Raw genomic sequence first — 72,089 nt, 5'->3', positions numbered from 1 at the left:
TACAGTGCCATGTACCCCACAGACTCCTCATTACATCACTTTACATTGCTCCCATAGATTGTCATTGCCATAAACTGCCATATCTGTAGCAGGGTATAACAGCCAGAGGGACTCTACTTAGTAATACTGTACCAAATCACCATTATACTATAATCAATATCTTTAACTAATGGATTGTACAGTGCCATGTATCCCAGACTCCTCATTACATCACTTTACATTGCTCCCATAGATTGTCATTGCCATAAACTGCCATATCTGTAGCAGGGTATAACAGCCAGAGGGACTCTACTTAGTAATACTGTAACAAATCACCATTATACTATAATCAATATCTTTAACTAAGGATTGTACAGTGCCATGTCCCCACAGACTCCTCATTACATCACTTTACATTGCTCCCATAGATTGTCATTGCCATAAACTGCCATATCTGTAGCAGGGTATAACAGCCAGAGGGAATCTACTTAGTAATACTGTACCAAATCACCATTATACTATAATGAATATCTTTAACTATGGATTGTACAGTGCCATGTACCCCACAGACTCCTCATTACATCACTTTACATTGCTCCCATAGATTGTCATTGCCATAAACTGCCATATCTGTAGCAGGGTATAACAGCCAGAGGGAATCTACTTAGTAATACTGTACCAAATCACCATAACTATGGATTGTACAATGCCATGTACCCCGGACTCCTCATTACATCACTTTACATTGCTCCCATAGATTGTCATTCAGGGTATATGGAAAGCTAAGTGCTATGCAAGCAGAAATGGCAGTCATAATGTTGTCACTGCCCCCAAACCTAGGTAAGAGCCCTCAGAGATGTGACTTCTTCGGCATGTGTCATAGTTAATTTCCACATCCCTGTCATTGGGGGGGGGGGGGGGGGCGGCCACACCAACAGTACATAAAAGCTTGCAACTAACAGGAACGTTCTCAGACTGGGGGCCACAGCCTCTACAAATAAACATCTACCTAAGCCATGTTTTTCAGTTTAATGGGCAGAGAAGTTCTTCCAGAGCTGGATCTGAGATGCAGCTGTTTGGCTTGGCCGGCCACTTGGTGAGACCACAGTCCTGTCCATGGAATGGAGGAGAGAGGCGGGCAGGGCGGGTTGTTAACTTTGAGGTGGCCAGAGAGGGTCCTGCCAACAGACGCCATATGCTCACACTCGTGCACTTTGCTCCACGTAGGAAAATACATCTCCGTCCTCAGCAAATGCTGAGGTTCTGTCCATCGCTACACAAGGCCCTTTGTCTGCAGAGGAAACTTCTCCTCTCCAAGTCTCAAGATCAGGTGGAAACGAACGGTCTGCAAAATCTGACGCCAACACACAAGGCTCTGTGATACTATGAAAAACTGCAGGTGCACGGAAAGAAAACATACACATATATATATATATACCAGGTCTAGGGTTGGGTTATGTGGCCCCAGGATGAAATCATAGGGGCTCCTTGCTCTAGTAGGACATTATGACAGCTGCTGTCCACTTCCAGTCTGATCAGAAGCTAAAAATGCTTTTTTTTTTGCCACCCATGCTTTATATTGCAGCTCTGCTCCACAACAGCACGGATTTACCGTCATCAAGTTCTTTGACTTAAATTACCATTCACAGCTGGTGACTGTCCAAAAAAAATTCACATCCTGACTCATCAGAGGAGTAGGCTACTGATAAATCCATCCTCCATGCTTTACACGGCAGCTCTTGTTTTCACAAGCTCACATTAAATGAAGTTATTTCTGCTATAAATGAGACAATCCTGGACGTTTCTGCAATAAATCTGCTGCGTGTAAATGTGGCACCCCAGGGGTCTGGTTTCCACAGTAACAGCTATGTTATGTCTGAGAGCAGGTGGGAGGTCTCTTGGTCAGGGATCCTATGCATGCCACACCTCCTGCCCAGTCCTGGGAGGGGAAGGACTTCCCCTATATAAACCTAGGGCTGAGGCAGGGTTAGTGAGTAGAGAAGAAGTAGAGACAGAGAAGAGCAGCAGATATAGGAGAAGAACATCAGGAGCTCTGTGGGAGCAGTGCTATAAGGAGTCAGGGGCTGGCAGCTGCAGAGCTCGCCCTGACTGAGAAGCTATCACCGGACCCGGAGTCCGAGGCTGTGGGGACTAATCTTTACCCAGCAGCAGAAACCGCCCGGCAGGGGATTTCAGGTCCTCTGGCCAAGAAACCCGAAGGCACGGTCACACGCGTGGGACCAGCACCGCCGTCGTGGAGCGGACGCCACTAGAAGGCCCCGAGTCACCGGCCATACGGGTGAGCACCACACGGTACACTCAGGGACGTGGGCTACTTATACCCGCCTCTAGCAAGGTAGCCAGAAGAGTACAGTCAGTTTGGGAGGCCTACAACTCCGCCTGGCCAGGGGAGATCCCATCTGCTCAAGGACTGACCAGGCCCCGATCGCTAGCCAGTACTCCGGGAGGGTCTATCTTTATCACCAGTAAAGACCCTGAACTACACCGCATCGTCTTTGAGTGATTCCTGCTACCCCCATCATCCACGTCGGCTGCCCTGAGGCCATACCCCTCCCGTTGGGGGTGATACTACCACGCTGCACAATCCTACCACCGGCCTCAGCGGTCTGCCCTGCAGCGGCAGCTCCTTCGCTGCATTCAACGGGTGGCGTAGTCGTCCAACATCTACCGCTAATACAACGCCACTTAGTCTGACTCCCTGGGCACGGACCGGGTCACCGCCACGAGACTACTACCCTCATCTGATCCGGATCCGGGTAAGCTCCTGCATGCGCAACGCTGTGCGACACAGGCCCAGGGGTGCGTCAACTTTTGGCGTAGTCGGCAGGATTTCGTGCCCGCAACCACCGGGTACTGCGTGCCTGAAAAAGACTGTTCAAACTTACCAGTGGTGAAGATTCCCGCCATCCGTGGAGGTTTCCCGCCATCCGGCGCCATCTTCTACCTTCTTCCCGCCATCCGCGAAGTTTTCCCGCCATCCGGCGCCTTCTTCCCGCCATCCGTGGAGTTTTCCCGCCGTTGGACGCCATCTTGAAGACGCCGCGCGGGAAGAAGAGGGGCGTGGACTCCGAAAGCGCGCGAGAACTGAAGCCCCGCCTCACGTCCGGACGTTGCGTAAGGTCCTGGAAGGAGCCCAGCAGACGCCGACGTCACAGGAGCGCGACGGAAGGTCCTCAACCCTGACGATCCACTGCGGAGCCGCGGCCTACGGAAGAGGATCATCGCAAGGTAGGCCACGGTCCACTAGGGGGGAGGAAGATGTCGGATACGGAGGAGAGCTTCACTGCCTCAACCCCCGCCAGCGCCACCGCTGCTGCAGTCATGCCTTTCACCATGCCCTATATCCCGGGAGCAGCCTGGCTACCCCAGTACTCAGGGGAGTCACATACCCTGCATGACTTTAGAGAAAAGCTGGATAGCCTCTTCCAGGTGTATCCCCTCACAGAAGAGCAAAAAGTGAGCATCCTGGTGGCCCAATTAACTGGGGCAGCCCAAAGGGAGGTAAAGTCCTGGCCACCTGGGGGGAGGACTGTTGCAGGGATACTAACCCGGCTGAGGGACACCTTTGATACCCGCACCTCAGCCGAGATCAAGCTTAGATTCTACGGGTGCAAGCAGCGAGCACACGAGAGTATAAGGGACTATGCCCTGAACTTACAAGAGGCCCTGAGAGCCATTAAGCAGACCGACCCTGACGGCGTGGGAGACGAGGACAGGCTGCTGACTGAACAATTTATAGAGGGTTTATATTGCAATGCCCACCGAACCCAGTTGCGGGCAATGGCCTTACAGGACCCTCATCTGGGATTTGCACAGTTCAAGGACAGAGCCATCCGGGTGCTCCGAGAACCGGCACCAGGTGGCGTTGTGACCCACAGACGCCCCACTACCACTTACCACCAGGAGGCGGCGCCCTTGTCGGCAGGGCCTGTGGGAGCTGATGCGCAGGCTTTGAACAATGACCCGGCTCCAGACCTGCACCATCAGGTCCAAGAGCTAGCTAAAAGCGTTGCCGCGCTAACCCGAACTGTGCAGTCTTTACAGGTTTCCACTCCAGGGAAGATCCAGCTGGCATCCGGACCGGAGGACATCCCGTGGCGTCGACCAAGGAGGACCCCACCGGCCAGAGGAAGACCCAGCGACCGATACAACGAGGACGGACAACCCATCTGCCGCCGCTGCAATCAACCCGGACATATGGCAAGGTACTGTCCTTTAAACTGGCACAACCTGGGGTAGAGGGCCAAACCCCAGGAAAAAGATCATCAGGCCCATCGAACTGGCGCGACAAATATGTGGGAGGACGTCCAGTCTTGCCTGTGGTACTGGATGGCATCCCTATGAGTGCCCTACTGGACACCGGGTCACAGGTTACCACTATCCCGTACGTGCTCTTCAAGCAGTACTGGAATGACTCGGATATCACCCGCTACCCTGACGACGATTTGAGTATCATCGCCAGCAATGGTCAGCCCGTGCCACAGATTGGATTTAAAGAGGTGACCATTAAAATCGGTAGAGTTGAACTGGCGGCACAGGGACTGATCATTGTAGACATTGACAAGCACGAGAGTCACCCAAAGATAACTCTAGGAACTAATGTAATTGAAAATTGTCTTGCAGAGGTGATTTTCCTTTTACAGCAGGTTGCCAAGAACGCCAGCTCCGGCCAGCAGCGAGTGCTCCAGAAAGAGATCCGGGCACTGATGCGACGGCAACAGATAGAACTCTCCGGTGGTGAGATTGGTAGCGTAAGAATGTGTGACCCTTTCCCTATTGCCATGCCCCCAAAAAGTGAAATGATGATTTGGTGCCGGGCAGCTATTGGTCTGAGAGGTAGAGATTACCAGGCAGTGGTAGAACCAGTTTACTCAGACAGTAGGCCCACCATTTTGACAGCACGGGGGGTGGTCAATGTACGCCATGGGAGGGTGCCCGTTCGCATAATAAATATCGGGAAGAGGGAAGTGTACCTGCCCCGGTATGCCACGCTAGCCAAATTGTATACCATCAATCAAAATTCCATACAGTCCGTAGAACCCTTGCCTCCATCTTCCCCGGAGGAAAGTAACGGCTCTAAGGAAACAATGGAGGACTGGTGTCAGCAACTACATTTGGGTACTGACTCCACTCCCTCACACCAGAGACAGGGAGTCTATCGGGTGGTTCAAGAGTACGAGAGAGTGTTTAGTAAACACCCGTTAGACTTCGGGCGAGTCAAGGGGGTAGAACACCACATCCCCACGGGAGACCATCTTCCCATAAAAGAGAGGTATCGACCCGTACCCCCTGCACACTACCAACACGCCAAGGGGATGCTTAGGGACATGAAGGAGGCTGGGGTGATCAGGGATAGCTGTAGCCCCTGGGCAGCTCCACTAGTCTTAGTCAAAAAGAAAGACAACACCATGAGGATGTGTGTAGATTACCGGAAAATCAACCGTATCACACACAAGGATGCGTACCCCTTACCAAGGATAGAGGAGTCTTTGGCTGCTTTAAGATCTGCTAACTTCTTCTCTACCTTGGATCTCACTAGCGGGTACTGGCAGGTTCCTGTAGCAGAGGCGGACCGGGAGAAGACCGCATTCACCACCCCGATGGGACTTAGCGAGTTTACCTGCATGCCGTTCGGACTCTGTAACGCACCAGGAACCTTTCAACGATTAATGGAGTGCTGTCTGGGCCACAGAAACTTCGAGACGGTCCTGTTGTACCTGGACGATGTCATCGTATATTCCAAGACTTATGAGGACCACCTGAAACACCTGGCGGAAGTGTTCGAAGCTCTGGCAAACTACGGCTTAAAGGTAAAACCCTCCAAGTGTCACCTCCTAAAACCAAAGGTGCAGTACCTGGGACACGTGGTGAGCGCTGACGGAGTGGCTCCCGACCCTGATAAGATCACCGCAATTAAGGAATGGCCAAGTCCCTCCAGTGTAAAGGAAGTGCGGCAGTTCCTCGGGTTGGTAGGCTATTACCGCAGATTCATCCCCGGTTTCACCAAAAAGGCAGCTCCTATGCAGGACCTCCTGATAGGCCAGTCCCGGAAGGCCAAGAACCAGAAGCCGCCCTTCAAATGGGAGAAGTTAGAAGAAGAGTCCTTCCGCCAGCTGAAGATGGCCCTCACGGGGGATGAAATCCTGGCGTACCCTGATTACAGCCAGCCCTTTATCCTCTACACCGACGCAAGTAACATCGGGCTAGGAGCCGTACTGTCCCAGATCCAGCAGGGGAAAGAACGAGTAATCGCTTACGCCAGTCGAAAACTGCGACCCACCGAAAGAAACCCTGAGAATTACAGCTCATTTAAGCTAGAGTTCCTGGCAGTGGTGTGGGCAGTCACCGAACGCTTTAAGCACTACCTCGCTTCTTCCCAGTTCACCGTGTACACGGATAACAACCCGTTGACACACCTGGACACGGCAAGACTCGGTGCCCTAGAGCAGAGATGGATGGCCCGTCTGTCCAACTACGAGTTCACAATCAAATACCGGGCAGGACGCTCCAATACCAACGCGGACGCCCTGTCCAGGATGCCAAACCTACCGGACGTAGGAGAAGATCCAGAGGGACTGGAAGAAGTCGAACTCCCCGCGTTCCACCGTCATGGGACTATCCAGTATTCCCATCGGGTAAGGAGTAAGCAAGCCGCTACGTTTAACCCCTTGCCTCACTACAACTGGGAGGAAACGCAAGACAGTGACCCTGCCGTCCGACTGGTAAAGGAGATGCTGACTCGGCCAGAGGCTCGCCTTGACCCAGACGCTCCGGAGGAAGCCAAACAACTGTGGGCTGAGAAGAGTCGACTGTTCCTTTACAAGGGGAAGTTGTGCCGCAGAATGGTTAACTCCCGGACGCATGAACTAATCTGGCAAGTAGTGGTGCCACGAAGAGACGCAGCCATGGTGATGGAGGCATACCACGATGGGGCTGGACACTTCGGATGGAAGAAGCTGGAGTTCCTGCTGCGCGGGCGGTTCCACTGGGTAGGCATGAGGGGAACCATCGAGAGGTGGTGCAGAGACTGTGGCCCGTGCAACCTAAGAAGGAAGGACCGTGCCAGCCAGAAGACCCCCCTTCAGTCCATCGTCACCAAGCAGCCGTTGGAACTGGTAGCCTTGGATCATGTAAAACTGACCCCAAGCAGAAGTGGCTACGTCTACGCGTTAACCATTGTGGATCATTACTCCCGGTTCTTGGTTGTCGTCCCCGTTAAGGACTTAACAGCTCAAACAGCAGCTAGAGCCTTCCAGCAGCACTTCTGCCGTCCACACGGGTACCCGGACCAAGTGCTGACGGACCAGGGACCTGCCTTTGAAGCGGAGGTCCTCCAGGAATTCTGCAATCTGTATGGCTGCCGGAAGATAAGGACGACACCCTATCATCCGCAAACTAATGGACTTTGTGAGAAAATGAACCAGGTGGTAATGGATCTTCTGAAAACGTTGCCCCTGGAAGAACGCAGTCTGTGGCCTGAGAAGCTGCCCGACCTGGTGGACCTATACAACTACATCCCTGTAGGTTCCACCAACTGTACCCCGGCTTACCTAATGAGGGCAAGGCCTGGTAAGCTACCTGTTGACCTGGAGATGGGAGTCCTGACACCTGAGGACACTTCACCGGAAGCAGACTGGGACACAGAGAGGCAGCAGCAGTACCGGAAAGTACAGGAGAGCGTGGAGCGAAGTCTCTGTCTCGCTAGGGAAAGACAAGAGAAAACTTACAACCAGTATGCTCCTGCTGTTCCCCTGGTACCCGGAGAGCAGGTCTTGAAGAGGAAGAGACGGCTCCACAAGTTGGACGACCAGTGGGAGAAGGACCCGTACACCGTACTGCCCTCAAGCCACGACAACCCAAAGGTTTGTACCATCAGTAAAGACGGAGGGGAAACCACAGCCAATGTATCCCGGGATCACCTGAAGAAGTGTCTCGAACAGCTACGGAACCCAGAAGGAGAGCAAGAAGACCCTCGACCCGTAGAGGAAAGGGAAGATATGGTTAGTACTGTGCTCGGAGACTTCCCTCGGTCCCGGACTCAAGTCAATGGTGCAGTTGTGGTACCCGTCCTCACGTTCCTCCAACCAGCATCCCAAGTGCCTACGGAGCAACAGGTAGAGCTGGAAGAGCAGCCGGTCCAGGAGGCAGCAGACTCCACACAAGCAGAACAGGAGGATCAACCCTCTGCTCATAGTGAGCCTGCCGTACCCCTAGTGAGCCAAAGAGCCCGTAAACAGCTGCCCAGTTTACCCTTGACAGCTCCTACACCCTGTAGTTCAGGGCCAGACAGTCAGCTCCGTAGGTCCACTAGGGCCACTAGAGGCCAGTTACCCGCACGTTGGAGGATTTGAAGCGTTTAAATTGTTTTATTTGTGGTCACCTGTCTGTTACTTGTAAATAATTATGTGTTTCTAGTTATTTTTAGGAGTCCTTTGTGGATTTACCAGGAATCCTTGTACAATTGGTTGGAGCGTAACCTAGGAATGGACTAGAGACTGTTAAGGACTCGGGGCAGGACAGACCCCTACCTGGTTACGTCTCCCTGTTTTGGTGAAATGGACACCTTGCTTTTCTTCAAAATTGCACTCGGTTGCGGACACGCCGTAACCATCTTTATGTGTTTTTCTTATTGTATTATTATTGTTTATACCTTGTTATGTTTTTCTAAAAATATGTTTAGTCCCGGAGTACTAAATTTCACTAGGGGGGAATGTGGCACCCCAGGGGTCTGGTTTCCACAGTAACAGCTATGTTATGTCTGAGAGCAGGTGGGAGGTCTCTTGGTCAGGGATCCTATGCATGCCACACCTCCTGCCCAGTCCTGGGAGGGGAAGGACTTCCCCTATATAAACCTAGGGCTGAGGCAGGGTTAGTGAGTAGAGAAGAAGTAGAGACAGAGAAGAGCAGCAGATATAGGAGAAGAACATCAGGAGCTCTGTGGGAGCAGTGCTATAAGGAGTCAGGGGCTGGCAGCTGCAGAGCTCGCCCTGACTGAGAAGCTATCACCGGACCCGGAGTCCGAGGCTGTGGGGACTAATCTTTACCCAGCAGCAGAAACCGCCCGGCAGGGGATTTCAGGTCCTCTGGCCAAGAAACCCGAAGGCACGGTCACACGCGTGGGACCAGCACCGCCATCGTGGAGCGGACGCCACTAGAAGGCCCCGAGTCACCGGCCATACGGGTGAGCACCACATGGTACACTCAGGGACGTGGGCTACTTATACCCGCCTCTAGCAAGGTAGCCAGAAGAGTACAGTCAGTTTGGGAGGCCTACAACTCCGCCTGGCCAGGGGAGATCCCATCTGCTCAAGGACTGACCAGGCCCCGATCGCTAGCCAGTACTCCGGGAGGGTCTATCTTTATCACCAGTAAAGACCCTGAACTACACCGCATCGTCTCTGAGTGATTCCTGCTACCCCCATCATCCACGTCGGCTGCCCTGAGGCCATACCCCTCCCGTTGGGGGTGATACTACCACGCTGCACAATCCTACCACCGGCCTCAGCGGTCTGCCCTGCAGCGGCAGCTCCTTCGCTGCATTCAACGGGTGGCGTAGTCGTCCAACATCTACCGCTAATACAACGCCACTTAGTCTGACTCCCTGGGCACGGACCGGGTCACCGCCACGAGACTACTACCCCCATCTGATCCGGATCCGGGTAAGCTCCTGCATGCGCAACGCTGTGCGACACAGGCCCAGGGGTGCGTCATAAATATAACCTTATAGGGGGGTTTCCAGTTAAGGGCTAGCATGCTGAATGCTAGGATGTGGCATCCTACAAAGGCTGCTGAAAAATAGCTTTAGCCAAGAAAACACTTTCATAGAGGTTGTACAAAAATGGCTGCTTACTCCCAAAATTAGACCTGTCTGCACAGTGGCGTTGTATTTGTTACCAATGTCTTGGGCATGGCAAGTATATTGCGCTCCCCTAACCCGTGAGTCGTTAGCGCCCCCAGAGTGCCTTCCACCAGTCCAGTACTGAACCTTTTATCCTCCAGCATGCTTTGTGCTCGGAGGGGTTAATCAGCCATGACAGGGTCAGGTTTTTGTGAACAACTAAAGAGTTGGATGCTACGGCTGTTCACCATATCTCCACCTTAGGGGTATGGTCCAGGAGGTAAAATGGAGGCCTCTGGATTCACTCAATGTTTTGTGTCTTTGGAGGTGAGCAGACCTCCAGAGTTGTGCTCATGTTAAACCCTGTTTCCGAGTGGGCGAACCCAGCAGTTATACGGACTGTAGTGGGTGCTGTTTTTGTTTCGTTATGCCAGCAAAAGAATGAGTATGTTTATTTTGTTTTTTGACTGGTTTATGAAGCATGTTTTAATAAACCAGATGAAGATTTAAATGAAAAGCATTCCTCTAACTACCTCATTAAGCAGCCGAGTGAGCCGATCTACCACAGTTGGTGATAGAAGTGCGGGCAAAATCCCCAGGAAGCATGTGTGATGGATGCGGACAAACTTCATGTCCTGGGTAATGGCGGCAATAAAGGATAGAAGAGCAGAAGGACAAAATGGAGGAGCTAATCTAGCACCTGGTCCAAGTCCAGCAGCAGCATCAAACCCAGCTACAACAACAGCACAATAGGAAACAAACTGTTGGTGCAGCAGCTGAAGCAACAGCAGCAGCTGCAGCAACAGCAGTTACATTGGCAGCAACAGGAGGTGCTTAAGCGGCAGATGGAAATCCTCGCAGATACAGTCCGTGGCAGGCCAACCACCCCAACCCCAAGTTTAGGTGGTGACTCACGGCATCCGGCAGGCGGTAAGACGTGCCATGCAAAAGATTACACTGGGTGACGATGTTGAGGCATTTTTGACGGTATTCGAAAGGTTCGGAGAGCGGAAAAGCTGCCACCAGTGCAATGGGCAGAGATGCTGGCCCCCTATCCAACTGGCTTATTATGATCTGGCCTTACAGAACGTAAAAGAGTACGCCAAACTAAAAACAGAAATATTGGTGTGCCTACGAGTAACTGTGTCTGCCAGGACACAACGGGTCCACCACTGGGCGTATTTTGGTGACAAACCTCCCCGCTCACAAATGTTCGACTTTTTACATCTTGTCCATAAGTGGTTGCAGCCGGAGTCTTCCACCCCAGCCCGGATAGTCAAGCTTGTGGTTATGGATAGATTTATTCATGACCTTCCTAGACCATTGCAGACCTGTGTTGCCCAGGGAGAACCTCAGAATGCGGATGACCTGTTTGGCCTAGGGGAAAGGTACCAAGTGGTCGAGCAGTCATTAGGGAAACCAGGCGTCATCGTATCCCTGTACTGGGGTACCCAAAAGGAGGCTGATTCTCAAATAAGGGGTACTAGAGCCACAAATCGGGTGCGTCCAAAGGACTCAATGGCCTGCTGAGGATTAACCGAAGACAGCTGTTAAAGTGGATAACCGGGACTTTAAAAAAAAGGCATATAGCTGCTAACAGAGGCAACTACCTGCCTGTTGTACCCGGCGCCGGTTGTTGACCGCTCCTGCCGGAGATTCAGAAGCTCCCTGTTAACAGAGCAGTGGTTTCTCTTCCTGTTGACAGGGCGGGACCACTGGTGTCATGCTGATTGACATCTGTCTCTCTGCTGCCTAATTGGGAGAAGCAGGCTGTCAATCAGCATGACACCAGTGGTCCCGCCCTGTCAACAGGAAGAGAAACCACTGCTCTGTTGACAGGGAGCTTCTGAATCTCCGGCAGGAGTGGTCAACAACCGGCGCCAGGTACAACAGGCAGGTAGTTGCCTCTGTTAGGAGCTACATGCCTTTTTTTTTAAAGTCCCGGATATCCTCTTTAAGGACTCAATTTGTTGGAGGTATCAGGGTCCTGGACACATAGCTGCCCGTTGTCCCATGTCCACCAAGCAGATGGACTGAGGCCTAGGGCGGCGCAGTTCATATTAAGCCTATCCTGCCTGCACTGTGGACTGTCAACCCGGGAGTGTGTCGCAGACATGTCCCGTGACAATAAATAGAAGGAGGCGGCCGATCAAGCCGCAAGAGAATAAAGAGGAGGAGATCCAAAATTGTCTGCAACCAATCTCCAAGAAACAGGTTAAGGCTTTTCTAGAAATTGTGGGATACTATCGGTGGTTTATCCCGATTTTTGCCTTGATAGCCGCAACCCTGATTGACTTCCTTAAGGGCACGTCATCGATGGCCAAGTGGACTTGTGAAGCGGAGACGGCTTTCCAGGGGGTTGATGCTCGCTCTGTGCAAACAGCTGGTCTTGGTCGCACCGGACTTCAGGAAGGAGTTCGTGGTCCAGACGGACACTTCAGAAGTCGGGTTGGGAGACATATTGTCACAGAAAATAAATGGGGAGGAACATCCAATCTTATACCTAAGCAGGAAACTCTCCTCCTGTGAAAGGAATTATGTAATTGTAGAAAAAGAATGCTCGGCCATCAAATGGGCGCTTGACACTTTGAAGTACTACCTGCTAGGCCGAAAGTTCAGGTTAGTGTCTGACCATGCGCCCCTGAGAGGGATGAGGGAAAGGAAGATGATGAATGCCCAGGAGACTAGGTGGTTTATGGCGCTCCAGGACTTCAGCTTCCATGTGGAGCATTGGCCATGGAAACTACATGGTAACACAGAAGCCCTGTCAAGGCTTCCCGGTCTAGTGAATGAAGGTGCCATCTCCCCCCCCGGCTTTGGGCAGAGATAAGGATGTGTAAGATGGTCACTGGTAAAATACTACTAGAGGGAAAATATGTTGTGCTGAGAGTGTTATGATCTGCAACATGTACTAAGGAAAGATAGGGGAAAGCTGTCCCTACAGTAAGACTAAGCTGAATCCCTGCGATGTAGTGGGCTGACTGTTCCTAGTGAACAGACCCGCCTTAGTCCTCGGCTAGTCTGAGCGAAGACCTATAGCATAAGGTGAGGGGTCCCTAAAAGAACTAAGGACTGGGACAAAAATAGGACACCTCCTAAACAGAAAAGTAGTTGCAGAACACAAAAAGACAAACTGACAAAAAGGTTTATGAAGCATCTTTTTTGTAAAGTAGATAAAGATTTCAATGAAAACCATTCCTCTAAGGTCCACCAGAGTCTTCCCCACCGTTATCTTGAAAGTACAAAGCCATTGGGTTGCTGGTTTTCCTCTTCACCTTGCTCCTTCTATTCTTCCGACCATGATGTCCTTCTCCAGTGATTGATCTCTACGCATGAAGTGTAGAAAGTAGGTAAGTCATAGCTTGGTGATCCTTGCTTCCAGTGACATGTCTGGCTTGATTTGTTCCAAGATTGATTTGTTTGTTCTTCTTGCCATCCTTGGTGTTGATCACATCCTTCTCCAGCTCCACATTTCGAAGGCGTCCATTCTTCTTCTGTCTTGTTTCTTCTTAGCTTTTACTTTTCAATATTATGTTTTCATCTTAGGGCACTGGAACGTTTATATATCTCAAAACATTACTTCCTATCTTCATGCAGATGTCTTCACCTTTACATTTTTCTTGAATACAATTCAATACATTTTTTGCTCAATCCAGTAAAAAAAATATCAACATCTACATTTTTTTTCACATGGCTCAGATGGTTGACAGATTTACTCCGATGAAGCCCCTTCAGACTGTTTGAGACATCTGGAAGATTGATTGTCCGGAGAATAAAAGGTGATGGATGCTGCTATGAATCCTGTGTCTGCCAACAGAAAAGCCTCCTGAGATCACTCATGTGTGGGGGCTTCTCATCCATGGAGGATCTCCCCCACTATTTTACCTAAGAACACGATCATGAATAAGGAATGGGATCTCATCATCCTCCAAGAACAACTTCTTCCATCATCCCGGACAATGTAGTGATCATTTTTCCCCATGATGGAGACAAGATCACAACGAACAGTGAGAACTAAGTGGCTCGAGGAGCAAAAGATTTGATATTTTAGGTCCATGGCCGATAACTCCCCAAATCTCCTGCAGTCACTCCTCGAAAAGAAAAACAAAACCCAGAAATTGTGATAATTCTGAGATCTGTTGTGACAAGAACGGCGGCCATCAGTCATCTGCCCAGAAGCCGATATCAGATGCCGGGGGAAGGGAAGAAGTGTGGAGAATAAGGGGCAGAAGTGTGGAGAATAAGGGGGCAGAAGCGTGGAGGAATAAGGGGCAGAAGCGTGGAGGAATAAGGGGCAGAAGTGTGGAGGAATAAGGGGCAGAAGTGTGGAGGAATAAGGGGCAGAAGTGTGGAGGAATAAGGGGCAGAAGTGTGGAGGAATAAGGGTGAGGAGCGTGGAGGAATAAGGGGGAGAAGTGTGGAGGAATAAGGGGGAGAAGTGTGGAGGAATAAGGGGGAGAAGTGTGGAGGAATAAGGGGGCAGAAGTGTGGAGAATAAGGGGCAGAAGTGTGGAGGAATAAGGGGCAGAAGTGTGGAGGAATAAGGGGCAGAAGTGTGGAGAATAAGGGGCAGAAGTGTGGAGGAATAAGGGGCAGAAGTGTGGAGGAATAAGAGGCAGAAGCGTGGAGGAATAAGGGGCAGAAGTGTGGAGGAATAAGGGGCAGAAGTGTGGAGAATAAGGGGCAGAAGTGTGGAGGAATAAGGGGCAGAAGTGTGGAGGAATAAGGGTGAGGAGCGTGGAGGAATAAGGGGGAGAAGTGTGGAGAATAAGGGGCAGAAGTGTGGAGGAATAAGGGGCAGAAGTGTGGAGGAATAAAGGGGCAGAAGTGTGGAGGAATAAGGGGCAGAAGTGTGGAGGAATAAGGGGCAGAAGTGTGGAGGAATAAGGGGCAGAAGTGTGGAGAATAAGGGGGCAGAAGTGTGGAGAATAAGGGGGCAGAAGTGTGGAGGAATAAGGGGCAGAAGCGTGGAGGAATAAGGGGGCAGAAGTGTGGAGGAATAAGGGGCAGAAGCGTGGAGGAATAAGGGGCAGAAGTGTGGAGAATAAGGGGCAGAAGTGTGGAGGAATAAGGGGCAGAAGTGTGGAGGAATAAGGGTGAGGAGCGTGGAGGAATAAGGGGGAGAAGTGTGGAGGAATAAGGGGGCAGAAGTGTGGAGGAATAAGGGGGCAGAAGTGTGGAGGAATAAGGGGCAGAAGTGTGGAGGAATAAGGGGGCAGAAGTGTGGAGGAATAAGGGGCAGAAGTGTGGAGGAATAAGGGGCAGAAGTGTGGAGGAATAAGGGGGCAGAAGTGTGGAGAATAAGGGGCAGAAGTGTGGAGGAATAAGGGGCAGAAGTGTGGAGGAATAAGGGGCAGAAGTGTGGAGGAATAAGGGGGCAGAAGTGTGGAGGAATAAGGGGGAGAAGTGTGGAGGAATAAGGGGGAGAAGTGTGGAGGAATAAGGGGGCAGAAGTGTGGAGGAATAAGGGGCAGAAGTGTGGAGGAATAAGGGGGCAGAAGTGTGGAGGAATAAGGAGCAGAAGTGTGGAGAATAAGGGGCAGAAGTGTGGAGGAATAAGGGGCAGAAGTGTGGAGGAATAAGGGGCAGGAGTGTGGAGGAATAAGGGGCAGAAGTGTGGAGAATAAGGGGAAGAAGTGTGGAGGAATAAGGGTCAGAAGTGTGGAGGAATAAGGGGCAGAAGTGTGGAGGGATAAGAGGCAGAAGTGTGGAGGAATAAGGGGCAGAAGTGTGGAGGGATAAGAGGCAGAAGTGTGGAGGAATAAGGGTGAGGAGCGTGGAGGAATAAGGGGCAGAAGTGTGGAGGAATAAGGGGGAGAAGTGTGGAGGAATAAGGGGGCAGAAGTGTGGAGGAATAAGGGGCAGAAGTGTGGAGGAATAAGGGGCAGAAGTGTGGAGAATAAGGGGCAGAAGTGTGGAGGAATAAGGGTCAGAAGTGTGGAGGGATAAGAGGCAGAAGTGTGGAGGAATAAGGGGCAGAAGTGTGGAGGAATAAGGGGCAGAAGTGTGGAGAATAAGGGTCAGAAGTGTGGAGAATAAGGGGCAGAAGTGTGGAGGAATAAGGGTCAGAAGTGTGGAGGGATAAGAGGCAGAAGTGTGGAGGAATAAGGGGGAGAAGCGTGGAGGAATAAGGGGCAGAAGCGTGGGAGAATAAGGGGCAGAAGCGTGGAGGAATAAGGGGGCAGAAGGGTGGAGGAATAAGGGGCAGAAGTGTGGAGGAATAAGGGGCAGAAGAGTGGAGGAATAAGGGGCAGAAGCGTGGAGGAATAAGGGGCAGAAGAGTGGAGGAATAAGGGGGAGAAGTGTGGAGGAATAAGGGGCAGAAGGGTGGAGGAATAAGGGGCAGAAGTGTGGAGGAATAAGGGGCAGAAGTGTGGAGGAATAAGGGGCAGAAGTGTGGAGGAATAAGGGGGAGAAGTGTGGAGGAATAAGGGGGCAGAAGCGTGGAGGAATAAGGGGCAGAAGTGTGGAGGAATAAGGGGGAGAAGTGTGGAGGAATAAGGGGGCAGAAGCGTGGAGGAATAAGGGGCAGAAGTGTGGAGGAATAAGGGGCAGAAGTGTGGAGGAATAAGGGTCAGAAGTGTGGAGGAATAAGGGTCAGAAGTGTGGAGGAATAAGGGGCAGAAGTGTGGAGGAATAAGGGGCAGAAGTGTGGAGGAATAAGGGGCAGAAGTGTGGAGAATAAGGGGCAGAAGTGTGGAGGAATAAGGGGGAGAAGTGTGGAGGAATAAGGGGGCAGAAGCGTGGAGGAATAAGGGGGCAGAAGCGTGGAGGAATAAGGGGCAGAAGTGTGGAGGAATAAGGGTGCAGAAGTGTGGAGGAATAAAGGGCAGAAGTGTGGAGGAATAAGGGGCAGAAGTGTGGAGGAATAAGGGGCAGAAGTGTGGAGAATAAGGGGCAGAAGTGTGGAGGAATAAGGGGCAGAAGTGTCGAGGAATAAGGGGCAGAAGTGTGGAGAATAAGGGTGCAGAAGTGTGGAGGAATAAGGGGCAGAAGTGTAGAGGAATAAGGGGCAGAAGTGTGGAGAATAAGGTGCAGAAGTGTGGAGAATAAGGTGCAGAAGTGTGGAGGAATAAGGGGCAGAAGTGTGGAGAATAAGGGGCAGGAGTGTAGAGGAATAAGGGGCAGAAGTGTGGAGAATAAGGGGCAGAAGTGTGGAGAATAAGGGGCAGAAGTGTGGAGGAATAAGGGGCAGAAGTGTGGAGAATAAGGGGCAGGAGTGTAGAGGAATAAGGGGCAGAAGTGTGGAGAATAAGGGGCAGAAGTGCGGAGGAATAAGGGGCAGAAGTGTGGAGGAATAAGGGGCAGAAGTGTGGAGAATAAGGGGCAGGAGTGTGGATAATAAGGGACAGGAGTGCGGAGGAATAAGGGGCAGAAGTGTGGAGGAATAAGGGGCAGAAGTGTGGAGGAATAAGGGGCAGAAGTGTGGAGAATAAGGGGCAGAAGTGTGGAGGAATAACGGGCAGAAGTGTGGAGAATAAGGGGCAGAAGTGTGGAGGAATAAGGGGCAGAAGTGTGGAGGAATAACGGGCAGAAGTGTGGAGAATAAGGGGCAGAAGTGTGGAGGAATAAGGGGCAGAAGTGTGGAGAATAAGGGTGCAGAAGTGTGGAGAATAAGGGGCAGAAGTGTGGAGGAATAAGGGGTCAGGAGTGTGGAGGAATAAGGGGCAGAAGTGTGGAGAATAAGGGGCAGAAGTGTGGAGGAATAAGGGGTCAGGAGTGTGGAGGAATAAGGGGCAGAAGTGTGGAGAATAAGGGGCAGAAGTGTGGAGGAATAAGGGGCAGAAGTGTGGAGAATAAGGGGCAGAAGTGTGGAGGAATAAGGGACAGGAGTGCGGAGGAATAAGGGGCAGAAGTGTGGAGAATAAGGGGCAGAAGTGTGGAGGAATAAGGGGCAGAAGTGTGGAGGAATAAGGGGCAGAAGTGTGGCGAATAAGGGGCAGGAGTGTAGAGGAATAAGGGGCAGAAGTGTGGAGAATAAGGGGCAGAAGTGTGGAGAATAAGGGGCAGGAGTGTGGAGAATAAGGGACAGGAGTGCGGAGGAATAAGGGGCAGAAGTGTGGAGAATAAGGGGCAGAAGTGTGGAGGAATAACGGGCAGAAGTGTGGAGAATAAGGGGCAGAAGTGTGGAGGAATAAGGGGCAGAAGTGTGGAGGAATAACGGGCAGAAGTGTGGAGAATAAGGGGCAGAAGTGTGGAGGAATAAGGGGCAGAAGTGTGGAGAATAAGGGTGCAGAAGTGTGGAGAATAAGGGGCAGAAGTGTGGAGGAATAAGGGGTCAGGAGTGTGGAGGAATAAGGGGCAGAAGTGTGGAGAATAAGGGGCAGAAGTGTGGAGGAATAAGGGGTCAGGAGTGTGGAGGAATAAGGGGCAGAAGTGTGGAGAATAAGGGGCAGAAGTGTGGAGGAATAAGGGGCAGAAGTGTGGAGGAATAAGGGGCAGAAGTGTGGAGGAATAAGGGGCAGAAGTGTGGAGAATAAGGGTGCAGAAGTGTGGAGGAATAAGGGGCAGAAGTGTGGAGAATAAGGGGCAGAAGTGTGGAGGAATAAGGGGCAGAAGTGTGGAGGAATAAGGGGCAGAAGTGTGGAGAATAAGGGTGCAGAAGTGTGGTGGAATAAGGGGCAGAAGCGTGGAGGAATAAGGGGCAGAAGTGTGGAGGAATAAGGGGCAGAAGTGTGGAGAATAAGGGGCAGAAGTGTGGAGGAATAAGGGGCAGAAGTGTGGAGGAATAAGGGGCAGAAGTGTGGAGAATAAGGGGGCAGAAGTGTGGAGAATAAGGGGCAGAAGTGTGGAGGAATAAGGGGCAGAAGCGTGGAGGAATAAGGGGCAGAAGTGTGGAGGAATAAGGGGCAGAAGTGTGGAGAATAAGGGGCAGAAGTGTGGAGAATAAGGGGCAGAAGTGTGGAGGAATAAGGGGCAGAAGTGTGGAGAATAAGGGTGCAGAAGTGTGGAGGAATAAGGGGGCAGAAGTGTGGAGAATAAGGGGCAGAAGTGTGGAGGAATAAGGGGCAGAAGTGTGGAGGAATAAGGGGCAGAAGTGTGGAGAATAAGGGTGCAGAAGTGTGGTGGAATAAGGGGCAGAAGCGTGGAGGAATAAGGGGCAGAAGTGTGGAGGAATAAGGGGCAGAAGTGTGGAGAATAAGGGGCAGAAGTGTGGAGGAATAAGGGGCAGAAGTGTGGAGGAATAAGGGGCAGAAGTGTGGAGAATAAGGGGGCAGAAGTGTGGAGAATAAGGGGCAGAAGTGTGGAGGAATAAGGGGCAGAAGCGTGGAGGAATAAGGGGCAGAAGTGTGGAGGAATAAGGGGCAGAAGTGTGGAGAATAAGGGGCAGAAGTGTGGAGGAATAAGGGGCAGAAGTGTGGAGAATAAGGGCAGAAGTGTGGAGGAATAAGGGGGCAGAAGTGTGGAGGAATAAGGGGCAGAAGTGTGGAGAATAAGGGGCAGAAGTGTGGAGAATAAGGGGCAGAAGTGTGGAGAATAAGGGGCAGAAGTGTGGAGGAATAAGGGGGCAGAAGTGTGGAGGAATAAGGGGCAGAAGTGTGGAGAATAAGGGGCAGAAGTGTGGAGGAATAAGGGGGCAGAAGTGTGGAGGAATAAGGGGCAGAAGTGTGGAGAATAAAGGTGCAGAAGTGTGGAGAATAAGGGGCAGAAGTGTGGAGGAATAAGGGGCAGAAGTGTGGAGAATAAGGGGCAGAAGTGTGGAGAATAAGGGTGCAGAAGTGTGGAGAATAAGGGGCAGAAGTGTGGAGGAATAAGGGGCAGAAGTGTGGAGAATAAGGGGCAGAAGTGTGGAGGAATAAGGGGGCAGAAGTGTGGAGGAATAAGGGGGCAGGAGTGTGGAGGAATAAGGGGCAGAAGTGTGGAGAATAAGGGTGCAGAAGTGTGGAGAATAAGGGGCAGAAGTGTGGAGAATAAGGGGCAGAAGTGTGGAGAATAAGGGGCAGAAGTGTGGAGGAATAAGGGGGCAGAAGTGTGGAGGAATAAGGGGCAGAAGTGTGGAGAATAAGGGGCAGAAGTGTGGAGAATAAGGGGCAGAAGTGTGGAGGAATAAGGGGCAGAAGTGTGGAGGAATAAGGGGCAGCACTGGGAACACTGAGGCGTTACAGAAACTAAATGCATTTGTCAATAAAAGTATAAAAACGTATAAAATGTTTAGAATTGTCCATCATTAACCAGAGAAACATCCAACTAAAAGAGCAAAAAACACTGAAGAGGCAAAACGTGTAAAGGAAAACTTGTGTCAGTTTCAAAACTTTAGGCCAGGACAGTACGATGTCTCAGCACAGATCAGAAGTTGTATACTTAAAAATAACTAAAGAGGAAGCAAAAAAGCCTAGAGAAATTGTGACAAAACTTCTCTAAGGAGATGACATCATCGATCTTACATGATTTAAGTCACCGAGGAAGAAAAAGCAAAGAGAATAGGGTCCATTCACTTGAATTAAGTTTAATTGGATCAAATAAATTAACATTTTCATGAAGCAAAGTATTAACGTTACCGCTTAGACCTCAGTCGAGAGCCTCTCACCTAGCCAAATCAGTTCTCATACTTTGCACTGACGAGGGGCAACAGCCCGAAACACCGTGTCTGCAAATTGAGATTCTGATTTGGCTTTTATCCTAAGTCATATTGAACGACTCGTTAAATGGTTGGTTGTGACCTGTAGGATTACTGCTTCCAATAGGTGGCGCTATAGAGTACAAGTCCTCTTTTTCTCTGAAGAGATAATTTGCATATTAAGTATTATACAATCACCAGAGATCAGCGGTGACATCACTGAGAATGCCGCCTATCCATCACTAGAGATCAGCGGTGACATCACTGAGAATGCCGCCTATCCATCACCAGAGATCAGCGGTGACATCACTGAGAATGCCGCCTATCCATCACCAGAGATCAGCGGTGACATCACTGAGAATGCCGCCTATCCATCACCAGAGATCAGCGGTGACATCACTGAGAATGCCGCCTATCCATCACCAGAGATCAGCGGTGACATCACTGAGAATGCCGCCTATCCATCACCAGAGATCAGCGGTGACATCACTGAGAATGCCGCCTATCCATCACCAGAGATCAGCGGTGACATCACTGAGAATGCCGCCTATCCATCACCAGAGATCAGCGGTGACATCACTGAGAATGTCTCCTATCCATCACCAGAGATCAGCGGTGACATCACTGAGAATGCCGCCTATCCATCACCAGAGATCAGAGGTGACATCACTGAGAATGCCGCCTATCCATCACCAGAGATCAGCAGTGACATCACTGAGAATGCCGCCTATCCATCACCAGAGATCAGCGGTGACATCACTGAGAATGCCGCCTATCCATCACTAGAGATCAGCAGTGACATCACTGAGAATGCCGCCTATCCATCACCAGAGATCAGCGGTGACATCACTGAGAATGCCGCCTATCCATCACCAGAGATCAGCGGTGACATCACTGAGAATGCCTCCTATCCATCACCAGAGATCAGCGGTGACATCACTGAGAATGCCGCCTATCCATCACTAGAGATCAGAGGTGACATCACTGAGAATGCCGCCTATCCATCACCAGAGATCAGCAGTGACATCACTGAGAATGCCGCCTATCCATCAACAGAGATCAGCGGAGACATCACTGAGAATGCCGCCTATCCATCACTAGAGATCAGCGGTGACATCACTGAGAATGCCTCCTATCCATCACCAGAGATCAGCGGTGACATCACTGAGAATGCCTCCTATCCATCACTAGAGATCAGCGGTGACATCACTGAGAATGCCGCCTATCCATCACCAGAGATCAGCAGTGACATCACTGAGAATGCCGCCTATCCATCACCAGAGATCAGCGGTGACATCACTGAGAATGCCGCCTATCCATCACCAGAGATCAGCGGTGACATCACTGAGAATGCCGCCTATCCATCACCAGAGATCAGCGGTGACATCACTGAGAATGCCGCCTATCCATCACCAGAGATCAGCGGTGACATCACTGAGAATGCCGCCTATCCATCACTAGAGATCAGCGATGACATCACTGAGAATGACGTCTATCCATCACCAGAGATCAGCGGTGACATCACTGAGAATGCCGCCTATCCATCACTAGAGATCAGAGGTGACATCACTGAGAATGCCTCCTATCCATCACCAGAGATCAGCGGTGACATCATTGAGAATGCCGCCTATCCATCACCAGAGATCAGCGGTGACATCACTGAGAATGCCACCTATCCATCACTAGAGATCAGAGGTGACATCACTGAGAATGCCGCCTATCCATCACCAGAGATCAGCGGTGACATCATTGAGAATGCCGCCTATCCATCACTAGAGATCAGAGGTGACATCACTGAGAATGCCACCTATCCATCACCAGAGATCAGCGGTGACATCACTGAGAATGCCGCCTATCCATCACCAGAGATCAGCGGTGACATCACTGAGAATGCCGCCTATCCATCACTAGAGATCAGAGGTGACATCACTGAGAATGCCTCCTATCCATCACCAGAGATCAGCGGTGACATCATTGAGAATGCCGCCTATCCATCACCAGAGATCAGCGGTGACATCACTGAGAATGCCACCTATCCATCACTAGAGATCAGAGGTGACATCACTGAGAATGCCGCCTATCCATCACCAGAGATCAGCGGTGACATCATTGAGAATGCCGCCTATCCATCACCAGAGATCAGCGGTGACATCACTGAGAATGCCACCTATCCATCACTAGAGATCAGAGGTGACATCACTGAGAATGCCTCCTATCCATCACCAGAGATCAGCGGTGACATCATTGAGAATGCCGCCTATCCATCACCAGAGATCAGCGGTGACATCACTGAGAATGCCACCTATCCATCACTAGAGATCAGAGGTGACATCACTGAGAATGAGGCCTATCCATCACCAGAGATCAGCGGTGACATCACTGAGAATGCCGCCTATCCATCACTAGAGATCAGCGATGACATCACTGAGAATGCCGCCTATCCATCACCAGAGATCAGCAGTGACATCACTGAGAATGCCGCCTATCCATCACCAGAGATCAGCGGTGACATCACTGAGAATGCCGCCTATCCATCACCAGAGATCAGCGGTGACATCACTGAGAATGCCGCCTATCCATCACCAGAGATCAGCGGTGACATCATTGAGAATGCCACCTATCCATCACCAGAGATCAGCGGTGACATCACTGAGAATGCCTCCTATCCATCACCAGAGATCAGCGGTGACATCATTGAGAATGCCGCCTATCCATCACCAGAGATCAGCGGTGACATCACTGAGAATGCCACCTATCCATCACTAGAGATCAGAGGTGACATCACTGAGAATGCCACGTATCCATCACCAGAGATCAGCGGTGACATCACTGAGAATGCCGCCTATCCATCACTAGAGATCAGAGGTGACATCACTGAGAATGCCTCCTATCCATCACCAGAGATCAGCGGTGACATCATTGAGAATGCCACGTATCCATCACCAGAGATCAGCGGTGACATCACTGAGAATGCCTCCTATCCATCACTAGAGATCAGAGGTGACATCACTGAGAATGCCTCCTATCCATCACCAGAGATCAGAGGTGACATCACTGAGAATGCCGCCTATCCATCACTAGAGATCAGCGGTGACATCACTGAGAATGCCGCCTATCCATCACCAGAGATCAGAGGTGACATCACTGAGAATGCCGCCTATCCATCACCAGAGATCAGCGGTGACATCACTGAGAATGCCGCCTATCCATCACCAGAGATCAGCGGTGACATCACTGAGAATGCCTCCTATCCATCACCAGAGATCAGAGGTGACATCACTGAGAATGCCGCCTATCCATCACCAGAGATCAGCGGTGACATCACTGAGAATGCCTCCTATCCATCACCAGAGATCAGCGGTGACATCACTGAGAATGCCTCCTATCCATCACCAGAGATCAGCGGTGACATCACTGAGAATGCCGCCTATCCATCACCAGAGATCAGCAGTGACATCACTGAGAATGCCGCCTATCCATCAACAGAGATCAGCAGTGACATCACTGAGAATGCCGCCTATCCATCACCAGAGATCAGCAGTGACATCACTGAGAATGCCGCCTATCCATCACTAGAGATCAGAGGTGACATCACTGAGAATGCCGCCTATCCATCACCAGAGATCAGCAGTGACATCACTGAGAATGCCGCCTATCCATCAACAGAGATCAGCGGAGACATCACTGAGAATGCCGCCTATCCATCACTAGAGATCAGCGGTGACATCACTGAGAATGCCTCCTATCCATCACCAGAGATCAGCGGTGACATCACTGAGAATGCCTCCTATCCATCACTAGAGATCAGCGGTGACATCACTGAGAATGCCGCCTATCCATCACCAGAGATCAGCAGTGACATCACTGAGAATGCCGCCTATCCATCACCAGAGATCAGCGGTGACATCACTGAGAATGCCGCCTATCCATCACCAGAGATCAGCGGTGACATCACTGAGAATGCCGCCTATCCATCACCAGAGATCAGCGGTGACATCACTGAGAATGCCGCCTATCCATCACCAGAGATCAGCGGTGACATCACTGAGAATGCCGCCTATCCATCACTAGAGATCAGCGATGACATCACTGAGAATGACGTCTATCCATCACCAGAGATCAGCGGTGACATCACTGAGAATGCCGCCTATCCATCACTAGAGATCAGAGGTGACATCACTGAGAATGCCTCCTATCCATCACCAGAGATCAGCGGTGACATCATTGAGAATGCCGCCTATCCATCACCAGAGATCAGCGGTGACATCACTGAGAATGCCACCTATCCATCACTAGAGATCAGAGGTGACATCACTGAGAATGCCGCCTATCCATCACCAGAGATCAGCGGTGACATCATTGAGAATGCCGCCTATCCATCACCAGAGATCAGCGGTGACATCACTGAGAATGCCTCCTATCCATCACTAGAGATCAGAGGTGACATCACTGAGAATGCCGCCTATCCATCACCAGAGATCAGCGGTGACATCACTGAGAATGCCACCTATCCATCACTAGAGATCAGAGGTGACATCACTGAGAATGCCGCCTATCCATCACCAGAGATCAGCGGTGACATCACTGAGAATGCCGCCTATCCATCACTAGAGATCAGCGATGACATCACTGAGAATGCCGCCTATCCATCACCAGAGATCAGCGGTGACATCACTGAGAATGCCACCTATCCATCACTAGAGATCAGAGGTGACATCACTGAGAATGCCTCCTATCCATCACCAGAGATCAGCGGTGACATCATTGAGAATGCCGCCTATCCATCACCAGAGATCAGCGGTGACATCACTGAGAATGCCACCTATCCATCACTAGAGATCAGAGGTGACATCACTGAGAATGCCGCCTATCCATCACCAGAGATCAGCGGTGACATCACTGAGAATGCCGCCTATCCATCACTAGAGATCAGCGATGACATCACTGAGAATGCCTCCTATCCATCACCAGAGATCAGCGGTGACATCACTGAGAATGCCTCCTATCCATCACCAGAGATCAGCGGTGACATCATTGAGAATGCCGCCTATCCATCACCAGAGATCAGCGGTGACATCACTGAGAATGCCACCTATCCATCACTAGAGATCAGAGGTGACATCACTGAGAATGCCACGTATCCATCACCAGAGATCAGCGGTGACATCACTGAGAATGCCTCCTATCCATCACCAGAGATCAGCGGTGACATCATTGAGAATGCCACGTATCCATCACCAGAGATCAGCGGTGACATCACTGAGAATGCCTCCTATCCATCACTAGAGATCAGAGGTGACATCACTGAGAATGCCTCCTATCCATCACCAGAGATCAGAGGTGACATCACTGAGAATGCCGCCTATCCATCACTAGAGATCAGAGGTGACATCACTGAGAATGCCGCCTATCCATCACTAGAGATCAGCGGTGACATCACTGAGAATGCCGCCTATCCATCACCAGAGATCAGAGGTGACATCACTGAGAATGCCGCCTATCCATCACCAGAGATCAGCGGTGACATCACTGAGAATGCCGCCTATCCATCACCAGAGATCAGCGGTGACATCACTGAGAATGCCGCCTATCCATCACCAGAGATCAGCGGTGACATCACTGAGAATGCCGCCTATCCATCACCAGAGATCAGCGGTGACATCACTGAGAATGTCTCCTATCCATCACCAGAGATCAGCGGTGACATCACTGAGAATGCCGCCTATCCATCACCAGAGATCAGCGGTGACATCACTGAGAATGCCGCCTATCCATCACTAGAGATCAGCAGTGACATCACTGAGAATGCCGCCTATCCATCACCAGAGATCAGCGGTGACATCACTGAGAATGCCTCCTATCCATCACCAGAGATCAGCGGTGACATCACTGAGAATGCCGCCTATACATCACCAGAGATCAGCAGTGACATCACTGAGAATGCCGCCTATCCATCACCAGAGATCAGCAGTGACATCACTGAGAATGCCTCCTATCCATCACTAGAGATCAGCGGTGACATCACTGAGAATGCCTCCTATCCATCACCAGAGATCAGAGGTGACATCACTGAGAATGCCTCCTATCCATCACAAGAGATCAGCGGTGACATCACTGAGAATGCCTCCTATCCATCACTAGAGATCAGCGGTGACATCACTGAGAATGCCTCCTATCCATCACCAGAGATCAGAGGTGACATCACTGAGAATGCCGCCTATCCATCACCAGAGATCAGCGGTGACATCACTGAGAATGCCGCCTATCCATCACCAGAGATCAGCGGTGACATCACTGAGAATGCCGCCTATCCATCACTAGAGATCAGCGATGACATCACTGAGAATGCCGCCTATCCATCACCAGAGATCAGCGGTGACATCACTGAGAATGCCGCCTATCCATCACTAGAGATCAGAGGTGACATCACTGAGAATGCCTCCTATCCATCACCAGAGATCAGCGGTGACATCATTGAGAATGCCGCCTATCCATCACCAGAGATCAGAGGTGACATCACTGAGAATGCCGCCTATCCATCACCAGAGATCAGCGGTGACATCACTGAGAATGCCGCCTATCCATCACTAGAGATCAGAGGTGACATCACTGAGAATGCCGCCTATCCATCACCAGAGATCAGCGGTGACATCACTGAGAATGCCTCCTATCCATCACTAGAGATCAGCGGTGACATCACTGAGAATGCCTCCTATCCATCACTAGAGATCAGCGGTGACATCACTGAGAATGCCGCCTATCCATCACCAGAGATCAGCGGTGACATCACTGAGAATGCCGCCTATCCATCACTAGAGATCAGCGGTGACATCACTGAGAATGCCTCCTATCCATCACCAGAGATCAGCGGTGACATCACTGAGAATGCCTCCTATCCATCACCAGAGATCAGCGGTGACATCACTGAGAATGCCGCCTATCCATCACCAGAGATCAGCGGTGACATCACTGAGAATGCCGCCTATCCATCACCAGAGATCAGCGGTGACATCACTGAGAATGCCGCCTATCCATCACCAGAGATCAGAGGTGACATCACTGAGAATGCCACCTATCCATCACCAGAGATCAGCGGTGACATCACTGAGAATGCTGCCTATCCATCACTAGAGATCAGCGGTGACATCACTGAGAATGCCGCCTATCCATCACTAGAGATCAGCGGTGACATCACTGAGAATGCCGCCTATCCATCACTAGAGATCAGCGGTGACATCACTGAGAATGCCGCCTATCCATCACTAGAGATCAGCGGTGACATCACTGAGAATGCCGCCTATCCATCACTAGAGATCAGCGGTGACATCACTGAGAATGCCGCCTATCCATCACCAGAGATCAGCGGTGACATCACTGAGAATGCCGTCTATCCATCACCAGAGATCAGCGGTGACATCACTGAGAATGCCGCCTATCCATCACCAGAGATCAGCGGTGACATCACTGAGAATGCCGTCTATCCATCACCAGAGATCAGCGGTGACATCACTGAGAATGCCGCCTATCCATCACCAGAGATCAGCGGTGACATCACTGAGAATGCCACCTATCCATCACCAGAGATCAGCGGTGATATCACTGAAAATGCAATTATTGCACAAAGTTCCAGTAGGAAGAGCAGCTCTGGAGCACATACTGCTGCTCTAAGAAGTAAACTATTGATGATAGAACTGATATCCATGAGGTGTCCTAGTGTAAGTGCTTAGTCTATATGAGTCTTCCAGGTAGAGATAGAGGATGCAGGCTCACCTCCCTCCTGGTGCAGGCACACCTCCCTTTTGGTGCCGGCACACCTCCCTTCTGGTGCCGGCACACCTCCCTTCTGGTGCCGGCACACCTCCCTTCTGGTGCAGGCACGCCTCCCTTCTGGTGCAGGCTCACCTCCCTTCTGGTGCCGGCACACCTCCCTTCTGGTGCCGGCACACCTCCCTTCTGGTGCAGGCTCACCTCCCTCCTGGTGCAGGCACACCTCCCTTTTGGTGCAGGCTCACCTCCCTTCTGGTGCCGGCACACCTCCCTTCTGGTGCCGGCACACCTCCCTTCTGGTGCAGGCACGCCTCCCTTCTGGTGCAGGCTCACCTCCCTTCTGGTGCAGGCACGCCTCCCTTCTGGTGCAGGCACGCCTCCCTTCTGGTGCAGGCACGCCTCCCTTTTGGTGCAGGCACACCTCCCTTCTGGTGCAGGCACACCTCCCTTCTGGTGCAGGCTCACCTCCCTTCTGGTGCAGGCTCACCTCCCTTCTGGTGCAGGCTCGCCTCCCTTCTGGTGCAGGCACGCCTCCCTTTTGGTGCAGGCACGCCTCCCTTCTTGTGCAGGCTCACCTCCCTTCTGGTGCAGGCACACCTCCCTTCTTGTGCAGGCTCACCTCCCTTCTGGTGCAGGCACACCTCCCTTATGGTGCAGGCACACCTCCCTTCTTGTGCAGGCACACCTCCCTTCTGGTGCAGGCTCAACTCCCTTCTGGTGCAGGCACACCTCCCTTCTGGTGCAGACTCACCTCCCTTCTGGTGCAGGCACACCTCCCTTCTGGTGCAGGCACACCTCCCTTCTGGTGCAGGCATACCTCCCATCTGGTGTAGGCACACCTCTCTTCTGGTGCAGGCACACCTCCCATCTGGTGCAGGCACACCTCCCTTCTGGTGCAGGCTCACCTCCCTTCTGGTGCAGGCTCTCATGTGTCAGGTGCAGGCTCACCTCCCTTCTGGTGCAGGCTCTCATGTGTCAGGTGCAGGCTCACCTCCCTTCTGGTGCAGGCTCTCATGTGTCAGGTGCAGGCTCACCTCCCTTCTGGTGCAGGCACGCCTCCCTTCTGGTCCAGGCTCACCTCCCTTCTGGTGCAGGTGACGCGCCCCTGGGCCTGAGTCGCGCAGCGTTGCGCACGCGGGAGCCTACCCGGAGCCGGATCAGATGGGGGGTAGTAGTCTCGTGGCGGTGACCCGGTCCGTGCCCAGGGAGTCAGACTAAGTGGCAGTCTATTAGCAGTAGATGGTGGATGACTACGCCACCCGTTGAATGCAGCTATGGAGCTGCCGCTGCAGGGCAGACCGCTGAGGCCGGTGGAAGGATGGTGCAGCGTGGATGGTATAACCCCCAACGGGAGGGGTATGGCCTCAGGGCAGCCGACGTGGATGATGGGGGTAGCAGGAACCACTCAGAGACGATGCGGTGTAGTTCAGGGTCTTTACTGGTGACAAAGATAGACCCTCCCGGAGTACTTGCTAGCAATCGGGGCCTGGTCAGTCCTTGAACAGATGGGATCTCCCCTGGCCAGGCGGAGTTGTAGGCCTCCCAAACTGACTGTACTCTTCTGGCTACCTTGCTAGAGGCGGGTAAAAGTAGCCCACGTCCCTGAGTGTACCGTGTGGTGCTCACCCGTATGGCCGGTGACTTGGGGCCTTCTAATGGCTTCCGCTCCACGATGGCGGTGCTGGTCCCACGCGTGTGACCGTGCCTTCGGGTTTCTGGGCCAGAGGACCTGCAATCCCCTGCCGGTCGGTTTCTGCTGCTGGGTAGAGATTAGTCCCCACAGCCTCGGACTCCGGGTCCGGTGATACTTCTCAGTCAGGGCGAGCTCTGCAGCTGCCAGCCCCTGACTCCTTGTAGCACTGTTCCCACAGAGCTCCTGATGTTCTTTTCCTATATCTGCTTCTCTGTCTCTACTTCTTCTCTACTCCTGGCATGGCCCAGGAGCTGGGCCCAGCCGGAGCCACAGCTCCCTGTCAGCCCTCCTGGCTGAACTCTCCCTTTGAACTCCCTAACCCTGCCTCAGCCCTAGGTTTATATAGGGGAAGTCCTTCCCCTCCCAGGACTGGGCAGGAGGTGTGGCATGCATAGGATTCCTGACCAAGAGACCTCCCACCTGCTCTCAGACATAACATTGCATTACTGTGGAAACCAGACCCCTGGGGTGCCACACAGGCTCTCATGTGTCAGGTGCAGGCTCACCTCCCTTCTGGTGCAGGCACACCTCCCTTCGGGTGCAGGCTCACCTCCCTTCGGGTGCAGGCACACCTCCCTTCTGGTGCAGGCTCTCATGTGTCAGGTGCAGGCTCACCTCCCTTCTGGTGCAGGCTCACCCCCCTTCTGGTCCAGGCTCACCTCCCTTCTGGTGCAGGCTCTCATGTGTCAGGTGCAGGCTCACCTCCCTTCTGGTGCAGGCTCACCTCCCTTCTGGTGCAGGCACACCTCCCTTCTGGTGCAGGCTCACCTCCCTTCTGGTGCAGGCTCTCATGTGTCAGGTGCAGGCTCACCTCCCTTCTGGTGCAGGCTCACCTCCCTTCTGGTGCAGGCTCTCATGTGTCAGGTGCAGGCTCACCTCCCTTCTGGTGCAGGCTCTCATGTGTCAGGTGCAGGCACACCTCCCTTCTGGTGCAGGCACACCTCCCTTCGGGTGCAGGCACACCTCCCTTCGGGTGCAGGCTCACCTCCCTTCTGGTGCAGGCTCACCTCCCTTCTGGTGCAGGCACACCTCCCTTCGGGTGCAGGCACACCTCCCTTCGGGTGCAGGCTCACCTCCCTTCTGGTGCAGGCTCTCATGTGTCAGGTGCAGGCTCACCTCCCTTCTGGTGCAGGCTCACCTCCCTTCTAGTGCAGGCTCTCATGTGTCAGGTGCAGGCTCACCTCCCTTCTGGTGCAGACTCACCTCCCTTCGGGTGCAGGCACACCTCCCTTCTGGTGCAGGCTCTCATGTGTCAGGTGCAGGCTCACCTCCCTTCTGGTGCAGGCTCTCATGTGTCAGGTGCAGGCTCACCTCCCTTCTGGTGCAGGCTCTCATGTGTCAGGTGCAGGCTCTCATGTGTCAGGTGCAGGCTCACCTCCCTTCTGGTGCAGGCTCTCATGTGTCAGGTGCAGGCTCACCTCCCTTCTGGTGCAGGCTCTCATGTGTCAGGTGCAGGCTCACCTCCCTTCTGGTGCAGGCTCTCATGTGTCAGGTGCAGGCTCTCATGTGTCAGGTGCAGGCTCACCTCCCTTCTGGTGCAGGCTCTCATGTGTCAGGTGCAGGCTCACCTCCCTTCTGGTGCAGGCTCTCATGTGTCAGGTGCAGGCTCACCTCCCTTCTGGTGCAGGCTCTCATGTGTCAGGTGCACTTTAAGATGAAACTTGCTGACAGTTTCCCTCCATGTCTGCAGGATGGCTGTGGGGAGGTGAGACCTGACTGCGGCTCTGCAGCTGGGCACACAGCTCTGAGGCTGAAATGTGCTGATTTCCTCCATTTCTGAGTCATCCGTCTTATTTGCTATTTAACCCCTTGAGGGGAACGCTGAAAACTGAGGAGCCTTGTGCAAGACCCATGTGAGGAGCCCCTGATGCCTGGCTATGCCCCCCAAACACATAAACTTACATAGTATCATATTTGTAATTAATAATAAATATTTACATTTATTAATGCTACTGTTAATTGTTTTTAAGACCAAACCCATTGATATTCCCTTCCTCACCCAAAAATAAATGTAATGGTAAGGCCGTGTTCACATGCAGCGTTTATGGAACTGAAAAACTGCTTTTTACAATACAACCCATATAATACAAGGGTGTTTTCATGGGGTTTTTTACTTGTTTTGGGTGAAAACTAACTTTATTAAACATTTACTGTATACAAAGCGCACGTGTAATCCACTGCGAAAAGTGACTGAAACTCTGCAATAACTCCACAAAAATGCTGAAAAACTGGCTGCAGAAAAAAACACAGCAAAAACGCTGCATGTGAACATAGCCTAAACAAAATCAAAGGCACATTACCATTTCTGCAGTCCTATGTAACTCCACAGATAACACAGTGATATCTCTCTGAGTACAGATAATGTAGTAGATGTCACCTGCAGTCCTATGTAACTCCACAGATAACACAGTGATAACTCTCTGAGTACAGATCATGTAGTAGATGTCACCTGCAGTCCTATGTAACTCCACAGATAACACAGTGATAACTCTCTGAGTACAGATAATGTAGTAGATGTCACCTGCAGTCCTATGTAACTCCACAGATAACACAGTGATAACTCTCTGAGTACAGATCATGTAGTAGATGTCACCTGCAGTCCTATGTAACACCACAGATAACACAGTGATATCTCTCTGAGTACAGATAATGTAGTAGATGTCACCTGCAGTCCTATGTAACACCACAGATAACACAGTGATAACTCTCTGAGTGCAGATAATGTAGTAGATGTCACCTGCAGTCCTATGTAACACCACAGATAACACAGTGATAACTCTCTGAGTACAGATAATGTAGTAGATGTCACCTGCAGTCCTATGTAACACCACAGATAACGCAGTGCTAGCTCTCTGAGTACAGATAATGTAGTAGATGTCACCTGCAGTCCTATGTAACACCACAGATAACACAGTGATAACTCTCTGAGTAGAGATAATGTAGTAGATGTCACCTGCAGTCCTATGTAACACCACAGATAACACAGTGATAACTCTCTGAGTACAGATAAACCCAATCGAGATGGTTTGGGGTGAGCTGGACCGCAGAGTGAAGTCAAAAGGGCCAACAAGTGCTAAGCATCTCTGGGAACTCCTTCAAGATTGTTGGCAGACCATTTCCGGTGACTACCTCTTGAAGCTCATCAAGAGAATGCCAAGAGTGTGCAAAGCAGTCATCAAAGCAAAAGGTGGCTACTTTGAAGAACCTAGAATATAAGACATATTTTCAGTTGTTTCACACTTTGTTGTTAAGTATATAATTCCACATGTGTTAATTCATAGTTTTGGTGCCTTCAGTGTGAATGTACAATTTTCAAAGTCATGAAAATACAGAAAAAACTTTAAATGAGAAGGTGTGTCCAAACTTTTGGTCTGTACTGTATATATAACCACATACAGTTTTGTTGCATAGTCATCATCCATGTGGTTCCAGGAGCAGCAGAGAATGGAGATGCAGCCAACTGTAGCGTGGAGAAGAATGTGCACAAAGATGACCACAATCCTCTCAGGGACTGTGGGAAAAATTCCTGAAATGATGGCAACATAGAAGGTTCAGGAGCTCCGGTATCTCCAAACACCACCGATGTATCTCAGGAACTTGCAGCCCGCCAGGCTGTAGAAGGCTGTAGGTCTTTGTACGGTTGTAGGTTCACAGGTGGCATCTGAAGGCTTTACTCTTTGGAGACAATCTGATGTGTTTGGGGTAAGGAGGACCAGAGTACGGTGGGAGGAATCATGGAGATAAATTATTTGGTGAGCAGACATGAGGAGAGAAATAAAAGGAGATCTTGTGAAGACCGGTGATTACGTATGGGGAAGAAGGGGGAACTTATGTTGTAGACTTATGTATCATATAGGATACATATATGGGGACAAACCACCACGAACCCCAAATCTTCCGTGTATGAGGCTTGTTCAGATCCTTCTGTCTCTTCATATGATCCCAGACAGACTGGATGATGTAACATCGGGGCCTTGTGAGGCCCTATCATCGCTCCCAGGACTCCTCATTCTTAATGACATTGGTTGGATGTTTGGGGGTCGTTGTCCGGCTGCAGAATAAATTTGGAGACGATCAGACGCTTCCTGATGGTATTACATGATGGATAAGTGACTGCCTATATTTCTCAGCATTGAGGACACCATTCCACAACTCCATTTGCTGAAATGCAGCCACAAGTCTGTAGAATCCTCCACCATGCTTTACTGTTCTTGCAGACCCTCATTATGGTACCACTCTCCTGACCTTCAGGAACAATCTGCTTCTGCTGACATTTTTCTACACCCCAGTTACTGTTTTCATGCATAGTTGAGTTGTTTGTCTTAGTTTCCATGTAGGTTTAGCTTTTCCATGAAGATGACTTCTGACCAGTCTTCTCTGACCAATATATGGTGTAGCAGAGTCCCATTGGTTGCTGCCAGTACTTAGCTGATGGCACTGCTGGACATCTTCCGATTTTGAAGGAAAGTAACACGAGGTGTCTTTTATGGGCTCCTCTAATCTTCCTTGGCGAACCACTGCGTCTACGATCCTTACTCTCCCCACTTCATGCGCCTTTTCAAATGAGCTTGAACTCAGCATCATGAAACTCCAGTCTGCTGTGAAATTTTTGCCAGGGAGAGACCTTGTTGATGCAGTATAATTACCTTGTGTATTGTTGCTGCGCTCAGTCTTGCTTCGGTGTATGACCTGTGATGTGAAACGGTCTTGCACAATTTCATCTTTGTTGCAGAGTCTGGATGTTCCTTCACAATTTTAGGCCTCCGACACAGTTTTTTCTGCTTCAGTGAATGATGGAGTTTCAACCTATATATGAAAATGATCATTTATCACCTGTTTGGTAGAATTGGTTACTTATACTCCTCACTATAATCCACTTCAGTTTCCATTTTGTTAACTTGATAAAAAAAAAATAAAAAAAAACTTTTTAAAACTTACTTTTTTAAAGCATTCTTACTTTGCAGTATTTTTTCCACACCTACGTAAAACGTTTGCACAGTCCTGTGCATCACTATACAGGGAGCATACAACCATGTTTAGGATCAAACTTGAAAAATACCTCCATATCTATGATCATACCTGGAACATGCAAGCAGATCAACATACAAATGTGAATGATTTCAGTTGGTTGCTCGATGGAATTGGACAGATTATGGGTGACATTAAAGGTGGAAAAAGTTCTGAAATGATTCACACAGGGGTGTGTAGACATTTTTTTTTATATCCATATGTACCCCTGGCATGGGGCATGTACCATATCTACCACCATACAGGGGTCATAGACCGTATCTACCACTACTGCAGGGGTCTACATCTACTGGATATTAGGGGGGAGATGACCTTCTCTGGAGGTTTCAACATTTCATCTCACCTTATCTAAACACCTTCCTAACACAGTCACCCGCCTAATCTGCTTCATTCTACTTGAGATAGATCATACTGTATCTTGATGGTAGACAAGTCTCTTGACACCCAATATTACACTTGAGGAGATCCAGTTCTTCAAAGGTCAAACACCTTTGCATTCATATCTTTGTGACAGCTTCGCTTCCATCGATTAAACCTTGGACCCAACTCTTGATACTACTGTAGGTCATTTCCATGGACAATGAAGAGGGCAGTGGTGGGCATATGAGACCATCACTCCATTCAAACTCCAGAGCCCCATTCCCAGCATGATTCGGGTCAGTAACTTTGGATAGGTGGTAGTTATGGTGGAACAACAGCTTTGTTTGTGCCGAAGCGTTTGAATGCAGTTCAGGCCTAGATTATGACTAGACCGCCCCAATATGTCCAAGTCTTTAGACTTGTACTTCTATCACTGTCTTGCAGTTTGAACCATCAAACCTATGATCCTACTGGGTCCCAATTAAAGCCCAATGTGGTTACAGGGTCAGCCCTTGGAGCTTGTTCTCTGCAGCAATCCTCACAATCCAGTCCTTGCTTTTACTTGAGACAACACATTTCCCAGCCATCTGCACATTCCTGGAGATATTTCACATTTATTACTTAAACAGAACAGCAAAATCCAGCAGATTACGGGTTTTTCCACTGAAAATCATCAGGATCAGCTGCATCCTGTCTTATTAAAAAATGAAGGCAAAGGACGTAAGACGCGTTTATTTTATTTAATGACCTTTGGCTCGATCTCGAGCCATGGTGACGGGATGGATCAATCTTGTGCAAACCTAGAGAGTAGCAAGCCTAGAGACTGGAAGGTGGATCAATCTTGTGCAAGCCTAGAGAGGTCCACCAGGGTCTTCTTCGACGGTATCTTGATTAATCAAGCCATCGGGTTGCTGGTCATCCTCTTCACCTTGTTCCCTCTATTCTTCTGACCATGATGTCCTTCTCCAGTGATTACGCTCATTGTATGATGTGTCCAAAGTAGGCAAGTCGTTGCTTGATGATCATGGCTTTGAGTGACATTTCTGGCTTGATTTGTTCCAAAATTGATTTGTTTGTTCTTCTTGCTAAAAATGCCACATTTCCTTTGTATTTTAGACGAACTATATATATTTTCATCTTTTATGTTTTAAAAATCTCGAAAAGGAAAATGGGCAAATGCAAAAGTTTGTGCGCCCTGCATGGTTAGTACCTAGTAGCGCCTCCTTTTGAAAGTATCACACCTTGCAAACGCTTTTTGTAGCCAGACAAGAGTCTTTGAGGATTTTCATCCGTTCTTCCTTGGAGAATTCCTCCAGTTCTGTGAGATTCCTGGGTCGTCTTGCATTTCTGCTATTTTGAGGTCTGGCCACAGATTTTCAATGATGTTCAGATCAGGGGACAGTGAGGCTCATTGTAAAACCTTCAGCTTGCTCCTTTTGAGGTCGTCTATTGTGAATTGTGACTTGTGTTTAGGATCATTATCCATTTGTAGAATCATCTTTTCAGCTTCAGCTTTTTTACAGATGGTTTTTACGTTTGCAACAAGAATTTGTTCAAATTTCATTGAATCCATTCTTCCTTCTACCCGTGAAATGTTCCCCGTGCCATTGGCTGCAACACAACCCCAAAGCATGATTGATCCTCCCCCATGCTTAATGGTTGGCGAGATGTTCTTTTCCTGAAATTCTTCTGTGTCTTTTTTCTCCACATATACCTTTGATTATTGTGGCCAAAGAATTCTATTTTACCTCATCGGACCATAGGACTTGTTTCCAAAATGAGTCAAGCTTGTTTAAATGTTCTTTTGCTACTTCTGACGCTGAATTTTATGGTGAGGATGCAAGAGAGGTTTTCTTCTGATGATTCTTCCATGAAGGCCATATTTTATTTAAGCAGGTGTCTCTGAACAATAGAACAACGTACCACAACTCCAGAGTCTGCTAAATCTTTCTGAAGATCTTTTGCAGTCAAGCGTGATTCTGATTTGCCTCTCTAGCAATCCTACGAGCAGCTCTCACTGACATTTTGCTTGGTCTTCCAGACCTTATCTTGACCTCAACTCTTCCTGTTAACTGCCATTTCTTAATTACAATTCAAACTGAGCAAAGGGCAAGTTGAAAATGCTTTGTTATCTTCTTATAGCCTTCTCCTGCTTTGTGGGCCTCCACCATTTTCAGAGTGCTCGGCAGCTTTTTAGAAGAACACATGGCTGCAGTTTTTTGGCACAAGCTTAGAACAAGCTGTTTTTTTTTTTATAAATATGCATCACCTGGCCTTTCCTAATGATGATAGTAAACAAGCCATAACCTTAACAGGCTAATTAAGGACTGAAACCTTGGTCAAAGTTATCTCAGCACACAAATCTCCAAGGGAGCCAAAACTTTTGCATCAGCCCAGTTTACTTTTTGTAATTTTTAAAATGTAAACAAATGATATATTTATATCTATGTATCTATATATGTGTATACACACACATACTGTAGATATATCTATATATATTATATTTTTCTGCCTAAAATACTAAGGAAATGTGTCAACTTTAACTTCAGCACCTTTAAAGATCATTTAATCTTCCACTTGCTTAACTGTTCCCAATACCAGTAATTTTGACCAGGGGTGCCAAAACTATTACATGCCACTGTAGCTATTCTCCTAATTAATTCCGATATCATCGCTGCATCTTAAGTGATCATTGACCCCAGAAGGTTGAAGTCCTTTGCAACTTCCAGTTCACCGCCGTCCATCTCAAATGTGCTCCGGTTGTACCTGGCAGTAGTCAATATCTTTATCTTCTTTGTATTGAGTAGCAGTCCCCATGTTCGAGCTTTCCATCTTCACACTCCGTAATAAGTCCTTCATTCCATCTACGCTTGTTGCTATCAATGTTGTCTGCGTATTTAAGATTGTTCATGATTCATACAGAAATTTTGATTCCTTATTTATTGGGTCATTGTCTTGTTGGAAGGTGAACCTCCATCCCAGTCTGAAATCACTGACAGACTGAAACAGGTTTTGCTGAAGAATATCCCTGTATTTCGCACCATCCATCTTGCCCTCAACTCAGACCATTCTCCCTGTCCCTGCAGCCGAAAAACATCCCTAGAGCATGATGCTGCCACCACCATGTTTCACTGTGGGGATGGTGTTCTTCGGGTGATGAGCTGTGTTGGTTTGGCACCAGACATAGCGTTTCCCTTGGTGGCCAAAAAGCTCTATTTTGGTCTCATCTGACCACAGCACCTTCCTCCATACATTTGGGGAGTCTCCCACGTGTCTTTTGGCAAACTCAAAACGAGCCTTACGATTTTTGTAAGTAAAGGCTTTTTTCTGCCCACTCTTCCATAAAGGCCACCTCTTTGGGAGTGCACGGCTTATAGTGGTCATATGGACAGATACTCCAGTCTCTGCTTGGGATCTCTGCAGCTCCATCAGGGTTACCTTTGGTCTCTGTGCTCCTCTCTGATTAATACCCTCCTTGCTGTGGCTGAGAGTTTTGGTGGGTGGCCCTCTCTTGGCAGGTTTATTGTGGTACCATGTTCTTTCCATTTGATGATAATGGATTTGATGGTGCACCGGATATCATCAGAGATTTGGATATTTTTTTTGTATAACCCAACCCTGACTTGTACTACTCAACAACTTTGTCCCTGATTTGCTTGGAGATCTCCTTGGTCTTCATGGTGTTGTTTGGAGATCTCCTTGGTCTTCATGGTGTTGTTTGGAGATCGCCTTGGTCTTCATGGTGTTGTTTGGAGATCGCCTTGGTCTTCATGGTGTTGTTTGGAGACCTCTTCGGTCTTCATGGTGTTGCTTGGAGATCGTCTCGGTCTTCATGGTGTTGTTTGGAGATCTCCTTGGTCTTCATGGTGTTGTTTGGATATCGCCTTAGTCTTTATGGTGTTGTTTGAAGATCTCCTTGGTCTTCATGGTGTTTGGAGATCCCCTTGGTCTTCATGGTGGTGTTAGGTTTGTGGTGCCTCTTGTTAATGGTGTTGCTGCCTCTGTGGCCTTTTAGAAAAGGTAAAGTGTATATACTGACAGACATGTGACATTAGACTGCACACAGGTGGACGCCCTGTCACTAAGCATGGGACTTATGGAGGGAATTGCTTGCAAAAGAAGTTTTAGGGACTTCATCGCAAAAGAGGTGACTACATATGCACATGCCAATTTTTAGTTATATGATCCCATAAATTTAATATATGCCTAGATTTTTCTCACTTCGCTTCTCCAACTTAAGACTATTTAGTGCTGGAGCATCACACACAAATCGGATTACAAAAATATGTCGTAATGTAACAAAATAGTTAAAAAGTCAAGGGGGTGAATACTTTCGCAAGCCACTGTATATTACATTACTTATCCTGCGATACATCCTACATTATGTTCCGGAGCTGCACTCACTTAATTTTCCCCTCCAAGACGTTCCCTCATATACTGCGCGCTCAGTAATTATACGCTGGATCACTTTCCCATCATCTGCTTCTTGTTTTCGGCAATGCCTCAGGATACAAAGACAAGGAAATAGCACGTTAGTGAGACACAATGTGTATATGGGCAAGAGGGAGTGAAAATGGACCAAAAGCAACCAAAAAACAAAAACACACCCAGCTCAGAATATTAATACGAGCCCCATCCTGGCTGAGCTCAGAGGGGGCGACCTGGGAGGGGTACGGCTAAATCCTTGGCACTTCTAAAGAGAAAGCCTTGGGGGGTTGAGCCTTAACCCTTGTGTCCCGGAATGTGATCCATATATATATGCGGCTTGGAAAGGGATGTGAAGATCTATTCATAAGAGCCTCGTTAGGAGTTAGTAATGACACAATGCTCCCTGCAGGGGGCGCTGCTTGGATGGAAATGATGAAAAATCGGGTCACAAAAGATAAAAAAAAAAAAAAAACAACATCCGGAAACGAGTCGTCATTCTCACCGGCCACAGAGGATAGTCCTTGTAGCCGAAGCTTCAGCAAATAAACATGATCCGGACAAAATAAGTCCGGAGGCCAAGAAAGTTGTGGGAGACGGTTCCTGACTCTTTCGGTCTTCAGACACAGGGTCTTGACGCGCCTATTAAGAGGCCAAAAGTTCTCCTCCAGCAGGTGGAAACTTGTCTCTCTGGTGCCACCTAAGGCCGGATTGGCACATCCATGAGGTATGGAACGGGTGCGGACCTCCTTACCTTTAGTATATTACACAAGATCGAAATGCACTTTACGGAGAAAATTATCAGGATGAAAGTTTTTATACACGTGGAACTGAATGAAAAAAATCGGATGAAATCCGGCCCCTCTCCTGAAAAGCTCACTGATCACAGCGAGGTCCTGTAATAGCAGCCACCGGGGTAACAAGTCCGTCCATAATACTTCCCCTCCTGACTCTACCCCAAAATCACCGGTGATTGATATTATCGAGAATTGGAAGGAACAGCAGCAACTCAGCAGCGAAGTGGAGACCCCGTAACGTTAGAGAGCGGGGGAGGGGTGGGGGGGACGACAGGAAAGTCACCGCCGCTCTGCTGACCCCATAACTGCGGAGTCCAGACCTCCTCTGGTATCAGCACAAACACTCGACCCCCCGCCGGGAGCTTCATGGCCGAGCAGCTGCATGCAGCCGTACATCACCAAGCACAATGCCGAGCGTCGGATGGAGTGGTGTACAGCCGCCACCACTGGACTCTGAAGGAGACGTGTTCTGTGCAGTGACGGATCACACATGTCTATCTGCCTCTAATGGAGGAGTCTGGGTTTGGTGATTCCAGGAGGACATTAGCCCCTGACTGCATTGCTCCAGCTGAACAGATTGTGATACTGTGGGCTTATCAAGGGTCGGCATTGGGCCCTTAGTTCCAGTGAAGGGAAATCTTAATTTTCAGCTCAAGACATTGTGGACAATTGTAGCTTCAGCTTTGTGGGAACAGTTTGGGGATAGGCCTCATCTGTTCCCCATGACTTCACCCAGTGGACAATCCCCATATAGACATGAGCGGCCGCACAGAGACGGGACCTCAGCCCCATCCAACAACGGAGACTGAGCCTGGCCTCCCCCAACATCAGGGTCCGATCCCACAAATGGGCAAAAAAAATACCCCCAGATGCCTCCAAAGTCTTGTAGAAATCCTTCACAGAAAAGCGTCAGCCATTATATCTGCAGAGAAGCGATTCCATATTAATGTCTACGTATGTAGATGATGGACAGAGAAGCCCCTGGGGGTGCAATGCGGAGGGGGCACATACTTTAGTATCGCACCAGCAGCCCATTCAGACACTCAGTCCATTCCCCCTCCACTGGTGAAACCCTGAGTCCTTATGTAACATCTGTACCAGAAACACCAGCCAGTATACTACTGTCCCCTTATGTGCAGACCCCTAAAGAGACCAACAGTGAGTACAAAATCCCTTCACAACCACAACCCCCAATCTCCACAAATGATCAGAGGACATTCCTGCAGAAATCAATCAGCACACAACACTAAATACACAGGGTGAACTGCAAACATACCAGGAATATGGACGCGTTCAGAGTCCGGGGTCAGCTATGATAGTCATGTGAGGACTCCTAGTGGACAATGAGCAAACTACAAACAGTGCAAACTGCGGACAGTCCTGTGTAGGGGGCATTTCTTTCTATCTCAAATCACTATTTCAGTGCAGGAAAGATGCAATTTCATTACTTTTTATCTCATTTAACCTTCTTTTCAAACTCGACTCCAGCAGGTGTCATAAGAGGAGATCTGTGTACACAGCAGCGGGCAAAAGTCTTCGACAGATGCGGGGAAGAATGCAGCAGAGTAGGACTGCCCTTATTAATACAATGAAACGGACAAATGAGAAATGTAAATCCCATCAGTGTCTGGTGACGGCCCGTCGCCTCCATCATCGGTATCTGGTGACGGCCCGTCGCCTCCATCATCGGTATCTGGTGACGGCCCGTCGCCTCCATCATCGGTATCTGGTGACGGCCCGTCGCCTCCATCATCGGTATCTGGTGACGGCCCGTCGCCTCCATCATCGGTATCTGGTGACGGCCCGTCGCCTCCATCATCGGTATCTGGTGACGGCCCGTCGCCTCCATCATCGGTTTCTGGTGACGGCCCGTCGCCTCCATCATCGGTATCTGGTGACGGCCCGTCGCCTCCATCATCGGTATCTGGTGACGGCCCGTCGCCTACATCATCGGTATCTGGTGACGGCCCGTCGCCTCCATCATCATGACCAGCTACTGATGATGGGATTTACAATTCTCTTTTGTTCATTCTCTTTATTTTTTTGATCTATTATCACTATTAACACTTCTATTTTGGAAGCTTCTTACTTGTTACACACCTGCCAAAAACTTTTGCACAGTACTGATCACACGTCACATCCCTTTCCAATCCCCACACAGTGGTGGTCTTCTTGCCCCCGGTGGTCCTGTAGAACCATTATGAAGCTCTCCGGGGAGATAAAAATGTATTTCAATCCACATTCTGTCAAACGATACGTTGGCTCCCATCCCTATTACCGTTATCGGCCACTTCATGTGGTGTTACAATAACTCGCTGTGGCCTCGCGTCACGGTGCGAGAGACGGAGAGGAGTATGGAGGGGGCGCAGAACGAGCCGGGACAGCACCGAGACACGGAGAAGAGTATGGAGGGGGCGCAGAACGAGCCGGGACAGCACCGAGACACGGAGAAGAGTATGGAGGGGGCGTAGAAAGAGCCGGGACAGCACAGAGACACGGAGAAGAGTATGGAGGGGCCGCAGAACGAGCCGGGACAACACCGAGACACGGAGAAGAGTATGGAGGGGGCGCAGAACGAGCCGGGACAGCACCGAGACACGGAGAAGAGTATGGAGGGGGCGCAGAACGAACCGGGACAGCACCGAGACACGGAGAAGAGTATGGAGGGGGCGCAGAACGAGCCGGGACAGCACCGAGACACGGAGAAGAGTATGGAGGGGGCGCAGAACGAGCCGGGACACGGAGAAGAGTATGGAGGGGGCGCAGAACGAGCCGGGACAGCACCGAGACACGGAGAAGAGTATGGAGGGGGCGCAGAACGAGCCGGGACAGCACCGAGACATGGAGAAGAGTATGGAGGGGGCGCAGAACGAGCCGGGACACGGAGAAGAGTATGGAGGGGGCGCAGAACGACCCGGGACAGCACCGAGACACAGTGAAGAGTATGGAGGGGGCGCAGAACGAGCCAGGACAACACCGAGACACGGAGAAGAGTATGGAGGGGGCGCAGAACGAGCCGGGACACGGAGAAGAGTATGGAGGGGGCGCAGAACGAGCCGGGACAGCACCGAGACACGGAGAAGAGTATGGAGGGGGCGCAGAACGAGCCGGGACAGCACCGAGACATGGAGAAGAGTATGGAGGGGGCGCAGAACGAGCCGGGACACGGAGAAGAGTATGGAGGGGCCGCAGAACGACCCGGGACAGCACCGAGACACAGTGAAGAGTATGGAGGGGGCGCAGAACGAGCCAGGACAACACCGAGACACGGAGAAGAGTATGGAGGGGGCGCAGAAAGAGCCGGGACAGCACCGAGACACGGAGAAGAGTATGGAGGGGGCGCAGAACGAGCCGGGACAACACCGAGACACGGAGAAGAGTATGGAGGGGGCGCAGAAAGAGCCGGGACAGCACCGAGACACGGAGAAGAGTATGGAGGGGCCGCAGAAATAAGCCAGGACAGCACCGAGACACAGAGAAGAGTATGGAGGGGGCGCAGAAAGAGCCGGGACAGCACCGAGACACGGAGAAGAGTCTGGAGGGGGCGCAGAACGAGCCGGGACAACACCGAGACACGGAGAAGAGTATGGAGGGGGCGCAGAAATAAGCCGGGACAGCACCGAGACACGGAGAAGAGTATGGAGGGGCCGCAGAACGAGCCGGGACAACACTGAGACACGGAGAAGAGTATGGAGGGGGCGCAGAACGAGCCGGGACAACACCGAGACACGGAGAAGAGTATGGAGGGGGCGCAGAACGAGCCGGGACAGCACCGAGACACGGAGAAGAGTATGGAGGGGGCGCAGAACGAGCCGGGACAACACCGAGACACGGAGAAGAGTATGGAGGGGGCGCAGAAATAAGCCGGGACAGCACATACTCGCGCTGCTTCACTCTTACATAACAGAAGCATTGACAATAAAGCAAAATGGGAGGGTGGACATCAAATGCACACAGCCCGATATGATATGAGGCAGGGTCAGGGGGCTAGACTGCACAAGGAGCAAGCCTCACCCCCTGATCTGTAGTTGAGGAGAGGGGGCTGGCTTGCTTATAGGTGACTCCTTCATCAATGACTCAGGAAAGGAGGCAGTCAGAGGACGTGGCTTTCATAAAGAGCAAAAATCAAGCCCCGGTCCCTAATCTGTGAAGTTGGTCCCAAAAAGGTGAGCGGGAGTCATTACGATGAGAAGCAGCAGCAAGGCCTCAGCAGGAGGAGGAGGAGAAGGAAGAGCAGCAGCAAGCCTTCAGGAGGAGGATGAGGAGCAGCAGCAAGCCCTCAGGAGGAGGATGAGGAGCAGCAGCAAGCCCTCAGGAGGAGGATGAGGAGCAGCAGCAAGCCCTCAGGAGGAGGATGAGGAGCAGCAGCAAGCCCTCAGGAGGAGGATGAGGAGCAGCAGCAAGCCCTCAGGAGGAGGATGAGGAGCAGCAGCAAGCCCTCAGGAGGAGGATGAGGAGCAGCAGCAAGCCCTCAGGAGGAGGATGAGGAGCAGCAGCAAGCCCTCAGGAGGAGGAGGAGGAGCAGCAGCAAGCCCTCAGGAGGAGGAGGAGGAGCAGCAGCAAGCCCTCAGGAGGAGGAGGAGGAGCAGCAGCAAGCCCTCAGGAGGAGGAGGAGGAGCAGCAGCCCTCAGGCAGGAGGAGGAAGAGCAGCAGCAAGCCCTCAGGCAGGAGGAGGAAGAGCAGCAGCAAGCCCTCAGGCAGGAGGAGGAAGAGCAGCAGCAAGCCCTCAGGCAGGAGGAGGACGAAGAGCAGCAAGCCCTCAGGCAGGAGGAGGACGAAGAGCAGCAGCCCTCAGGCAGGAGGAGGACGAAGAGCAGCAGCCCTCAGGCAGGAGGAGGACGAAGAGCAGCAGCCCTCAGGCAGGAGGAGGACGAAGAGCAGCAGCCCTCAGGCAGGAGGAGGACGAAGAGCAGCAGCCCTCAGGCAGGAGGAGGACGAAGAGCAGCAGCCCTCAGGCAGGAGGAGGACGAAGAGCAGCAGCAAGCCCTCAGGCAGGAGGACGAAGAGCAGCAGCCCTCAAGAGGAGGAGGACGAAGAGCCCCTCAGGCAGGAGGAGGAGGAAGAGCAGCGGCCCTCAGGCAGGAGGAGGAGGAAGAGCAGCGGCCCTCAGGCAGGAGGAGGAGGAAGAGCAGCGGCCCTCAGGCAGGAGGAGGAGGAAGAGCAGCGGCCCTCAGGCAGGAGGAGGAGGAGCAGCGGCCCTCAGGCAGGAGGAGGAGGAGCAGTGGCCCTCAGGTAGGAGGAGGAGGAGCAGCGGCCCTCAGGCAGGAGGAGGAGGAGCAGCGGCCCTCAGGCAGGAGGAGGAGGAGCAGCGGCCCTCAGGCAGGAGGAGGAGGAGCAGCGGCCCTCAGGCAGGAGGAGGAGGAGCAGCGGCCTTCAGGCAGGAGCAGGAGGAGCAGCGGCCCTCAGGCAGGAGGAGGAGGAGCAGCGGCCCTCAGGCAGGAGCAGGAGGAGGAGCAGCAGCCCTCAGGCAGGAGCAGGAGGAGCAGCAGCCCTCAGGCAGGAGCAGGAGGAGCAGCAGCCCTCAGGCAGGAGCAGGAGCAGCAGTCCTCAGGCAGGAGGAGGAGGAGCAGCAGCCCTCAGGCAGGAGGAGGAGGAGCAGCAGCTCTCAGGCAGGAGCAGGAGGAGCAGCAGCCCTCAGGCAGGAGCAGGAGGAGGAGCAGCAGCCCTCAGGCAGGAGCAGGAGCAGCAGCCCTCAGGCAGGAGCAGGAGCAGCAGCCCTCAGGCAGGAGCAGGAGGAGGAGCAGCAGCCCTCAGGCAGGAGCAGGAGGAGGAGCAGCAGCCCTCAGGCAGGAGCAGGAGGAGGAGCAGCAGCCCTCAGGCAGGAGCAGGAGGAGGAGCAGCAGCCCTCAGGCAGGAGCAGGAGGAGGAGCAGCAGCCCTCAGGCAGGAGGAGGAGGAGCGCTGTGAGAACTTATTAAAGCACATGAAGCAGCAGATAGGAGGGATGCAAGCCTTTATAGTTTCTGACAGAATGTGGATTGAAATACATTTGATCTCCCCAGAGTTCCCCTTTAAGGTTCCCCACCTCAATAACTCTGTATACGAGTGAACATTCGATACCGCAGCTTAAAATAAAAGTACAGACCCGTCCCACAGCCATTTATTTTATTTGCCAGCTTGCTTGTTCCATGCACCTGAACTGAGACAGGCAGCGAGATGAGGCCGCTCAATGGTGCCAGTGACGTCCAGAAGTGAACCCCAGGAGCATCCAGAAAAAAAAAAAAAAAATACAACTCCGAGATGTGCAAGAGCATTAAGAATGCTAAAACCTTCCTTCCAGCAGCTGCCAACGGGCGATCGAGTCCACAAAGTGCAGCAGCGAGAAGTCACAGCGGGATGTAGAGTCTCTGGAGGCTTCTTGCATAGAGCGACGCTTATGGGCAGGAGCGGTCCACAGGAGGCTGCCGGCCCAGCGGACCCATCGTATCCACCCCCAAATTCTCCATGATACATGAAGGCAGCCCCGTCTCACCCCGAAGGGATTCATGGCGGCTGAGGGAGGCCGGCCGGAGCAGTGAAGCAGGTACTGAATGCACAGACTCTTTATTTTGGCATTGAGTAAGATGGTCCTCAGACCAACGTAGAATAGTCTCTGACGACGGCCGCTGCCCGCGTTACATGAAGTCGTCGGAGTCGTTCCCGTCCTGGAGAGAACAAACAATTTTATACAGTTATGATCCCGAACTCTAAATCTGTATACAATGATAGTAGTCGGGGTTGTCAAAAAGCAAATCTGCTCCTCGGGGGCGGGGCATAAGATACCATGTGACCACAGAATAAGGTGCTTGGGAAGGATTGTGCTGGCGGCATTAGGAAGGGAAAAGGAAAGGTCAGTGGATAGACAGTCATGGCTGAAAGTGTTGGCACCCTAAAAACGGTTACAGAAAATGAATTATTTCTCCAAGAAAGTTATTGCAGTTACACGTTTATTTCCATTGTGTGAATTGGAAAGAAAAAAAAAAAATAAAAAAATTGGACATAATGTCACACAAAACCCCAAAAAATGGTTCGGACAAAATTGTTGGCATCCTCACTTTAATATTTGGTAGCACCCTGTGTAATAAATAACTGCGATCAATCGCTTCCTATAACCATCAGCTTCTTCCTCCTCAGCCGGGATCTTACAATCTGCTCCAGGTCTCTCATATGTGAAGACGTCTTCTCCCAACAGCAATTGTAAGATCTCTCCACAGGTGATCAATGGGATTTAGATCCGGACTCATTGCTGCTACTTCAGAACTCTCCAGCACTTTGTTTCCATCCATTTCTGGGGGCTTCTTAAAGTATGTTTGGGGTCATTGTGCTGCTAGAAGACCCATGACCTAGATTTCATGATGCCATGCACACAGTGCCAAAGGAGGCAGGATATACCCAAAACATCATTGAACCTCCACCATATCTGACTGTAGGTAGTGTGTTCTTTTCTTTGCAGGCCTCCTTCTGTTTTTGGTAAACAGTAGAATGATGTGCTTTACAAAAAAGCTCTATCTTGGTCTCTCATCTGTCCACATGACGCTTTCCCAGAAGGATTTTCTCTTACTCACGTACATTTTGGAAACTGGAGAGTAGCTTTTTTATGTCTCGGTGTCAGTAGTAGGGTCCCTCCTGGGTCTCCTGCCACAGGCTTTCATTTCATTCAAATGGGGACGGATAGTTCACGCTGACACTGATGCACCCTGAGCCTGCAGGACAGCTTGAATTTCTTTGGAACTTGATTGGGGCTTATCCACCATCCGGACTATCCTGTGTTGCAACCTTTCATCAATTTTTGTCTGCCGTCCACTTCCAGATTAGCCACAGTGCCATGGGTTGTAAACTTCTTGATTATGATGCGCACCATGGACAAAGAAACATCAAGATCTCTGGAGATGGGCTTGTAACCTTGAGATTGTTGATATTTTCGAACAATTTTGGTTCTCTAGTCCTCAGACAGTTCTCTTCTCCTCTTTCTGTTCTCCATGCTTAAGTGTGACACACGCAGACACAATGCAAAGATTGAGTCAACTTCTCCCCTTTTTATCTGGTTTCAGGTGTGATTTTCATATTGCCCACACCTGTTACTTGCCACAGACGGGTCTGAACGAGCATCACTTGGTGGAAACAAAGTTGTTTACCCACATTTTCATACGGTCCATTTTGGGGGTTTTGTGTGAAATTATGTTTAATTTGCCTTTTTCTGTTTTTTTTTTTTGTGTTGTTCCAAAACACACGAAGGAAATAAACATGTGTATAACAAAACGTGTAACCGCAATCATTTTGTGGGAGAAATACTTCCATTTTCTGGAGCAATTTCAAGGGTGCAAAACATTTTCGGCCCTGACGGTATGGAACGGAAGAGCAGACATATTCGAAACTTTTCATGAAGCATTTTTCGAGGGGAGACTTTATGTTTTATATTTTTTGGGGTCCTTTGTAATTTTCTCAGCTGATTTATGACCACATCAAGGTTCAGCTCAACTTTTCATCTAGTCTGCAGCTATAAATCAGGACAAGGGGAGCTCTTAAAAAGACAAGTTACAAAGTTCGTGTAGAAGGCGAATGGTGCAACATTTTTTTTTTTTTATGAAAACGTATTGCAATGTTTATTTTTAAACTAAAATGTAGGCATTTAAGCAAAAAAAAAAAAAAAAATAAATAAAAAAAAATAAATAAATAAAAAATAAAAAATAAATAAAAAATAAATAAAATAAAAAAATATCCGGAAAGGCGCCCACATCCTTTAAAGACGCATTTTATTAAATGATGACACATTAGTGACGAGTCCTGCAGCGCTGTGAGCAGGAACAAATGAGGAGTGGTTCTTAGTCTCTGGATGGAAACAGGAGTCTTCCCATTCATTGATCTTGAAAAATGGCAATAACAAGACACAATGTACAGTGACAATGTAAAAGTTTGGGCACCCCCTGGTCTAAATTCCGGTTCTTGTGAACAGTTAAGCAAGTTGAAGATGAAATGATCTCTGAAAGCCTAAAGTTACAGAAGACACATTTCTATTGTATTTTAGGCAAAAAAAATATATATATTTTTTCATCTTTTTCATTTTAAAAATGACAAAAAGGAAAATGGGCCGATGCAAAAGTTTGTGCGCCCTGCATGGTTAGTACCTAGTAGAACCCCCTTTTATAAGTATCACAGCTTGTAAACGCTTTTTGTAGCCAGACAAGAGTCTTTGAGGATTTTCATCCGTTCTTCCTTGGAGAATTCCTCCAGTTCTGTGAGATTCCTGGGTCGTCTTGCATCCTCTGCTATTATGAGGTCTGGCCACAGATTTTCAATGATGTTCAGATCAGGGGACTGTGAGGGCCATTGTAAAACCTTCAGTTTGCGCCTTTAGAGGTCGTCTATTGTGAATTGTGACTTGTGTTTAGGATCATCATCCATTTGTAGAATCCTATTTTCAGCTTCAGCTTTTTTACAGATGATGTTACGTTTGCATCAAGAATTTGTGGAAATTTCATTCACTCCATTCTTCCCTCTACCCGTGAAATGTTCCCCGTACCATTGGCTGCAACACAACCCCAAAGCATGATTGATCCTCCCCCATGCTTAATGGTTGGTGAGATGTTCTTTTCCTGTAAGTCTGTGCCCTTTTTTCTCCACACATACCTGTGATCATTGTGACCAGATTACTAGTTTTCCTCATCGTTCCACAGGACTTGTTTCCAGGATGCATCAGGCTTGTTTAGATGTTCTTTTGCACTTCTGATGCTGAATTTTATGGTGAGGATGCAGGAGAGGTTTTCTTCTGATGATTCTTCAATATATTTGTGCAGGTGTCTCTGAACAGTAGAACAATGTACCACAATTCCAGAGTCTGCTAAATCTTTCTGAAGGTCTTCTGCAGTCAAACAGGGGTTCTGATTTGCCTCTCTAGCAATCCTACGAGCGGCTCTCACTGAGATTTTGCTTGGTCTTCCGGATCTTATCTTGACCTCCACTGTTCCTGTTAATTGACATTTCTTAATTACATTTCAAACTGAGGAAAGAGCAACTTGAAAATGCTTTTCTATCTTCTTATAGTCTTCTCCTGCTTTGTGGCCTCCACCATTTTCAGAGTGCTCGGCAGCGGCTTAGAAGAACCCATGGCTGCTGGTTTTTGGCACAAGGTTAGAGGAGGCCGGGCTTTTATAAAGTTGTGACATTTTCATCTCCTGGCCTTTCCTAACTATGATAGTGAACAAGCCATAACCCTAACAGGCTAATTAAGGTCTGAAGCCTTAGTCAAAGTTATCTGAGCGCACAAATCTCCAAGGGTGCCCAAACTTTTGCATCGGCCCATTTTCCTTTTTGCAATTTTTACAATGTAAAAAATTACAACTTTTTTTTTTTTGCCTAAAATACAATGGAAACGTGTCATCTGTAAGTTTAGACCTTTTATAGATCATTTCATCTTCAACTTGCTGAACTGTTCACAATAACAGTAGTTTTGACCAGGGGTGCCCAAACTTTTACACGCCACTTTTGGCTTAAAAAGGTGCAGAAGTTGTTTCTTTTCTTACCTGATTAGTGGACATATTTTCCGATTTCATCAAGGAGGTGTAATTCCTGGTGAGAGAGAATATACGGGATTAATATGCAGGATGCACATAACACGCCGGTGTCCCATGGAGGCACGGATGCCACAAGATCCCAGATGTGTCTGCTGCGTCACTCGCTGCAGCCTCCCGAGGAGGACTGACTTGTTGGAGATCTGGGGTTCAAAGTCATCACCTGGATCGTCTTCACAGTCCTGAGCAAGCGCTTCCTCCATCGCTTCCTCCATCGCTTCCTCCATCGCTTCCTCCACACTCCAGTTCTGATCTCATGCCTCTTGTAGGAAGCTTTACTAGCATGAGCTCAAGCCCCAGTCTGCGACCACTGCACAAGCTGCGATGCTCTGCATGTTCAGACATCTATCATAGCTGCATATACCGGTAACACCCCACAAGTCCTGCCGTATACCATGAACACCCCACAACCTGCCGTATACAGGGAACACCCCACAACCTGCTGTATACCATGAACACCCCACAACCTGCTGTATACCATGAACACCCCACAACCTGCTGTATACCATGAACACCCCACAACCTGCTGTATACCATGAACACCCCACAATTCCTGCCGTATACCGGGAACACCTCACAAGACCTGCTGTATACCAGGAACACCCCACAAGACCTGCCGTATACCATGAACACCCCACAACCTGCTGTATACCATGAACACCCCACAACCTGCCGTATACCGGGAACACCTCACAAGACCTGCTGTATACCGGGAACACCCCACAAGTCCTGCCGTATACCGGGAACACCTCACAAGACCTGCCGTATACCGGGAACACCCCACAAGTCCTGCCGTATACCGGGAACACCTCACAAGACCTGCCGTATACCGGGAACAAGACAAGACCTGCCGTATACCGGGAACACCGCACAAGACCTGCCGTATACCGGGAACACCGCACAAGACCTGCCGTATACTGGGAACACCTCACAAGACCTGCCGTATACCATGAACACCCCACAACCTGCTGTATACCATGAACACCCCACAACCTGCCGTATACCGGGAACACCTCACAAGACCTGCTGTATACCGGGAACACCCCACAAGTCCTGCCGTATACCGGGAACACCTCACAAGACCTGCCGTATACCGGGAACACCCCACAAGTCCTGCCGTATACCGGGAACACCCCACAAGACCTGCCGTATACCGGGAACACCTCACAAGACCTGCAGTATACCGGGAACACCTCACAAGACCTGCCGTATACCGGGAACACCGCACAAGACCTGCCGTATACCGGGAACACCGCACAAGACCTGCCGTATACCGGGACACCGCACAAGACCTGCCGTATACCGGGAACACCTCACAAGACCTGCCGTATACCGGGAACACCTCACAAGACCTGCCGTATACCAGGAACACCCCACAAGACCTGCCGTATACCGGCAACACCCCACAAGACCTGCCGTATACCGGGAACACCTCACAAGACCTGCCGTATACCGGGAACACCTCACAAGACCTGCTGTATACCAGGAACACCCCACAAGACCTGCTGTATACCGGGAACACCCCACAAGACCTGCTGTATACCGGGAACACCCCACAAGACTTGCTGTATACCGGGAACACCCCACAAGACCTGCCGTATACAGGGAACACCCCACAACCTGCCGTATACAGGGAACACCCCACAACCTGCCGTATACAAGGAACACCCCACAACCTGCCGTATACAGGGAACACCCCACAACCTGCCGTATACAGGGAACACCCCACAACCTGCTGTATACAGGGAACACCCCACAACCTGCTGTATACCATGAACACCCCACAACCTGCTGTATACCATGAACACCCCACAATTCCTGCCGTATACCGGGAACACCTCACAAGACCTGCCGTATACCAGGAACACCCCACAAGACCTGCCGTATATCGGGAACACCCCACAATTTGGCCTCTCACAATCACTTATTCGCTAGTCCCCCATATTATATCCCACCTCCACTGTCACCAGAGCTTTGTTCTTCTCATCACCTGTCAGCGGTATTATGGTGGATGGAGACCCCCTCACTACGAGCCCCCCCGTCAGCAGATTATTGTACGCTGGATGTGACACTGACCTGAGTTCCTCCATCTCTTTCTTCTTCTTGACTTCGTCCTTCTCTTTCTTCTTCATCTCCTGGATCTGAGCTTTCTTCTCGTTCCTCTCCTCCCGGTCTCGAGATTCCTTCTCTGCCGCCAGATCCGGGAATCGCTCGTCTTTTGTTTTTTCCAACCGGTTCAGGATCTCGTTGACTTTCTTCTCGACATTGATGCTCTTCACCTGGAAGAGACGTAACGGACCCTCAGAGGTGATGTCTGACAGGTCAGAGCCAGGTGGTAGAAGTCATGATCTGGGGGGGGGCCGGGTCCTGAGAGCTCCTGCGATGGCGACAGACATGATCTGCGGACCCTCGGAAGGGTGTTCAGACCTTCTATTCATCCCGATTAGATCAACACTTCTGCCCCCTTTGTTTCAGTGACCCGGACCCCAACGATGAAAACATCTGACAAGGGGCTACAAAAACTTCTCTCTTTACCCTTTAATGTTATGTATTGATAGGGTCGATACACTGATTTCACGTATCACCAGACTATCTACACGAGGGTCACCACCATCACACGGCTGCCGGGGTCTTATGTCGTAGTGTAACGCTCTTCCGCCCGCGATCAGATACTCACAGAGCAAGTCACGTACGCCGTGATTGCAGCTTGTGTGATGGACACGGCCTCGCTCGCCTTGTGGCTCTGGAGCGCCATCTGCTGGGCACATTGCAATATACAGTATATAGGATTTCTAGAACAGAGATTGGGACTCGTTCACACTGGAGTTTAGTGTGGATCTGCTGCAAAAGCCACAAGAAAAGTCACTGCCAGTAATCTCTGATGTAGAATGGGTTCCACGGATAACATGTCCGTGTGAACGTTCCGATAAATTATCAGGTCTCAAAGAAAAGACTGTTGTAAAAATGCATGACTGCCCGCGCCCCACAGGGGCCCCGGCGACGTCCGCCTCGGACTCTGCCAGCGCCCACCTCGGACTCTGCCCGCGCCCCACAGGGGGCCCAGCGTCCGCCCCACTGCCTGCACCCACAAGCACCCCAGTGCCCGCGCCCCTCTGTGCCTGCACCCACAAGCACCCCAGTGCCCGCGCCCCTCTGTGCCTGCACCTACAAGCACCCCAGTGCCCGCGCCCCTCTGTGCCTGCACCTACAAGCACCTCAGTGCCCGCGCCCCTCTGTGCCTGCACCCACAAGCACCCCAGTGCCCGCGCCCCTCTGTGCCTGCACCCACAAGCACCCCAGTGCCTGCGCCCCTCTGTGCCTGCACCTACAAGCACCCCAGTGCCCGCGCCCCTCTGTGCCTGCACCTACAAGCACCCCAGTGCCCGCGCCCCTCTGTGCCTGCACCTACAAGCACCCCAGTGCCCGCGCCCCTCTGTGCCTGCACCTACAAGCACCTCAGTGCCCGCGCCCCTCTGTGCCTGCACCCACAAGCACCCCAGTGCCCGCGCCCCTCTGTGCCTGCACCTACAAGCACCTCAGTGCCCGCGCCCCTCTGTGCCTGCACCCACAAGCACCCCAGTGCCCGAGCCCCTCTGTGCCTGCACCTACAAGCACCCCAGTGCCCGCGCCCCTCTGTGCCTGCACCTACAAGCACCCCAGTGCCCGCGCCCCTCTGTGCCTGCACCTACAAGCACCCCAGTGCCCGCGCCCCTCTGTGCCTGCACCTACAAGCACCCCAGTGCCCGCGCCCCTCTGTGCCTGCACCATGCTGGGCTCGCACATCCATTTCTCAGCATTTACATCTTTCTGCCGGTGAAATCCGATCTGCCCGACGTCCATGTCCCCGGTCTTGCGCAGGTTGCTCCACGCCGTGTACACAACATTGATGTTGTTCATTTTGCAGCCTGTAGGGAGAAGAAACAGGACATTATCATCTCCTGTACAGTGTCCAGGTGTGGCCCTCAGGGGCCAGGATAACGGGCGGGGGACCTCTGCATACTCTGCTCCTCCCTGCAGCCCTGACCGCCCCCTCCCTGAGGTGTTGGGGTCAGAGGTCACACCAGGGGTCGGGACAAGTAGGTGGATTCCCCCCATCACCACAAGGACCTTGGATGCTGTTGGCCTTCACCAGATGAGCGCAGTCCGTCAGGACGTCTTTCGGGATGTCGTCCATCGTCTGTCCCTGCAACAGCAAACTCACATTAATAACATGGAAGAACATCTACGGGCGACCGGAAGCGTGAGGAGGAAAGACTGACCTTGTGTAGCCGGAGGTAAACGTGAGCGGAGGAGAGCTTATCCACATGGAACCTGGGGAGGAAAGACAGGAGGTTATATAATCATACATAGCACAAGGCAGCCGCTCTATGGTGATTATACATCATACAGAGAGCAGGGCGGCCGCTCTATGGTGATTATACATCATACAGAGAGCAGGACGGCCGCTCTATGGTGATTATACATCATACAGAGAGCAGGGCAGCCGCTCTATGGTGATTATACATCATACAGAGAGCAGGACGGCCGCTCTATGGTGATTATACATCATACAGAGAGCAGGACGGCCGCTCTATGGTGATTATACATCATACAGAGAGCAGGGCAGCCGCTCTATGGTGATTATACATCATACAGAGAGCAGGACGGCCGCTCTATGGAGATTATACATCATACAGAGAGCAGGACGGCCGCTCTATGGTGATTATACATCATACAGAGAGCAGGGCGGCCGCTCTATGGTGATTATACATCATACAGAGAGCAGGACGGCCGCTCTATGGTGATTATACATCATACAGAGAGCAGGGCGGCCGCTCTATGGTGATTATACATCATACAGAGAGCAGGACGGCCGCTCTATGGTGATTATACATCATACAGAGAGCAGGGCAGCCGCTCTATGGTGATTATACATCATACAGAGAGCAGGACGGCCGCTCTATGGAGATTATACATCATACAGAGAGCAGGACGGCCGCTCTATGGAGATTACACATCATACAGAGAGCAGGACGGCCGCTCTATGGTGATTATGCATCATACAGAGCGCGGGGCGGCCGCTCTATGGTGATTATACATCATACAGAGAGCAGGACGGCCGCTCTATGGTGATTATACATCATACAGAGAGCAGGACGGCCGCTCTATGGTGATTATACATCATACAGAGAGCAGGACGGCCGCTCTATGGTGATTATGCATCATACAGAGCGCGGGGCGGCCGCTCTATGGAGATTATACATCATACAGAGAGCAGGGCGGCCGCTCTATGGAGATTATACATCATACAGAGAGCAGGACGGCCGCTCTATGGAGATTATACATCATACAGAGAGCAGGGCGGCCGCTCTATGGAGATTATACATCATACAGAGAGCAGGGCGGCCGCTCTATGGAAATTATACATCATACAGAGAGCAGGGCGGCCGCTCTATGGAGATTATACATCATACAGAGAGCAGGGCGGCCGCTCTATGGAAATTATACATCATACAGAGAGCAGGGCGGCCGCTCTATGGTGATTATACATCATACAGAGAGCAGGACGGCCGCTCTATGGAGATTATACATCATACAGAGAGCAGGACGGCCGCTCTATGGTGAGTATACATCATACAGAGAGCAGGGCGGCCGCTCTATGGAAATTATACATCATACAGAGAGCAGGACGGCCGCTCTATGGAGATTATACATCATACAGAGAGCAGGGCAGCCGCTCTATGGTGATTATGCATCATACAGAGCGCGGGGCGGCCGCTCTATGGAGATTATACATCATACAGAGAGCAGGACGGCCGCTCTATGGAGATTATACATCATACAGAGAGCAGGACGGCCGCTCTATGGAGATTATACATCATACAGAGAGCAGAACGGCCGCTCTATGGAAATTATACATCATACAGAGAGCAGGACGGCCGCTCTATGGAGATTATACATCATACAGAGAGCAGGGCGGCCGCTCTATGGAGATTATACATCATACAGAGAGCAGGACGGCCGCTCTATGGAAATTATACATCATACAGAGAGCAGGACGGCCGCTCTATGGAAATTATACATCATACAGAGAGCAGGGCGGCCGCTCTGTGGTGATTATACATCATACAGAGAGCAGGGCGGCCGCTCTATGGAGATTATACATCATACAGAGAGCAGGGCGGCCGCTCTATGGAGATTATACATCATACAGAGAGCAGGGCGGCCGCTCTGTGGTGATTATACATCATACAGAGAGCAGGGCGGCCGCTCTATGGAGATTATACATCATACAGAGAGCAGGGCGGCCGCTCTATGGAGATTATACATCATACAGAGAGCAGGACGGCCGCTCTATGGAGATTATACATCATACAGAGAGCAGGACGGCCGCTCTATGGAGATTATACATCATACAGAGAGCAGGACGGCCGCTCTATGGAGATTATACATCATACAGAGAGCAGGACGGCCGCTCTATGGAGATTATACATCATACAGAGCGCAGGACGGCCGCTCTATGGTGATTATACATCATACGGAGCGCGGGGCGGCCGCTCTATGGTGATTATACATCATACAGAGAGCAGGACGGCCGCTCTATGGAGATTATACATCATACAGAGAGCAGGACGGCCGCTCTATGGAGATTATACATCATACAGAGAGCAGGACGGCCGCTCTATGGTGATTATACATCATACGGAGTGCGGGGCGGCCGCTCTATGGTGATTATACATCATACAGAGAGCAGGACGGCCGCTCTATGGAGATTATACATCATACAGAGCGCAGGACGGCCGCTCTATGGTGATTATACATCATACGGAGCGCGGGGCGGCCGCTCTATGGTGATTATACATCATACAGAGCGCTGGGCGGCCGCTCTATGGTGATTATACATCATACGGAGCGCGGGGCGGCCGCTCTATGGTGATTATACATCATACAGAGCGCGGGGCGGCCGCTCTATGGAGATTATACATCATACAGAGAGCAGGACGGCCGCTCTATGGAGATTATACATCATACAGAGAGCAGGACGGCCGCTCTATGGTGATTATGCATCATACAGAGAGCAGGACGGCCGCTCTATGGTGAGTATACATCATACAGAGAGCAGGGCGGCGGCTCTATGGTGATTATACATCATACGGAGCGCGGGGCGGCCGCTCTATGGTGATTATACATCATACAGAGAGCAGGACGGCCGCTCTATGGAGATTATACATCATACAGAGAGCAGGGCGGCCGCTCTATGGAGATTATACATCATACAGAGCGCGGGGCGGCCGCTCTATGGAGATTATACATCATACAGAGAGCAGGACGGCCGCTCTATGGTGATTATACATCATACGGAGCGCGGGGCGGCCGCTCTATGGTGATTATACATCATACAGAGAGCAGGACGGCCGCTCTATGGAGATTATACATCATACAGAGAGCAGGACGGCCGCTCTATGGTGATTATACATCATACGGAGCGCGGGGCGGCCGCTCTATGGTGATTATACATCATACAGAGCGCGGGGCGGCCGCTCTATGGAGATTATACATCATACAGAGAGCAGGACGGCCGCTCTATGGTGATTATACATCATACGGAGCGCGGGGCGGCCGCTCTATGGTGATTATACATCATACAGAGAGCAGGACGGCCGCTCTATGGAGATTATACATCATACAGAGAGCAGGACGGCCGCTCTATGGTGATTATACATCATACGGAGCGCGGGGCGGCCGCTCTATGGTGATTATACATCATACAGAGCGCGGGGCGGCCGCTCTATGGAGATTATACATCATACAGAGAGCAGGACGGCCGCTCTATGGAGATTATACATCATACAGAGAGCAGGACGGCCGCTCTATGGAGATTATACATCATACAGAGAGCAGGACGGCCGCTCTATGGAGATTATACATCATACAGAGCGCGGGGCGGCCGCTCTATGGAGATTATACATCATACAGAGAGCAGGACGGCCGCTCTATGGAGATTATACATCATACAGAGAGCAGGACGGCCGCTCTATGGTGATTATACATCATACGGAGCGCGGGGCGGCCGCTCTATGGTGATTATACATCATACAGAGCGCGGGGCGGCCGCTCTATGGAGATTATACATCATACAGAGAGCAGGACGGCCGCTCTATGGAGATTATACATCATACAGAGAGCAGGGCGGCCGCTCTATGGAGATTATACATCATACAGAGAGCAGGACGGCCGCTCTATGGAGATTATACATCATACAGAGAGCAGGGCGGCCGCTCTATGGAGATTATACATCATACAGAGAGCAGGACGGCCGCTCTATGGTGATTATGCATCATACGGAGCGCGGGACGGCCGCTCTATGGTGATTATACATCATACAGAGAGCAGGACGGCCGCTCTATGGAGATTATACATCATACAGAGAGCAGGGCGGCCGCTCTATGGTGATTATACATCATACAGAGAGCAGGACGGCCGCTCTATGGAGATTATACATCATACAGAGAGCAGGACGGCCGCTCTATGGTGATTATACATCATACGGAGCGCGGGGCGGCCGCTCTATGGTGATTATGCATCATACAGAGAGCAGGACGGCCGCTCTATGGAGATTATACATCATACAGAGCGCGGGGCGGCCGCTCTATGGTGATTATACATCATACAGAGAGCAGGGCGGCCGCTCTATGGTGATTATACATCATACAGAGAGCAGGACGGCCGCTCTATGGTGAGTATACATCATACAGAGAGCAGGGCGGCGGCTCTATGGAGATTATACATCATACAGAGAGCAGGACGGCCGCTCTATGGTGATTATACATCATACGGAGCGCGGGGCGGCCGCTCTATGGTGATTATACATCATACAGAATGCAGGGCAGCCACTCTATGGAGATTATACATCATACAGAGAGCAGGACGGCCGCTCTATGGAGATTATACATCATACAGAGAGCAGGACGGCCGCTGTATGGAGATTATACATTATACAGAGAGCAGGGCGGCCGCTCTATGGTGATTAGACATCATACAGAGCGCAGGTCAGATGCTCTATGGAGATTATACATCATACAGAGCGCAGGTCAGATGCTCTATGGTGATTATACATCATCCAGAGAGCAGGACGCCGGTCTATGGAGATTATACATCATACAGAGAGCAGGACGGCCGATCTATGGAGGTTATACATCATACAGAGAGCAGGGCGGCCAATCTATGGAGGTTATATACTATACAGAGCGCAGGGAGGCCGCTTTATGGTGATTATACATCATACAGAGAGCAGGGCGGCGGGTCTATGGAGATTATACATCATACAGAGAGCAGGGCGGCGGGTCTATGGAGATTATACATCATACAAAGAGCAGGGCGGCCGCTCTATGGTGATTATACATCATACAGAGCGCAGGGCGGCTGGTCTATGGTGAATATACATCATACAGAGAGCAGGGCGGCCGCTCTATGGTGAATATACATCATACAGAGCGCAGGGCAGCCGCTCTATGGTGATTATACATCATACAGAGCGCGGGGCGGCCGAACTATGGAGATTATACATCATACAGAGAGCAGGGCGGCCGGTCTATGGAGATTATGCATCATACAGAGCGCGGGGCGGCCGCTCTATGGTGATTATACATCATACAGAGAGCAGGACGGCCGCTCTATGGAGATTATACATCATACAGAGAGCAGGGCGGCCGCTCTATGGTGAATATACATCATACAGAGAGCAGGGCAGCCGCTCTATGGTGAATATACATCATACAGAGAGCAGGACGGCCGATCTATGGAGGTTATATACTATACAGAACGCAGGGAGACCGCTCTATGGTGATTATACATCATACAGAGAGCAGGGCAGCCGATCTATGGTGATTATACATCATACAGAGAGCAGGGCGGCCGCTCTATGGAGATTATACATCATACAGAGAGCAGGGCGGCCGCTCTATGGAGGTTATATACTATACAGAACGCAGGGAGACCGCTCTATGGTGAATATACATCATACAGAGAGCAGGGCAGCCGATCTATGGTGATTATACATCATACAGAGAGCAGGGCGGCCGCTCTATGGAGATTATACATCATACAGAGAGCAGGGCGGCCGCTCTATGGAGGTTATATACTATACAGAACGCAGGGAGACCGCTCTATGGTGATTATACATCATACAGAGCGCAGGGAGGCCGGTCTATGGTGATTATACATCATACAGAGCGCAGGGAGGCCGGTCTATGGCGATTATACATCATACAGAGCGCAAGGAGGCCGGTCTATGGAGATTATACATAATACAGAGAGCAGGGCGGCCGGTCTATGGAGATTATACATCATACAGAGTGCGGGGCGGCCGGTCTATGGAGATTATACATCATCCAGAGCGCGGGGCGGCCACTCTATGGTGAATATACATCATACAGAGCGCAGGGCGGCCGCTTTATGGAGATTATACATCATACAGAGAGCAGGACGGCCGCTCTATGGAGATTATACATCATACAGAGAGCAGGACAGCCGCTCTATGGAGATTATACATCATACAGAGAGCAGGGCGGCCGCTCTATGGAGATTATACATCATACAGAGAGCAGGGCGGCCGCTCTATGGTGATTATACATCATACAGAGCGCAGGTCAGACGCTCTATGGAGATTATACATCATACAGAGAGCAGGACAGCCGCTCTATGGTGATTATACATCATACAGAGCGCAGGTCAGACGCTCTATGGTGATTATACATCATACAGAGAGCAGGACAGCCGCTCTATGGAGATTATACAACATACAGAGCGTGGGGCGGCCGCTCTATGGAGATTATACATCATACAGAGCGCAGGTCAGACGCTCTATGGAGATTATACATCATACAGAGAGCAGGACAGCCGCTCTATGGAGATTATACAACATACAGAGCGCGGGGCGGCCGCTCTATGGAGATTATACATCATACAGAGAGCAGGGCGGCCGCTCTATGGAGATTATATATCATACAGAGAGCAGGACGGCCGCTCTATGGAGATTATATATCATACAGAGAGCAGGACGGCCGCTCTATGGTGATTATACATCATACAGAGAGCAGGACGGCCGCTCTATGGTGATTATACATCATACAGAGTGCGAGTCAGATGCTCTAAGGTGATTATACATCATACAGAGAGCAGGGCGAACGCTCTATGGTGATTATACATCATACAGAGTGCGAGGCGGCCGCTCTATGGTGATTATACATCATACAGAGAGCAGGGCGGCCGCTCTATGGAGATTATATATCATACAGAGTGCGAGGCGGCCGCTCTAAGGTGATTATACATCATACAGAGCGCGGGACGGCCGCTCTATGGAGATTATACATCATACAGAGAGCAGGGCGGCCGCTCTATGGAGATTATATATCATACAGAGAGCAGGACGGCCGCTCTATGGTGATTATACATCATACAGAGAGCAGGACAGCCGCTCTATGGAGATTATACATCATACAGAGCGCGGGGCGGCCGCTCTATGGAGATTATACATCATCCAGAGAGCAGGACGCCGGTCTATGGAGATTATACATCATACAGAGAGCAGGACGGCCGATCTATGGAGGTTATACATCATACAGAGAGCAGGGCGGCCAATCTATGGAGGTTATATACTATACAGAGCGCAGGGAGGCCGCTTTATCGTGATTATACATCATACAGAGAGCAGGGCGGCGGGTCTATGGAGATTATACATCATACAGAGAGCAGGGCGGCGGGTCTATGGAGATTATACATCATACAAAGAGCAGGGCGGCCGCTCTATGGTGATTATACATCATACAGAGCGCAGGGCGGCTGGTCTATGGTGAATATACATCATACAGAGAGCAGGGCGGCCGCTCTATGGTGAATATACATCATACAGAGCGCAGGGCAGCCGCTCTATGGTGATTATACATCATACAGAGCGCGGGGCGGCCGAACTATGGAGATTATACATCATACAGAGAGCAGGGCGGCCGGTCTATGGAGATTATGCATCATACAGAGCGCGGGGCGGCCGCTCTATGGTGAATATACATCATACAGAGAGCAGGGCGGGCGCTCTATGGAGATTATACATCATACAGAGAGCAGGGCGGCCGCTCTATGGTGAATATACATCATACAGAGAGCAGGGCAGCCGCTCTATGGTGAATATACATCATACAGAGAGCAGGGCGGCCGATCTATGGAGGTTATATACTATACAGAACGCAGGGCAGCCGCTCTATGGTGATTATACATCATACAGAGAGCAGGGCAGCCGATCTATGGTGATTATACATCATACAGAGAGCAGGGCGGCCGCTCTATGGAGATTATACATCATACAGAGAGCAGGGCGGCCGCTCTATGGAGGTTATATACTATACAGAACGCAGGGAGACCGCTCTATGGTGAATATACATCATACAGAGAGCAGGGCAGCCGATCTATGGTGATTATACATCATACAGAGAGCAGGGCGGCCGCTCTATGGAGATTATACATCATACAGAGAGCAGGGCGGCCGCTCTATGGAGGTTATATACTATACAGAACGCAGGGAGACCGCTCTATGGTGATTATACATCATACAGAGCGCAGGGAGGCCGGTCTATGGTGATTATACATCATACAGAGCGCAGGGAGGCCGGTCTATGGCGATTATACATCATACAGAGAGCAGGACGGCCGGTCTATGGAGATTATACATCATACAGAGTGCGGGGCGGCCGGTCTATGGAGATTATACATCATCCAGAGCGCGGGGCGGCCACTCTATGGTGAATATACATCATACAGAGCGCAGGGCGGCCGCTTTATGGAGATTACACATCATACAGAGAGCAGGACGGCCGCTCTATGGAGATTATACATCATACAGAGAGCAGGACAGCCGCTCTATGGAGATTATACATCATACAGAGAGCAGGGCGGCCGCTCTATGGAGATTATACATCATACAGAGAGCAGGGCGGCCGCTCTATGGTGATTATACATCATACAGAGAGCAGGACGGCCGCTCTATGGAGATTATACATCATACAGAGAGCAGGACAGCCGCTCTATGGTGATTATACATCATACAGAGCGCAGGTCAGACGCTCTATGGTGATTATACATCATACAGAGAGCAGGACAGCCGCTCTATGGAGATTATACAACATACAGAGCGTGGGGCGGCCGCTCTATGGAGATTATACATCATACAGAGCGCAGGTCAGACGCTCTATGGAGATTATACATCATACAGAGAGCAGGACAGCCGCTCTATGGAGATTATACAACATACAGAGCGCGGGGCGGCCGCTCTATGGAGATTATACATCATACAGAGAGCAGGGCGGCCGCTCTATGGAGATTATATATCATACAGAGAGCAGGACGGCCGCTCTATGGAGATTATACATCATACAGAGAGCAGGGCGGCCGCTCTATGGAGATTATATATCATACAGAGAGCAGGACGGCCGCTCTATGGTGATTATACATCATACAGAGAGCAGGACGGCCGCTCTATGGTGATTATACATCATACAGAGTGCGAGGCGGCCGCTCTATGGTGATTATACATCATACAGAGAGCAGGGCGGCCGCTCTATGGAGATTATATATCATACAGAGTGCGAGGCGGCCGCTCTAAGGTGATTATACATCATACAGAGCGCGGGACGGCCGCTCTATGGAGATTATACATCATACAGAGAGCAGGGCGGCCGCTCTATGGAGATTATATATCATACAGAGAGCAGGACGGCCGCTCTATGGTGATTATACATCATACAGAGAGCAGGACAGCCGCTCTATGGAGATTATACATCATACAGAGCGCGGGGCGGCCGCTCTATGGAGATTATACATCATACAGAGCGCGGGGCGGCCGCTCTATGGAGATTATACATCATACAGAGAGCAGGGCGGCCGCTCTATGGAGATTATATATCATACAGAGAGCAGGACGGCCGCTCTATGGTGATTATACATCATACAGAGTGCGAGGCGGCCGCTCTATGGTGATTATACATCATACAGAATGCAGGGCAGCCACTCTATGGTGATTATACATCATACAGAGAGCAGGGCGGCCGCTCTATGGTGATTATACATCATACAGAGAGCAGGGCGGCCGCTCTATGGAGATTATATATCATACAGAGAGCAGGGCAGGCGCTCTATGGTGATTATACATCATACAGAGCGCGGGGCTGTGGCTCTATGGTGATTATACATCATACAGAGCGCGGGGCGGCCGCTATATGGTGATTATACATCATACAGAGCGCGGGGCGGCCGCTCTATGGAGATTATACATCATACAGAACGCAGGGCGGCCGCTCTATGGTGATTATACATCATACAGAGCGCGGGGCGGCCACTATATGGCGATTATACATCATACAGAGCGCGGGGCGGTTTCCCTACAGAGGTTATATACAGCTACCACGTACCAGACGTCTTCCGGCCAGCCATATTTTATAAGATCCTCATCTGAAAGATAATTAAAAAAGAAATATAAGTAACATCTGAGAAGACAGAGCCCCCCCATTATTCGGCGTCCGTATCTCTAATATTACTTACTCTCATACTTGTCTTTTCCCATGTATATCGTATACGGCGGAGAGGCGACTGCAAGAGAAGCAAAGAAATAATTGATTGAATCCCTCTGAAGGACAGAAATGGCTGATAACAGGAAACATTAGCTCCATTCCCAGATAAGATGGTCGGGGTGCGGAAATTAAACCAGATTGCCTCATATTGGGAAGCTGTGAGTGACATCTGCAGGAGGAAGGAGGTATTACAGAGTCCATCTGATCGGGGGGCCGCTCCTGACGGGGTCCTTCTTCTCACACTGCTGCAGCCAAAGACCCCCGCACCAGACATTTCCTAGACCATCCAGCTTGTGGTGAATGTATGAGCAGCGCTAGACCTGGTGTTATTGGGGTCTGCACTTCACATAACACAGGAGGTGCGGACCCCACTGACGAGACACTTACCATTACTAGTGAAGTAGAACACCATAGCGCCCCCCTGAGGACGGCGGCCGCGCTCCTCTCACGTGATCCAGGGGAGAATAAGGAGATCTGCAGAACACAAGTCACAAGGGTTAATCTCAGAGCCGGGACCTGGAGAGCAGGGGAGATTTATCAGACATGTCCGACCAATCAGAGCTCGGCTTTTATCTCTTAACCCCTTATACACCGATCTTTTCACATTACATCAGCGAGAACTTTTTTCCGGTTTTATGTATCAGAGGCGCCGACCTCCGGAATAGAGAAGGACAGAAAGTCTCAGGACGTCCATTATACATCCGTCTCCAGGACTGCGGCGCTACCAGAGGTGTCTGCACCGGTACGACACGTGAGCGCTGCAGCCAATCGGCAGCTACAGATCCAATGCAGCCTTGCCAGAAAACACAGCGCCGGCATCCCCACGGAACAGCCAGAACAGCACAGCCCCCCCCCAGAACAGCCAGAACAGTGCAGCCCCCCCCCCCCCCCCGGAACAGCCAGAACAGTGCAGCCCCCCCCCCGGAACAGCCAGAACAGCGCAGCCCCCCCCCCCCCCCCAGAACAGCCAGAACAGCGCAGCCCCCCCCCCCCCCGGAACAGCGCAGCCCCCCCCCGGAACAGCCAGAACAGTGCAGCCCCCCCCCCCCCCCCCCGGAACAGCCAGAACAGCGCAGCCCCCCCCCCCCCCCCAGAACAGCCAGAACAGCGCAGCCCCCCCCCCCCCGGAACAGCGCAGCCCCCCCCCGGAACAGCCAGAACAGTGCAGCCCCCCCCCCCCCGGAACGCCAGAACAGCGCAGCCCCCCCCCCCCGGAACAGCGCAGCCCCCCCCCGGAACAGCCAGAACAGTGCAGCCCCCCCCCCCCGGAACAGCCAGAACAGCGCAGCCCCCCCCCCCCGGAACAGCGCAGCCCCCCCCCCGGAACAGCGCAGCCCCCCCCCGGAACAGCCAGAACAGTGCAGCCCCCCCCCCCCCCGAAACAGCGCAGCCCCCCCCCCGGAACAGCCAGAACAGTGCAGCCCCCCCCCCCCCCCGGAACAGCCAGAACAGCGCAGCCCCCCCCCCCCCGGAACAGTGCAGCCCCCCCCCGGAACAGCCAGAACAGTGCAGCCCCCCCCCGGAACAGCCAGAACAGCGCAGCCCCCCCCCCCCCCCGGAACAGCCAGAACAGCGCAGCCCCTCCCCCCCGAACAGCGCAGCCCCTCCCCCCCGGAACAGCCAGAACAGCGCAGCCCCTCCCCCCCGGAACAGCCAGAACAGCGCAGCCCCTCCCCCCCGGAACAGCCAGAACAGCGCAGCCCCTCCCCCCCCCCCCGGAACAGCCAGAACAGCGCAGCCCCCCTGCTGTGAGGATATGAGGCTCTAATGACGATCCTCGTGCACTTCTTCCAGGGTGAATAGCCTTACATGTGGGGGTTATTCACAATTACCCTTTATATCCAGATTGCTGCGGGCTCCTTGTGATGCACTTACAGCAGTTACATCTATTGATACCTACTAGGTCTTTTTCCACAGGATATAATCGTGCTCCTATACACTGGATGCTTCATCTAATGCTATTCTGGGTCTCACCTTTGTATTAGTGATCTTTGACTTGCATGTTATATATCTTGGGGCTATATATTTATTATATATGGTTATTTATGATATTTCCCTGGCGGGGGACGTCCTATATACCATGTTTATAGCTTTTTAAATGATTTTTTTGATAGACAATCTATGTTCAATAAACTTTTTGAAATGACCATTATAGGAGGTGCGCTCGTCCCTATGAATCGCATGTAGTCATGCGGATATTATGCGATTCAATGCAAGTCAATGGCGGCTAAAACACAGCGCTTCTGCAAAATTAATGGACACGCTGTGGATTTTTCCGCAATGATAATCCCCAGCAGAAATCTCCGCAGCATGTGCACAGCAGATGGGGACCATGGGGCGCGTATTACCAAGCGGCGGGATCTTACTGTCCCACACGCAAGCAGATTCACATTCATGGGGTCCTGGTATTTTTGAGAGATGCCTTAGCGTGGCTACCAGGTACACATGAATTGGCCAATTTATGTGCTAAGATTTCTCATTTCTTTTTTCTACAGCAGTAATGCTATTCAGATTTCATATATTTCATGTTCACATACTTTGTGCTGCTTTGTTTTTTATTCCTCAAATTTCCACGACACAGACCCCCCTCATACACAGACCCCCCTCATACACAGACCCCCCTCATACACAGACCCCCCTCATACTTGGCTCATGTGTAAGTGATGAATTTCCCGCAGCACAGATTCATCTCAGTAAAGTCCAGACCCCGAGATCAGGAATAGGACGGACATTTATAGGACATTTCAGAACTTTCCCAAATTCTTATGAAACAATATTCCCCACAAACTGCACTGAACGACTGCACCCAATGTATTACATATTTTTGGAGTCGGAGTTGGTCCATTTTATACCGACACCGACTCCACAGCCCTGGTCTCATTACCGGACCCCTCTGTTGTCTATGACTTATCCAGCCATGTTTTATGGAGGATTGTTTCTGTAGGAAAAGCCTGAACCTCGTGGGAGGAGATGGGCCGGCTCCTGTCATACAGTGGGGGCACAGTATACAGCCGCTGGGCCTCCCAGCCCTCGGTGGAACCGCCCCGGGGGCCGCTGGGCCTCCAGCCCTGGGTGGATCCGCCCCGGGATTCTTAGTGACGGCTGTATGGAGCTGCCTCTATCAGCAAAGACTGGATCCGGCTCTGACCGCTGCTGTCAGTCTCTAGAGTCTGCTCGGATGACGATTACTGTCTTTTATGACGTGATCGGCCATTGATAGGTTGTCTTGATAGCGGCAGGGGGGGGGGGGGCAGGATGCAGACGCCACAACGTTGTGCCAACTTCATTTTCTGGACGGGTTCTCAAAATGTATAGAAGCCCAGACAGCCGCAATTATTTCTGCCCGACCGAAATAAAACATCAAGGTCCTGAGGGAGGCCAAGTCTATGGCGGCTCTGGCAGCGACACCGGTCACCGTGCAACCAAAGCCCACTGGTGTCACTGTGAAGGGGTCACACCGTCCCTCCGAGGAGGCTGCAACCGTGACAAGCAACAACAAAAAAACAAAGCGGCCCCCCCGGGCTGGACGTGCTGTGACTCGCTCGCTGTGGTCGCGGTCTCCTCGGAGGCGCAGCACGACCACGTCCAGTCGCACCGCAGGTGTCGCAGACAGAGACGCCATATACTAAAGCTGACGGGACAGGATCGCCGCACACAGCTGCTGAGCTCGTCACAGTGTGTCAGCGTGGGGGAGATGAAGAATGCTGGGAAGGAAGGATCTGAGAGAGACGCAGCACTGATTCCAGAGAGATGGAGCAGCCCTTTAATTCTTCACATAGGAGCCTACAGACAAAGTAACCAATCAGAGCGCAGCTTTCATCTGTAACCCGGCACTAAAGAAATGAAAGCCGAGCTCTGATTGGCTGCTTTAGGCTTTTTTTTTTTAGTGCGATACCAGTCCTCAACCGCCCGCACACTGGATCGGCTGCTACTAGTGACTCCAATCTTAGGGAGTCCAGCTCGGCTACCAGAACACCCCCCCCCCGACACTCACCGCGACTCTCTCCGGCACCGTATGCTTCCTGCCCGGCTTACACACCGGAAGTGACGTGAAACCAACGACCGCGGTCAGTGTATTATAGTACACAAATCGGCGCCTGCGCAGACACTGCCATCTATTGGTCTGGAGAGGAACCGTACGACTGCAGCCATTGAAGAGAGTGAATGAATTGAAAGATGCCCTGCTGCCACCTGCTGGTCAGGAAAGGTAATGCTAATAATTATTGATCATAGTAATCATAATAATAATACTGAAAAAAATAGTAACAGCTAAAATAATAGTAATTGTAATAATAATATTAATAATAAAAAAACAGTAAAAGCAATAATAATATTAATAATAATAATAGATAATAACACTTGTAATAGTAATAGTAACAGCAAACATAATGGTAATAATAATAGTAATAATAACAATAATAGTAGCTGTAATAATAATAACAATATTACTAAAAATAATATTAATGATAATAACTTTAATAATGATTGTAATAATAACACTATTATTAATAATCACAATAATAATAATAATAGATAATAACACAGGTAATAGTAACAGCAAAAATAATGGTAATAATAATAGTAATAATAACATTAATAGTACCAGCAATAATAATAATAGTAACAATAGTAACTACAATAATATACAATACAATATAATACAATAACTGTAATAACAATAACTATAATAACAATATTACTAAAAAATAATATTAATGATAACTTTAATATTGATTGTAATAATAATACTATTATTAATATTAATAATAACAATAATCATAATGCTGATAAAACTAGTAACCGTTAAAATAATAGTAATTGTAATAATAATATTATTAATAAAAAACAGTAAAAGCAATAATAATAGTAGTAATAATAATAATAATAATAATAATTGATAATAACACTAGTAATAGTAACAGCAAAAATAATGGTAATAATAATAGTAATAATAACAATAATAGTAACTGTAAAAATAATAATAATAAAAATATTCTAAAAATAATATTAATGATAATAACAATAATAATGATTGTAATAATAATAATAATAATAAATAATAACACTAGTAATAGTAACAGCAAAAATAATGGTAATAATAGTAATAATAACATTAATAGTACCAGCAATAATAATAATAGTAACTGTAATAATAATAATATTACTAAAAATAATATTAATGCTAATAACAATAATAATGATTGTAATAATAATAATAGTAATAATAATAATAATAATAATAGTAATAATAATAATAGTAATAACATCCATAGAAGGACCTGCCGTTTTCCCCATTCCTGACCTGATACTTTTTTCTTCATACTTGCGGCTGTAACATTTCGTTGCTTTCAGATCTTTCTTTAGTTTTTGTCTTTTTTTTGGTGAAACGCGTCGGCTGCCTCTTTATGTCTCTTCTTTCATGTCCTCTTTATGTCTCTTCTTTCATGTCCTCTTTCGTTCTCTTCTTTCATGTCCTCTTTCGTTCTCTTCTTTCATATCCTCTTTATGTCTCTTCTTTCATGTCCTCTTTCGTTCTCTTCTTTCATATCCTCTTTATGTCTCTTCTTTCATGTCCTCTTTCGTTCTCTTCTTTCATGTCCTCTTTCGTTCTCTTCTTTCTTGTCCTCTTTCGTTCTCTTCTTTCATGTCCTCTTTCGTTCTCTTCTTTCATGTCCTCTTTCGTTCTCTTCTTTCATATCCTCTTTATGTCTCTTCTTTCATGTCCTCTTTCGTTCTCTTCTTTCATGTCCTCTTTCGTTCTCTTCTTTCATGTCCTCTTTCGTTCTCTTCTTTCATGTCCTCTTTCGTTCTCTTCTTTCATGTCCTCTTTCGTTCTCTTCTTTCTTGTCCTCTTTCGTTCTCTTCTTTCATGTCCTCTTTCGTTCTCTTCTTTCATGTCCTCTTTCGTTCTCTTCTTTCATATCCTCTTTATGTCTCTTCTTTCATGTCCTCTTTCGTTCTCTTCTTTCATGTCCTCTTTCGTTCTCTTCTTTCTTGTCCTCTTTCGTTCTCTTCTTTCATGTCCTCTTTCGTTCTCTTCTTTCATGTCCTCTTTATGTCTCTTCTTTCATGTCCTCTTTCGCTCTCTTCTTTCATGTCCTCTTTCGTTCTCTTCTTTCATGTCCTCTTTCGTTCTCTTCTTTCTTGTCCTCTTTCGTTCTCTTCTTTCATGTCCTCTTTCGTTCTCTTCTTTCATGTCCTCTTTCGTTCTCTTCTTTCATATCCTCTTTATGTCTCTTCTTTCATGTCCTCTTTCGTTCTCTTCTTTCATGTCCTCTTTCGTTCTCTTCTTTCTTGTCCTCTTTCGTTCTCTTCTTTCATGTCCTCTTTCGTTCTCTTCTTTCATGTCCTCTTTCGTTCTCTTCTTTCATGTCCTCTTTCGTTCTCTTCTTTCATGTCCTCTTTCGTTCTCTTCTTTCATGTCCTCTTTATGTCTCTTCTTTCATGTCCTCTTTCGCTCTCTTCTTTCATGTCCTCTTT

The 72,089-nt window shown here is 50.2% G+C and overlaps 1 protein-coding gene across 3 annotated transcripts; it reads right to left on the bottom strand.

Moving 5' to 3' along the window:
* Positions 1-46,553: 46,553 nt before the first annotated feature.
* On the bottom strand, positions 46,554-69,704 carry CCDC25 (coiled-coil domain containing 25). 3 transcript variants are annotated; one of them, XM_073672905.1, is made up of 11 exons: positions 69,604-69,704; positions 65,997-66,083; positions 65,581-65,628; positions 65,451-65,490; positions 55,272-55,323; positions 55,120-55,195; positions 54,814-54,917; positions 53,690-53,804; positions 53,089-53,291; positions 50,965-51,010; positions 46,554-47,109 (listed from the first exon to the last, which is right to left on the bottom strand). In XM_073672905.1, exons 2-10 carry the CDS (start codon positions 66,019-66,021, stop codon positions 50,969-50,971), a joined length of 705 nt encoding a protein of 234 aa, XP_073529006.1. In that variant the 5' UTR covers positions 66,022-66,083; positions 69,604-69,704; the 3' UTR covers positions 46,554-47,109; positions 50,965-50,968. The 3 variants fall into 3 exon arrangements, with proteins under 3 accessions (XP_073529006.1, XP_073529007.1, XP_073529009.1); XM_073672906.1 differs by having other exon boundaries at positions 53,690-53,767; XM_073672908.1 differs by lacking the exon at positions 53,690-53,804.
* Positions 69,705-72,089: the final 2,385 nt, after the last annotated feature.

The sequence above is a fragment of the Phyllobates terribilis genome, unplaced genomic scaffold (assembly GCF_046119375.1).
Source record: "Phyllobates terribilis strain yellow unplaced genomic scaffold, ASM4611937v1 Scaffold_3__8_contigs__length_932513732, whole genome shotgun sequence".
NCBI lineage: Eukaryota > Metazoa > Chordata > Amphibia > Anura > Dendrobatidae > Phyllobates > Phyllobates terribilis.
This window is presented reverse-complemented; position numbering and strand designations above follow the sequence as displayed.

Bases quoted from the DNA above. Each gene is read 5' to 3' on its own strand.
- CCDC25 (XM_073672905.1), bottom strand. From the start codon at position 66,021: ATGGTGTTCTACTTCACTAGTAATG. The intron at 65,491-65,580 runs GTAAGTAATATT...ATTATCTTTCAG, and splicing joins GGGAAAAGACAAGTATGAGA to ATGAGGATCTTATAAAATAT. The intron at 51,011-53,088 runs GTCAGTGTCACA...CTCTCTCACCAG, and splicing joins AAAGAGATGGAGGAACTCAG to GAATTACACCTCCTTGATGA.